The sequence below is a fragment of the Arachis hypogaea genome, chromosome 5, assembly GCF_003086295.3.
Source record: "Arachis hypogaea cultivar Tifrunner chromosome 5, arahy.Tifrunner.gnm2.J5K5, whole genome shotgun sequence".
Lineage (NCBI taxonomy): Eukaryota > Viridiplantae > Streptophyta > Magnoliopsida > Fabales > Fabaceae > Arachis > Arachis hypogaea.
This window is the reverse complement of record NC_092040.1, coordinates 37,780,702-37,852,790: the sequence shown is the minus strand read 5'-3', so window position 1 is coordinate 37,852,790 and position 72,089 is coordinate 37,780,702. Positions and strand designations below refer to the sequence as shown.

General features: G+C 32.2%; 4 protein-coding genes, 2 long non-coding RNA genes and 1 other non-coding gene across 8 annotated transcripts; 6 read left to right on the top strand and 1 right to left on the bottom strand.

Annotated features, from left to right (window-relative positions):
* Positions 1–17,390: 17,390 nt before the first annotated feature.
* On the top strand, positions 17,391–20,445 carry LOC112803466 (protein tesmin/TSO1-like CXC 2). The gene is made up of 7 exons (XM_072238093.1): positions 17,391–17,447; positions 18,256–18,416; positions 18,535–19,093; positions 19,271–19,758; positions 19,843–20,011; positions 20,102–20,197; positions 20,287–20,445. Exons 1-7 carry the CDS (start codon positions 17,391–17,393, stop codon positions 20,431–20,433), a joined length of 1,677 nt encoding a protein of 558 aa, XP_072094194.1. The 3' UTR covers positions 20,434–20,445.
* Positions 20,446–23,098: 2,653 nt separating this feature from the next.
* On the top strand, positions 23,099–29,888 carry LOC114927692 (uncharacterized). The gene is made up of 3 exons (XR_003818592.2): positions 23,099–23,590; positions 25,159–26,306; positions 26,430–29,888. It is a non-coding gene; the product is annotated as an uncharacterized lncRNA (long non-coding RNA).
* A 4,406-nt stretch (positions 29,889–34,294) lies between these two features.
* Positions 34,295–43,280, top strand: LOC112801281 (protein NETWORKED 1A). Of its 2 annotated transcripts, XM_072237143.1 has the most exons (7): positions 34,295–34,847; positions 35,227–35,337; positions 35,433–35,643; positions 36,545–40,539; positions 40,637–42,574; positions 42,749–42,816; positions 42,920–43,280. In XM_072237143.1, exons 3-5 carry the CDS (start codon positions 35,541–35,543, stop codon positions 41,813–41,815), a joined length of 5,277 nt encoding a protein of 1,758 aa, XP_072093244.1. In that variant the 5' UTR covers positions 34,295–34,847; positions 35,227–35,337; positions 35,433–35,540; the 3' UTR covers positions 41,816–42,574; positions 42,749–42,816; positions 42,920–43,280. The 2 variants fall into 2 exon arrangements, with proteins under 2 accessions (XP_072093244.1, XP_025699711.1); XM_025843926.3 differs by having other exon boundaries at positions 40,637–42,816.
* Positions 43,281–43,537: 257 nt separating this feature from the next.
* Positions 43,538–44,330, bottom strand: LOC112801285 (uncharacterized). The gene is made up of 2 exons (XR_011882073.1): positions 44,031–44,330; positions 43,538–43,959 (listed from the first exon to the last, which is right to left on the bottom strand). It is a non-coding gene; the product is annotated as an uncharacterized lncRNA (long non-coding RNA).
* Positions 44,331–63,587: 19,257 nt separating this feature from the next.
* On the top strand, positions 63,588–65,931 carry LOC140172913 (uncharacterized). Its single transcript, XM_072237142.1, has one exon. The coding sequence runs from the start codon at positions 65,206–65,208 to the stop codon at positions 65,782–65,784; it is 579 nt and encodes a 192-aa protein (XP_072093243.1). The 5' UTR covers positions 63,588–65,205; the 3' UTR covers positions 65,785–65,931.
* LOC112801283 (uncharacterized) lies at positions 63,668–65,931 on the top strand. The gene has a single exon (XR_011882072.1). It is a non-coding gene; the product is annotated as an uncharacterized protein (transcript).
* Positions 65,932–66,696: 765 nt separating this feature from the next.
* Positions 66,697–67,458, top strand: LOC112801282 (uncharacterized). Its single transcript, XM_025843927.3, has one exon. It carries the CDS (start codon positions 66,775–66,777, stop codon positions 67,378–67,380), a length of 606 nt encoding a protein of 201 aa, XP_025699712.1. The 5' UTR covers positions 66,697–66,774; the 3' UTR covers positions 67,381–67,458.
* The last annotated feature ends 4,631 nt before the right edge of the window (positions 67,459–72,089 follow it).

The following is a 72,089-nucleotide window of genomic DNA, read 5'->3' as shown; positions in this document are numbered from 1 at the left end:
TTTAATATAAAATTACATTATATAATATAAAAAAAATCACATTTTTATACGTATTATTCATAATATAAAAATATGAACTAATACTTAGTATTAAAAAGCAAATATCCTAAATTAAATGGGTTTAATGTTAAAAAAAATTACCAAATAAAACTATTACAAAATAAATATCAGACTTTACTAAAATAATACCAAAAATTAAAAGCTTAAAAATATCAAGATAAAATGAATTTATCAAGCTCTGTATTTTTTGTTACATAGACAACCCACATATAAAAATATTTTCAGGTAAATAGCAAAAAAGACACATAACTTTCGCTATTAAATTATACACCATGTCGATACTCCAGCTGCCTGAATTAAGCTAAGAAATTAATAGGTCATGATTTGACTTTTTGATTAGAAAAATTAAGAAAGAACACTTACTTTTAGGATGTAATTTGCAATCGTTATGTAATTTTTAGTTGTCAATTGTATAACATTTTTCAAAATGTTAATTCATAATTTAGAATTTATCTACAGCCAGCAAAAAATAATACATGTTGGGATAACAAAAAAAAATTAAAACTAACTTACATTATTAACTAAAAAAATATAAAAAATAAAATGATGCCATGAAAATTAATTAAAGAAGTATCATTTTATTCAATTTTAGCATGATTTCAACAGTAACATCGGTCATAAAACTAAATCAAAAATTAAGCCGTTTAAAAAAAACACAAACTTAAATTTAGTCAATTAAAAAGTCTAAAATAGATGCATATCAAGCAAAACGAGTGCTATTAAAGTATCTAGCACTCAAGTTACAAGATCATGCATAGAAATTCCAACATCAACAAGAGCCAAAGTTATAACACTATACACGCAAATTTAGTTCCTATACAAGAAATATTGGATAAAAGAATTAGTGAATAGTAAAAAAAATAATCTTTTAAATAAAAAAATAATCAACAGTGAAAAATTAACAACTTACATCATTAGTGACAATACCTATCTTTTTACTTTATCTTTGAACTAAATGCTCTCTTAGTTTTGGATAAATAATTCAATAATCAAACTACTAATTTTCTTTATTAAAGAGAGATTCAGCAAAAAGAAAATAAATAAATATAAAAAAGAAGATGATGGCTGCAGCTTCCAATGAAATTTGGGAAATAGGGACCTTTACTCTTCAGAGATAATAATCGAACAAAAATTTAAAAAATGAAAAAAATTGAAAGTTACATTGTAATTTGTTTGGCTGTCCAAATGATATCATATTAGGGTTGCAAAAGATTATCTTTTGATGAGATCGTATTTTAAATAAGCACAGTATGCGGCTTACCTCAAAAGCAACTAAAATATTTGCTTGAGAAGGAAAAAATGATTGATATGCAAAACTATAACACCAAAGTTTAATAAATTAAAAACAAAAGACACGTACAAAATGCACATAAATGTATTACTTTCAACTATTAGACTCACATGAATTTAATTAATAGTGAGTAATTAAATTAGTTACTATTCTAATTAATCATACTTAATAAATTCTACTTTTTAGAATTAGTTAAACCTATTCTATTAAAGATAAATATGTAATCTTTTTGTACTTTTTTAGTATTTTTTTATAATTTAAGTATTAATTTTCAATTAATTAATTTTATTCCATTATCAAAGTCTCTAAATTAATGCATACTGTAAAATTAAACACTGAATTTGGCCAGAAAGAATACGGACAACAAATGCAAATACTAAAAAATATAAATACTGAAATTATATATACTAGTATATGTTTTAGTATATGTTCTCGTACTCTGTATGAAATAATACATAAAATTATATAAAAAAATTTATTAAAAAAATTAAATAAAATATATAATAATTATTATTATAAATATTTTACAAAATTATAATTAAAATCAAACTCTCGTAATTTTTAATATTGAAATATTAAAAATAATTAGTATTTATTTTAATCAATTTGAGTTTCTTGAGTAATCACCCCATTCGTCCGCTTAAACAACTATTAGGAGTTAGAATCTCGTCTTGTGTGTAGCAATTCATTGGCTAGGGATATACCCTTAATAAATAGAGCATCAATACTTAGTTAGACTTGACATGAGTAGCTGCAGATACCCGACCCGTCCATACCCGGTTGGGAGGATAATAACTTGACTCGAGTGGTGGCAGATTTTGCTTAGAACAGGACATAGTCGAATTTCTGGTGTACTCAACCCATACTCTATAGCCATGCAAGAGAAACCGAGTCATCCTCACCTAAAGTCTTCTTCTCAGCTTCTTCACAAAAAGCCTCATAGCTCCTGTCATCGTTGTTGTTGAGCTCATCACCGTCTATCCCTTCATAGCTCCATCTTCCTTCACAATACATGTCACCATCGTTACTTATCCTGTTACCATCGCTATTGAACCCGTCACCACCTTTTTCCTGCCTAACGGGTCTCTCTCTCACTCTCTCTATCTCTCTCTTTTTCTCTCTCATTGTGAGTCTGTTAAGTTCTTTTCTTCTTTTTCGACAGACTCATCACTTCATCGCCGTCGCTATGAGTTCAGACGTTGCCATTGCAGTTTCATCTGAGTCTATCACCGAATAAAGCACAACTCATACTTTTTTATTTTGTGATTAATCAATATTTTTTAATTTTTTTTGTTAAATCTTCTGTATTTTATAATTGATAATTTTTCTCTACAAAATACAAATTGGTGAAGAATTATTACAAACATAATTAATTAAAAAAATCAAGAAAAAAAGTATAAAAAAATCAAATAAAAGATAAAAAATAGAGTAAAAATTTATTTTGAAACTAAAAATTTATCAATTGTACTAAAAATTCTAAAATTTTGTATTTTATTATATAATTAATTTTAATTTATTACTCACTTTAACTTTATTATCCCTTTATATCCAAAAAAGTATATAATATCACATTTATTTCAAAAAAAAATAAAACTCTTCAAATACATGTTATAATGTATAATTTAAGAACAATAAGATAAAAAATATTTAGAATTTTATAATAGTATTTGAAATTTTCAATGATGATAATACAAAGAGTTTAAATCTACCAAATGAATTCAATAGTTACCCTTTACACATCTTATTTAAATTTGAATTTTAAAGTTTAATTTATATTTTTTTAATATAAATTATTTTTGACAAAAAATAGAAAAAATTTTATTAGGCTAAAAAAATATTCTATCAAAAAATTATTATAAAGAGAATTATAATTAGAGAAGAAAATAATAAAAGTATTAATAATAATAAAGAAAAAGAAATGAAGCTTATATTAATAAGTGTTAGAAAAGAAATAATAAAGTTCGTATTAATAATAATAACGTTGAGGAATAATGTTGCTGCTTTAGGCTTTTAGCCTCTGTCTTTGGTCATCATTTTTTTTCTTTCTTTGATTTTTTATTTAAATGATCAAGTCATAATAAAAAGAACAATGCAAGAAACGAGAATAGCAAGATCAATAATAATTATATAAATCAAAATACATAGGAGAAAAATAAACTATTATATGATAGAATTGACATGAGTATATTTCATCATTAAATAAACAAAGTTAACGTAAAACAAAATTACATGTAAAGAGAGAAAAAAAGGAAGAGGGAGCAATAAGAAAAATATTTGTGAGCATTCAAGTTGTGTAAAATGATATAATATAAAAGGGTATTTATAGGTGATAAGAGAATCGAAATAATAAAGACGTAATATTATATAATAAATATTCATATATGTTGAATAATACTAATTGATCTAATTGATCCTAATTATACTCTAACAACTATATTCAATTAATTTATATACATAATATTAAATTGTGTGATACTTAAATATCTAATCAAATTAATTAGCTGATATGATTAAACTATCGTAATGAATTGTATTTAGGGAGTTACTTAAATAAAGACGCTTAAAACGTCTTTTTTTAAAGATGTTCTTAAGTAATTAAAATTCAATACATATAATTGATTAAACTATGTTATTTTTATTAAAATTAGATTAAATAAATTGATTTGGCCAAAAAATCGATAAATTATACCTTGATTCGATCTAAATTAATATTTTTTTTATAAAAAATCATTACAATATTTCTATTATAAAAAAATGACTAAAATATTCTTTTATATATATATATATTAAGAACCTTAAATTCTAACCATTTTCTTTTTTTTTTTGTTATAGGGTTAGAATTTAAGATTTTTAAAATTAAAAATATATATAATAAAAATATTTTGCTCATTTTTTATAATAAGATTATTGTAGTCATTTTTTATAAAAAAGAATATTAATTTAAATCGGGTCAAGGTTTGGTTTACCGATTTTTTGACCAAATCAATTTGTCTGATCTAATTTTGACAAAAATAATATAGTTTAATCAATTATATGTATTAAATTTTAGTTAATAACGAACATATTAAAAAAATGTTTTAAGCATCTTTATCGGAGTGTCTCCCTTGTATCTAATGAGTTAAAAGAAATAAATTAAAAAATACTCTCAGAAGCATGCCACATCAGTTTTATTATTAAGTGCAAAAATCCAATTTTTATATAATAGAATAGATATAATTTTGTCTTTTTGGTTGCATTATAATCTAATTTTTATACAAGTAATAAACAACACAATTACACTAAAAAATAACTGTTAAATCATGAAGAAAAAATTAATAAAATCAGCGCATAACCAGTACTAAGAAAAAAACAAGATTTAGAAATATGGCAGAATTTAAGAATCATACAAAGTGAGAAAATTGTACATTATCAACAACATCTAACATCAAATAATTAATTGTTGAGTTAAGAAATTAACTAATTAAATTAGTGATGACAAACATTATTGGGCAAGATAAATAATTAGTATTGATTAATTAATAATTGTATGTTACTAATTATTTATAAATATGTTGCAAGCCAAAACTTAGTTTAGCAGCCCAATTGGAATGAAAATAATATAGCAAGGCTGGTGGGTCAATAATATAAACAAAGCCCATAAAAAAACAAGGCTGGAAAAATCAAAACGGGCAAAATAAAGTGATCCGACCCAAGCCCTAGTACTTCACTCAGTTCAAACTCTTTCCATGTGCTTCAACCAAAAGCAACGTACACTTTTCTGTCTCAGTCAAATCACAGAAGAAAGAGAAAGAGTTTCTTTCACACGCCATTCACAGAAGAAGAAAGAAAGAGAGATATTAAGTTTGAAAGGCAGAAGTCTAATCATCCATTTCAAACGAAATCAAGCTTAGGTAAAGGTTAAAGGTAACCCATTTCTGTTTACATGCATCAGATCTTCTTCTCCTCTTTCCAACTCTCTACAAGTGCAAAATTGGCATACAAGGAAAAGTTGCTCCTTGCCCTAATCTGCTGTGTATCTACGGTCACAAATAATTCTTGGGGACCAAGTAGCTCCTCAATGGCTCAGATTCGGTTGACCATTGGAATACTCTTGTGGTTGCTGTATTATGGCTTTTGGACAAGATAGAGAAGTCAGAAGCAAAGTTTCACTCTGATGCTTAATGAGAAAAAATGAATGGCTGGGTTGGTGAAACTCAGTACTCAAGAAGTTGACCTAGGGTGAGCTACAAAGGAAGATGCAAGGAGATAAAAAGAAGCTTGTTGCTCATTCAGAAGGCAAGGAGAGAAAACCAGAGTTGGTGAGTTGTGTTCTGAATAGACGTTCCTCTACTTTGATAATGCTTTCTTTTAAAGAAGTATTCGGCCAATACTGAAGAACTGAATCTGAGGTTTGCAAATCTGGTTTATTACATAGCAAAGAGGCTGTTGATGAAGTCAATCTCCTTCATGTTTTACAGATTGTGATGTACTTTTCTATGCTTATCTTTCTGTAATTTCTTGTGAGAAAAGGCATAGTGAGAAAGCTCAAGTAAAAGTTATGAGTGGAAAAAGGCTGAGTGATACACTTGAGAGAAAAACCTAGAGTTATTTTCTGATTTCTTTAGGTTGGTTAAGTGTCTTGTATCTTGTACCTGTAAGGTATCCCTTTCTTAGTTGGGTTAGCACTAAGAGTAAATAGTTAAGTGTTAGCATAGCCAATGTCAAGTTAGGTTAGAACTTGAGTGTGAAATTGGTGTATGTAATACTTTTAACTATAGTGGAAATTCCTCCATTGTTATGGAGGAGACTGGATGTAGATTGCATAGCACAAGGAAACAGAACCAGGATATATGCTGGTGTTAGCTTTTCTCTTCTCTGCTGTGTTCTGTTTTCTGATATTCATGAGACAAAAAAATTCTCATAAATTTCTGCTGCTGAGTATCAACAAAATCAGAATTGAAAGTTTAATTTGAAAAGGCCATAACAGCAACTTAAAAGGAATGCATAGATTCAATCCCCCTTCTCTAAGCCTACCACAACCTTCATTAATATACTTTATTAAATTTTCAATGACAACACTAAGAAAGAGAGAAAAAACTAATGATAGGGGAATTGAAAAAATTTGCACCTTTCTAATAAATTGAATTTACCTTAGGTTAGGTTTAAATTTAAGAAAAGTATAAACTTCATAAAAATATTTAAAAATGGACGAAGGAAAACACCAAATTATTAAGGGCAGAATTTAGAAGTAAAAATCGTTCAGAATTTTTTTTCAAAGAAAATATTTCATTAATAAAATGAAGTGAAAGGTCCACTAGGGACTACACATAGAGGGCAATTTTGGAAAAAAATCCAACAAAGTCTATGAATGTAATTGAATTACATTGATTAAGTCACTTTCCTAATTCCTCATAAGAAGTTTTGTTCTCCTCTTTGTCACAAAGAACACCATACCCAGTTCATCTTCAAATTCTTCATCTCCTCGGCAAGGATCGGTAAGCCGCTTCAACACACATCCAAGGTATTCTTCGCTCTTTATTGAAGACCAATTCATTCCTTACTTTCCAGATTGCCAGCATAGGTTTGCTGCTAGCTCTATATCACTTGAATAGTTGTGACTTCTAGTCTGGTTGCTTGTATGAACTCTGACCATCTCTTTCATGGTTCTGTTTGTTGTGCAGGAACTTCTAGCTCCGCGAGCCTCCAAGCTTCCACTGAGTTCGAACAGTAAAAAATGCAATGACCCACTGACTCTTCTTCCATTTGGCAGCGAATACACGTCGGGTTAGAAGAAGCAATTCTAGAATGCAGCTTTTGGTTAACCGGTAAGCCTTCATAAGCCATATTCTAGATAAAATTTTTTACTCTAGGTTGACTTTTCATCTTCCATATGTTCATCCACATCTCTTGTTGCTTGCATCGACCAGGGAGAAACTCTACTGGAGGGTGGTAGAAGAGGAATACTACTTGGTAACCTGACGCTACAGAATATTTACAATTTTTGGTCCACATCCAGGTTAGTTTATCGTCTCCTTCACAGATACAAGTATTGATAATTGCTTCAGTCATTTCTGGTTGAAAAAATTTTGCTATTTTATCTTGGTCCCAAGATTTGTTAGGCAAAATTAGCTCTGAGACCCACTGAAGGATTCGATAATTGTTTTGATTAGAAATAGGCATAATTGCAGTGTAGTCATTGACCCAAGAATCTGTATGAATGTTCACCATATTTCTCCTGCCAATTTTTCAGATTAGTACTTTTTCCAGGACTTTTCTGCCTTCCATGACACTCTTCCAGCCCCATGATGGGTTATTCCCTGTCTCTGCTCTCAAAAAATTTGTGAACTTGTAGTATTTGTTTCTGTAGACTTTATTAAGCAAGGAATTCGATTTAGTAAGTAGCCTCCAGCCTTGTTTTGCAAGCATTGCAAGGTTGAAAGCCTTTAGGTCTTTGAAATTTAGTCCTCCTTGGTTTTTGGGTCTACATGTAATCTGCCAACTTATCTATTGCATATTTTTCTCTCTATTTTTTTTGTCCTACTAAAACTGTAGGATGGTGCGCTGTAACTCCTCTAATAAAGTATCAGGCAATCGAAAACAACTCAGAGTATAGATGGAAATTGTTGTAGCTACTGCCTTTATCAAAATCTCCCAACCGCTAGAAGAAAGTAGAGCTCGTTTCCATTGTTGGAGTTTGTGGCGGACATTGTCTTTAATATAATTGAAAGTAGCTCTCTTGGACCTCTGAATAACTGATAGTAACCCCAAATACTTATTTTGATTTCCAACATGCGGAACCATAAGAAGATTAGACAATTGGTCTCGGGTTTGAAGCGATGTATTTTTGCTGAAGAAAACATATGACTTGTCTAGGTTAACCACTTGGCCACTTATACCCTCGTAGGTCTGTAAGATACTTAGTAAGCCTCGGCAGTCTCCTTCTGTAGCTTTGCTAAATAAAATTGAATCATCTGCAAAAAATAGATGGGTAATTCTGGAGCATCTGTGATTCAGTCTCAAACCAGAAAGATCCTGTCTCTGTTCTCCTCTGTGGAGCAGATTGGAAAGACCCTCTGCACAAAATAGAAATAGATAGGGAGAAAAATGGTCGCCTTGACGCAACCCTCTACATGGTTTAAAGTAACCATGTGGTTGACCATCCACAGTAACAGAGTAAGAAACCATCGTCACACATTCCTTTATCCAGTCCAGCCATTTATCGCAAAAACCCAACTTTTTCATCATCGCCCAAACAAAAGACCATTCAACTCAATCATAAGCCTTACTCATATCAATCTTTAGAGCTAAGTCACAGTCACCATATCTCTTATTTTTCTAGAAATGCATAAACTCGTGAGCAATAAGAACATTATCACTAATCAGCCTCCCTTTAACAAAAGCACTTTGATTGTCACTAATCACTCTATTCATGACTGTTTGCATTCGGTGTACTAAAATCTTAGAGATAATTTTGTAAAAAATACTACTAAGACTTATAGGCCGAATATGCTTCATAGAGCTTGCATTATCAACTTTGGGAATAAGACAGATATGCGTGTGATTAAAAGCTTTTAAAATTTTACCTCCAAAGAAAAAACTCCGAACCGCTCTGATCACATCATCTTTAATTGTCCCCCAAAAGTATTGAAAGAATTTAGCTGTAAATCTGTCATTCCCAGGAGCTGAAAAGGGATTGATATAGAAAATTGCTGACTTAATTTTCGCATCCAAAACTGGCCGAATCAACCTTTTGTTTGTGGCTGCATCAATTTTCAGAGGCACATGTTGAATCTCTTCCTCCAGATCAGCCGGGTTGTTAGAGGCAAAAAGATTCACAAAGCAATCCTCTGCGATTTGAGCAATTTCATCCGGGTCTGTTGCTAAATTTCCTTCTTCATCCTCCATAACACACACTTTATTTCTCCTTGATCTTGACTTGAATTTCGAGTGAAAGAATTTAGTATTTCTATCTCTCCAATTCAGCCATTGGAACCTGGATTTTTCTCTCCAATACCTTTCCTCATCCTCCACAGCCTCTTCAAGTTCTACTTCCAATATTTGAATCTCTGTGAAATTAACATGGCTTCCTTTTTTCGTATTCAGCAACCAGCCGTTCCTTAATGTATGAAATTCGGACTTGGAAGTTAGTGGGGGAGTTCCTTTGCCAGTCCACCAGCCGATGCCTACAATTTTTTAGCTTTCCAGCCAACTTAAACATTGAAGATCCATATATTTTTATTTTTCAGGCTTCCTTGATTAATGCTACCACCTCCTCCTTTTCACACCATCTTTCTTGAAAGCAGAATCTTCTTTTAAATCTCCTCTCTTGTCGATCGTCACTTAACAAAATAGGTTTGTGGTCTGACCCAATGCAATCTAAATGCGTCACGAAAGCATTCGGCCAAACCACTCTCCACTCATTAGTGACTAGCACCCTATCCAGTCTCTCCCGTATCAGGTTACCTCCAAACTGACGGTTGCTCCAAGTGAACTTTCCTCCTTCGAAGTCCATATCTACTAACTCACCCTCATTGATAAAGTCATTAAATTCTTGAATTGAGGATTCTGCCTTATTTCGACCACCTTCCTTTTTCATGATGGAATCTGATTGCATTAAAGTCCCCTATCACAATCATCTTTTCGTCCCTGATCTGAACTCTTTGCAGTATCCTTTTGAATTGTTCTTTTCTTCTTGTTTCTTCTGTGGCTAAATAAACCACAATTGCCTCCCGTTGTTGATTAGATTCCACATGGTGACACTTGAAGTGAATAAAAAAACTTTCTTGCTTAATAACTTGCAAATTAATGCCTTCCTTCCATGCGACTGCCATGCCTCCTGCCTGACCCACCGGATCCACCGTGAAACAATTTGTAAAAGCTGCCCTCCTAACAACCCTCTCCATTGTCAAAGCAATATTTTTAGTTTCACATAGAAACAATGCTTCGGGAGAATGGGATATTGTGATTCCTTGGATGTTGTGAACTGTCAGGGGGTTTTCCAAACCCCAACAGTTCCACATCAGCATCTTCATCCCTCCTTGGGTGCCATATGTTGGGTGGCACCTTCTCCCATGCTTGCTGATGTATCCACTACTTGACATTGTCTCTTTCTATTTGTCATGTCTTGCAACCCCATATTGCTCCTCTTGGATCCTGAGACCGATTTGAGGGTTGGTTTCCTTCGGGCTAACTGTTTCAACTTCAACTTGCTGCCTCCATTACCCTCCTCACTTTGGCTTGTTGCTTCGAAGGTGAATAAACTATTAGAATTTGCAGCTTCTATCAAATTCTCCTCCCTTCCCTTGTTCTGTTTTCTTCTTTCCAGCCTTGGGTCACTCTCTCCCACTTTCTCCTGTTCTCCTACCCCTTCTGGAATTTGGTTTTCTGGTTTGAAACCTACCTCAGCTCCACTATTTTGTGAATTGCCTTCTTGAACTGATAGGCTAGCAAATGCACGTATTAGATTTACTGGTGTAGGCTTCTTTGACGTTTGTCTCCTCTCCTCCTGCTTTTAGGTTTGTTGGGATTTTGGTTCTCCTTTGGATTTTCTATTTTCCTCCCTACTTGTTCAGCTCTCAGCCATGAACCCATTGTTCCTCTTTTGACTGTCTAACCGTCGTATCCTCCAAATTCTGCTGGCAATTTCTCACTTCATGACCAATAAAACCACAATAATAACAAAAGTTACCGATACACTCGTATTTCAGGTTCACCTCCATTACTTTCTGATTATTGCCTGAAATTTTAATGGATCTTCTTAGTGGTTTTGTGATGTCCAGCATCACTTTCGTCTTCAGCAATCAGTCCTCCTTACCCCTTATTGAAAATAGATCTGTCTCTAACACGCTCCCAAGTGTTTCCCCTACTTTGCTGCCCAGGTTTTTTGTTTTGCATTGTTCTGGTAATCCCCATAGCTAAACCCAAGTTGGAACTGTTGCAAACTCCTCGTCTTTAATCTTCAAGTCCTCATTCCACCTTCGTAGATTCAAGATGTAGTTTTTGAAAAGCCAAGGTGCACCTCTTTCAATCCTGATCAAGTCTGTTTCATTGTCGAAGAAGAATTGGAACAATTTTCCCCCGTGATCCATGACTTTGAAACCTATTGGTTGGCTCCAGATCGCATATAAAGCTGCCTCAATAGTTCATGGACTAATTTTTCGATCTAAAAACAGCCTGCCTACAAGACTCCTCGAGCTTTTTTCTATCCCATCCTTTATATCCTCATCATTGAACAGAATGACTGTTTCTTCATCTGTCACAGTAGCATTGGTAGCATGAATGCGATCAGCAGCATGTGCTGCCATTATTCCCTAGTAGTCTTCTATGAGTCAGCCTCACAATTAAGGATTCTCCTAAAAAAATCCTAGCAGAGCAGAGCACACAAACAAACCCTAGAAAACAGGGTACATAAATTTTGATTAGTAATCGTTCAGAATTTACTACAGTAATCATTGTATATATAATAATTGAGAGAACTCATCTCAAGTTGGCCACGAACAAATAAAATCGTCGAAAAATTCTGTAAAATTTGTCCACAAAGATGCAAAACGTTGCAAGTGACTCTATTTTTTATTTGTGAATATCTTTAATAACTTCTGTATTGTCGGTCATATGAGCTTTCTTACTTCACTCTTTCTCCACATAGCTTGCGCATCATGCATGTAAAGAGACAATGGATGATTGTTTCGTTTTTATTATGGCCAGTAGCAACATTCTGGGGAGGTAATCTGAAAAATTCGATTATTACATAGAAGAACATGTATGCAGTTCGGTATCCAGTTGCTACATCGTAGCTTTTTGATTTATTCAAAGCCCATTCATCACTTATTAGTTGCCACTCTTAATCATATCTTATATAACATATATTTACAGTAAAGCATTTTGGATTGAAGCTAGTCAAATTGAAATTTAAATAAAAGTGATTTTATAGAATTAATTTCGGGTAAAAGTAAATTTGCGTCACCATGATTTATATTTGACAATTCTATACTAAAATTGATATTGATAAAATAAATATTATTTGGATAATATTAGTTAAAATCACTTCTAGATGGATAATTACTAAAAAAGACATAACATTAAATTATAATATTTTTTTATACATGTTTAATTATTTTTATACTTTTTTCTTATATGTTTTTATATAGTATGTTTTAGTATTGTTAGTACTCTTATTTAGTACGTTATAATTTTTTACTATTATTATTATTATTATTTATGGTTAATTTTTTTATTTAATTTAATTTAATTTACTTAATGGGATCAATAGATTATATTATAAAAAGATGATAATAAATATAATGCATAAAAATTACCATTATAAAAATATATAATGTTAAATAAAAAATTAATAATAAATATAAATAATAAAAAAAGAGTTCAGATAAAAAAATAAAAATTTTATAAATAATACAATAATAAAGGATAAAATTAGTAAAAAAAATAAATGCTAAATATCAACGGTCAAAAGCCAAAAAAGCTAGAAAGTGTTACTTTTTGTAAATATGATTTTGTGACTAAAATCACTTATGCATTTATAAAGGAAAAAATAGTCAAACTAAAAATTGAAACTTTAAAAAGTTATAACGTGCTTTTTCTCTTTAGACATGGTTGTCAAATACACTCTCATTCTTAAAAGCAACTAATTAATTAATTACATAATTAAAATAAGATAATTGCAATATAAATAATTATCGATATAATATATTTTTTATTTAAATTATTTAAATATAATATTTACAAAAATATATAATTTATAACGTATTTACGCATAAATCTTGCACATTTTAAGTATTGAGTCGTTAAAACTATAAAAGTACAGCTCAAATACTCTATGTGCATGTTTGGGCGCCATTATTTTATTAAAAAAATCTTTTTTTAGTGAAAAAAGATCTTTTTTTAATTTTTTAACGTGTTTGGCAAATTTCTAGTAGTAAAAGTAAAAGCACTAATAAAATAAAAAAAAAAGATCTTTTTTGAGAAGCTGTAATTTACATCTTTTTTTAAAAGATCTTTTTTCCTTAAAAAAGATGTTTTTCATGTAATAAATAAACAAAAAAGTACTTTTATATTGTTATACCCAAACATAATTGATAGATAAAAAAATTTTTTTACATGAGATATCCAAACATAAAATTACTTTTAATTCTCTATAAGATTTTTTTAAAAAAAGATAACTCGAAAAAGATCTTTTCTTAAAAGCTCACTCAAACAAGCCCGTGACGTCTAAGATATATGGAGTTTAAACATCCGTGAATAAACTGGGTCTTTTTATTAAATAATATTTATTTATTTTTTATTTTTATATTTTTTTATATTTTGAAATTTAATAGAATTATTTCATAAAATATGAATATATTATAAGTGAAATATAAATTTAACTATAAAAATAAAAATATAATTTATTTGAATTAGATTAGATAAATTTTAAAAATTAAACCTAAAATTTGATTTGAATCGAATGTAAATCGCTTCAATTTTGATATATTTTATAATTAAATTTAAATTAGATCATATTGAATTAAATTAGATTTTAAGTTTTTAATATCCTAACTAATCAACTAGCTTATTGATTTATTAGTCTAATTGATTGTTCAACTGAAATAATTATTTTATAATTAAATAATAAATAAATATAAATAAACACATTAAAATATAATTATAGTCTAGTATAAATTTTAAAATATTATCTAAATTTAAACACTACATCAATAAAAATTTTATGATCTTATCAAAATACAAATTCAAAAATTATTAGTTAAATAACAAATGTTTCTTCATTGATACTATCATTTATAAATAAAATTGTAAATCATGAAATATATAAATAATCATTGATCTCATCAATTATTAATAATTTAATATTTTTCATACGAAAAAACCATAATAATTTATGCACAATTTTAATAAGGTTGTTGATATAAAAATTTATTTTATTTTTAGAAATTATTTTATTAAAAATGATTAAATTAAATTTTAAAAAATTAGATTTAAATAAATTAAGACTCTTGTATAATTTTTATAATAATTAGGTATTTTTTATATTTAAAATTTAAAATTTTAATAATTAAAAAATAATAAAAATTAAATAATTTTATTTGTGGATCATATGTGTTATATTTTATTTTATTAATACTTTAAATACGGATGAAATTTATTATTTAAAGGGAATTTTTTTAAAAAAACTGCATGTATACAGCGTCAAGAATTTTATTATGACCGTATCCCGTGTATAATGCACGGGTTTTTAAAATATATATATTCCGGGTACAAAATATTCAAATGGTGTTTTTTATGATTTTAACTGCTTTGTATTCGAGAGGTGTAAGATTTATGTAAATAAATTATATATTTTTATAAATATTATATTTAAATAATTTAAATAAAAAATTTCTTAATATAATAGCATTTTATTTAATGATAGATTAACATAATTAAATGCAGACATAAGTCAGAATGCAAAATGGTGAAAATATAAATATATAATAGTATAACTGTATATTCTCTGACAAATAATACTTAATATTTATTTGGATGTCATTAAAATGATAATTTTTTTATTTTTTAACGTATTTAGTAAATTTTTATTAATAAAAGTAAAAATACCTCTAGACAAAAAATATATATTTATTTTTGAGAAGTTATAATTTATATAATTTTTTTAAAGATTAAAAAAATATTTTTTACGTAATAAATAAATAAAAAATACTTTTTATATTGTTCTACTAATATAAATTTGTATCAAATAATAGAAAATTTGATAGAAATTCAGAAAAAATAAAATAGGAATCCCTAGAATTAGAGTAAAAAAAAAAAGTCGAATTTCTAATTACATTATGCATATCTATATTAGTATATTTTATTCCTATTAATAGTATGATAATTCTCTAATTAGACTATAGACTAATACTATCTTAACATTATCCTCTCTTTTAAAAATAAGTTTGTTCCCAAAATTACAAAAAAAAAATTTAAATATTAATTAAAATTATAAATACAAATTACAATTAAAAATATATTAATCTTAACAAAATATTTTCTATGATACTGTGTTAAAAAAAGAATCTACAACAAAATTCATTGCTCGAAAAAAATTTAACCCTTCAATTCTATAAAATAAAGTTGTATATACATTGGCTTAGATTTTGGCCTACTAAAAAAAGTCCAAATTCTGGCTAAGTTCAGTATTTTTTTTAGGGGTGGCAACGAGTAAGATAGAGTTGGGTAAGGTAGGGTTTGTATCCAATCTTAACTCTATTCGAGAGTTGAGAATATTTCAACTCTAATCCTACCCGTTCTTAATCCATTGATACACGACTCTATTCGCAGATTACCAAAAAGATGCAATATTATTATATAAATTGATGATAATTTAAAATAGAATCGACTTTTATGTAAAAATAAAAGAAAACGTATTAAAATATCAATTAATAATATTTTTTTAGTGACTAAAGACCTTTTGTATTTAGTGAAAGGTCTTTGGTTCAACATCTACTTGAAATATATTTTTATATAAATATATACATATTGTTAGAATATAATTAGGATCAATTAGGATCATTTAACATATCTGAATATTTATTATAGGATATTATGTCTTTATTATTACGATTCTCTTAATACCTATAAATATCATTTTATATTGTATCATTACAACTTGAATAAACAACTTGAATACACTCAATATTACACAAATCCTTTCTCTAGTTTAGTCTCTTGTTTCTAACATGGTACGAGAGCTATGGTATCCTCCTCGAAGAGGATATGTTGTTTTTCTTGCGGTGAAATCACGGTAGTTTTTGCATTTCTTTTCTATGTCATCATTATTTTCCTTTTGTCACTCCATTGATGCTTTTTCACATTATCGACTATCATATTTTCTCTGTCTTATGTTTTTTCGAGTTGAATGATCAAACACAATTGTCATCCGCTGCTTACCTATTCTGATGAAGAAATCATATAGTTTTCGCTATCTTTCGGCTTTAGCAATCCCATTTGTGTTCTCTCCCGACAGTTCCGTCTGCGTTTTGTTTGTGTTTTCTTGTGGTAGTTTCGTTTGCGTTTCTTTCTAGCAGTTCCGCACTTCTTTCAGACAAGCGGCAGTTCTGTCTACGCTTCCTTTAGACAAGCGGCAATTTTGTCTACGCTTCCTTCAGACAAGTGGCAATTTTTGCGCTTCCTTCAGACTAGCGGCAGTTCTATCTATGCTTCCTTCAGATAAACGACAATTACATCTGCGCTTTCTTCCCACAGTTCTGTCTGCATCTATTTTATCAGTTTATGCAATTTTTTTTCTTTTTATTTCGTTGTATCTTGTGTGCGAGTTGGTCAGGTTGAGTCGAGAGTATGAGTGGGGTGGCTTAGCCACTAGCGAAGAGATATTCTCCTTTTGTATAAAGATAAATGAATTCGGACCTTATTTTTTTTAGATAATAAAAATTTAAAATAATTAACTAATCAAACTTATAGTTTTTGTAATTTGTGAATGCATTACTTGGTTTAAAAGTTGTTAAATTTTTATCTTTTTATTATAAAAATTTAATCCAATATAAATATATGATATATAAAAATAACAAAAGAATTAAATAATTCCAAAAAAAATAGAAGTAAACCATACTATTAAATATAAAAAATATTTAGTCACCAAAAAAAATATAAAAAATATTTTTAAAAAATTTAATAAAAATATAAAATAAATTTATAATTTTATTAATTTTCCTATCATAATTTAAGAATAATTAAAATAATAATTTATTATTTTATTATTCTCCGATCCTTTTAACCGAATAACGGTCTAACGGAATAAGATAAGAGACATAGAGGGAAAAAAACGAAGTGAAATAGTGACTAGTGAGTAGCCCCCACCAGATACATTAAATTTAATAGTCTCTTCCCGCCTTCCCGCTTCTTCAAACCCTTCTTTTCGCCTCTCCGTGTTTTTCGCAACAGCAACGGAGGAAAAACAGAGATAAACTCCACACTCTGCACCTCGTATATAAGGAATACTCATACGAAGTTACAAACTGTTGCATTGTGTGGGTGTGAATAGCCACGCACAACAATGGTCATGGACACGCCGGAGAGGAACCAGATCAACCCTTCCCTCTCTCGTGTCCAGGTTTTACGTTTTCTTCTTCCCATTCTGCCTTCTCTGCATGTCTTTCGTTAAGTATTCATGGAAAACGCTATGTGTGTGATTTTTCTTGTTTTTGGAATATCTGTTTTATGAATATCTCACCATGCAGTTCAATTTGCACCAGTGGCGGAACTTGAGGATCATTTTTGGAGGGGCCAACATGTTAAATTTGAAAAAAAAAAAGGATAAACTTTTGGAGGGTCCAACATGTTAAATTTGAAATAAAAGAAAAATATTGGATGAGTGACAGAAGTGAGTATCAAAGAGGGTGTAGCTTGATTAGTAACATAACATTTGACCAATTATGCTATTTATACTTTTTGTAATGGTTCTACTATTTTTTTTATAATGGCTCCCTGTGACTACAAAGCTCCGCCACTGATTTGTAGGGATTGCAAATAGTTTCTTTTGCTTTGCGTTTCGCGTACTGTGGTTTGCGTTTCATAATTATCCTCTTATCGGAGAGCACCTTTAATTTTATATGGGGAATGTACTCTTGGCACTCTGAAGTACTTTTAAAAATGTTAAGAGGTCTCATGCTGGTGTCAATTTTCAAGTTCCTTTTTTTTATTATAATATTTTTATCATCTTCTGTTTTGGAGTTAGTGGTCATTCCTCCCATCGGTTAATGTGGCAAAAGGTACAATTAGTTATGATGCTGAATATGTATATTTACAAGTACATTCTTATTTGCTGTATTTGTTTATAGTCTTGATTATCTGTTTTTACATGAATTAATCCTTTTAATTAATCTACATTTAATTATATTTCTTCTCTTTGCTCTTGGCAGGATTCCCCTGTATTCAATTTCCTCAACGGTTTGTCGCCTATAAAGACCGAGAAGCCTGCTCAGATTGGTCAAACGTTTAGCTCGCTTAGCTTTCCATCCCCTCCGCGTGCTTTTGCTTCACCCAATCTTACCAGTTTCAAGGAATCAAAAGTGCTCAAGAGGTGATGTTCAAATGGTTTTTCTCTCTTCCTTGTTTGATTATTTTTAATTTGCTTATATCTGTATGAATACTGTTCAATGAACTATTTCTGACTTGTTACTTATTATTCACATCTCTAGGCATAACCCTTTTGGGAAATCAAGTGACGTGGCTATTGCAGATTCATTTCATCCATATCATAACTCGAGGGAATCTCAGGGAAATTTTCATGATGGAATATCTGCAGTTGATGATTCGATTGCTCTACCTGGTGAGCACACAAACTTCTCAGCTGAGATACCACAGGCCTTAAAATATAATAATTGGGGTAACCCTGGCTATGATCCTAGTCATGAGGATAACTCTCTTGATTCAATTGAAGTCCTTAATCAGGAGTCGGGTGAATTTGATCCGAAGGGGCAAGAATTAGAGCATTGGGATAATTTAATCTCTGGAGATACTGACTTCTTCGTTTTCAATTCCCCAAATGAAGCAGCGGCTTTTAAGGATATAATGCAGAAGCCAGATTCCCATCTTATGCCTCTGGTACCGGAATCTTCCATATATAATGGTTTGAGCGATGATAGCAAAGCTAAAATAGAAGACTATCGTCCCGAGCCTTTAGCAGTCACAGACCAAATGCAGGACAAACATTACGTTGCCATGACTAGCAATACAAAGGAGAAAGCAGATGCTGAGGTAGATAAGTTTGTTACTGTTGCGACGAATTATGCATATTATACTTAGTTGTGAACATTGCATTGCATTTATAAATTATAATTCTAGCGAGTATCTCTAGATTTTAGCCAATTGCTTCATGGTATGTCATGGCAAAAGTAAATTATTTATTTGAAGTTCTATTTCTTTTGGTTGCAGTTTGCTTCTGTGATGAACCATAATAAGCGGAGGCGATGTCTAGACTTTGAGACGGCCAGTGTGCAAAGGAAGAACTCAGATCATAATTTAAAATCCGATTCTCTTGTACATTCTAATGAAAAGCAACTGGTTGCTGTAAAATGCAATAGCAGTTCACAGCAATGCAATATGCCTGCAGTTGGCTTAGATTTGAATGCACTTGCAGCCTTGAAGGGAGACAAAAAAGTCATAAGTAATGACAATTGGCCTTGTGAAATTCATGTTAATCTTCCTAGTTGCACTTCAGTGCAAATCTATACCAGTCATGAACATCATGATCCATTGGCAGTGGAGGTGGATTCATCAGACATTGGGCCTCAGCCAGTTGAGGATAGTTCCCATGCATCAGATTTCACTGTTGATGAAGATGTCAATCAGAATAGTCCCCAAAAGAAAACACATGGAGACTGCAAGCGTTGTAACTGTAAAAAGTCAAAGTGCTTGAAGCTGTAAGTTGAAATAAGTGATTACAATGTGACAGGCCTTTGAAATCGAATTTATATTTTTGTTGCTTATGACTTTTTGTTGATAAGATATTGTGAGTGCTTTGCTGCTCGTACCTACTGCACTGGCAACTGCTCATGTAAGAATTGCCACAACAAACTTGATCATAAAGACGAAGTCCTTCAAGCTCGCAAGCAGATTGAGTCTCGCAACCCTCTGGCTTTTACTCCTAAAGTCATTCCTGAACCTGAAATTGGGGTCAGAAATTAAATTTTAACTCTTGTTTTATGCTAGCCGAAATTTAACCTCGTTCTAAAACTTTATTGATCTTTTTTTTTTCACTTTCAGAATGACCCAAATAAAACTCCAGCACCATCACGACACAAGAGAGGATGCAACTGCAAGAAATCATCCTGCCAAAAGAAATACTGTGAATGCTTTCAGGTATTCATCCATTCTTGCTATGTATTATGAATGCTTTAGTTTTATTTATAATATCAGTTATTAATAGTAGTGTGTTTTGTTTTTCAAAGGCTGGTGTTGGATGTTCCATAAACTGTAGATGCGACACGTGTAAGAACACGTTTGGTAGAAAGGACGGTGAGTTGTCCCTTCTTTTACAAATTAAATACAAATTAAATACCTGTCAGAATCTAACTGTTTTATTGTTTCGATTTTAATTCTATAGGAGTAGAAATTCAAGCAGAAGTAGAAATAGAGACATGTGGTAAAGAGGTGGTTGAAAATTCATCCCAGAAAATTGAAATTCAGAATTCGAATGGGATGTCTAGGTTGAAAATGTTGTTTTTTGGTTAACTTTGAAATGATAAAATTGATGATTTTGCTTATTAATGCTGACTTGATTTATTTTTTGATTTTTTCTTTTTATGTGATAGTTCATTGAATTTTCTGTCAGAGGAAAGGATGTTTGGGACTCTTTGTTCTCAGCCAACTGTTTCAGACCAGGAAAGGATAGATATTCTTGGAGGCAGAGGTAGAAATGGATAGGTCTCCAATGACTTGGATAAAAACTATTTCTCTAAATGAGAAGAAATTTTTAATTGATAGTCAATAGATATTAGTTAGGTCTTTTTCCTTTTCAGTCAAGTTAATAGTTTGTACCTTTAGGCATATAGATGTAGTAGTTTTTAAGTATATTTTAACTTTAGTACTATCTTTAAATAAGTATGGATAGACTATATTATTTCAGTTGTAACTAATTGGTTTAGTTTTATTTTATTTGAATTTTTTCAATTATTTAGCATTTATTTGAGCAATGGTTATAATCTTTATAATTATTCTAATAAATAATCTTTACAGGTTTTTGTTAGAGAAATTATAGTTCTATTTATTGTTTCTAAATCCGTGTTTATATATATATAATTGTTATAATCTTTATAATCATTCTAGTAAATAATTTCTACCATTTCTATTAGAGAAATTATAGTTTTATTTATTATTTTTGAATTTATATATATATATATATATATATATATATATATTACTAATTTTACAATCAAAATATATTATATTTTATTTTTTTATTATAATTAAAATTAAATATTTTTTTAAATTAAAAAATTGTCTCCTCTTCTCTTTCTTTCTTTCTCAATCTCTCTCATTCCTTCACTCAGTGTCTCTTATATATTATTATTAATAATTAATTACAAATTTGACAATCAAAATATATACGACATTCTCTAATTACATTCAAATTAAATTAAAATATTAAAATTGAAACATAGTTATATTATATATTATATATATTACTAACTAAAATGTGTCATATGACACTCTCTTATTAAAATTTAAAAAAAATATTTTTTCAAAAATTAGTAAACCTCCTTTTTACATTATCTTATCTGCATCTTTTTTTTTCTATTTCTCTCTATTCTTTTCACTCTATATATAATTTATAATTTATATTAGTAATTTGACGAATCAAAATGTGTAGCCATATATTTTTTATTATAATTAAAATAAAAATTTTTCTTAACTTCCAAAATTAACAAACTCCCTCTCTTATTCTTTTTCTTTATCTTTTTCTCTCTTTTCTCTCATTCTCTATTTTTTTCAATCTTTTTGTTCTACAAAAAATAAAATTAACATAATATAATTTAAATAAAAAATATTATTTTATGCGTATTTTTTATTACGTTTTAAATTTTTACTACTTATCTTTTTAGTTTATATTTTTTACTTTTTTTAAATATTTATTACATATAATTTAGAGAAAATACTAATATTGTGATTAAAAGTTAGAATTAAGATTTAATTATTTTAAGAAAAAATGAGTTAATTTTATAACTATCAATATAATTTTTTTATACTAATGTCTAGTTATATTTTTATATATAGATAGAAAAAATATTATTTTTAAATAGCAAGTATAAAAATTAATTATTTCTATTTGTGCAACATATATAAAAGTATACACGTTAAATTATTTCAAATTTTAGATAAATAATGTTAAAATTAATTATTAGTAAAATATTAAACTCTTTTATATGAAAATAATAACTAAAAAATTATTATTCAATTTTTTATTTACAGAGACCCCGATTTTCTTAGTCGATGCGGACTTTTGTCCATTACGACCTTTTTGTAAAAGTAGTTTAATACTATAAATTTTTTGTGCCATAATCTATAATGTAAAGACCGGCGTAGTTTTAAAAAAATTATATTCCCGTAATATTATTACGGATAAAAATACTTGTATACACTATTATTACTATCAATAAAGCTCTACATCCAAGCAAAATAGTTAACCAATTCTAACAAAGTTGTTATAATAACTTTTCAAATTACGGGCCTTCTTCTCCTTCTCCTCCTCCTCCTCCAATGTTGCGTCTTCTTCTTTTTCTTTTTTTTCTTTTTCGTTATTGTCATCACCAATAACACCAACATTTTATTAATTCTGATTTTTTTGATGTTATCATTAAATAATTTCGATTCATTTCTTAGTTTATTTCGGTTTATTTTGTGTGTTAATTAAAATTCACTTGATGCTACTGATAAATATTAATCAAATTCTTTATTCTTTAAGTAATTTCGTTTTCATTTATTAGTTTAATTGATGTTTATTTGGATCCAAAAATAAATTCGATGTATTTTTATTAATGATTGAGTCTTTTTAACTGTTTGTTCAAATCTGAACAATTTATTTGTATGCTAATTGAGGTTCACTTGATGCTAAGAAGAAAAAAGAGGAGGAAGAATGCGCGAAGACGAAGAAGGAAAAAAGTCAAGAAGAAAAAGAAGAACGCAAATGCAAAGACGAAGATAAATAAAAATTTGCGTTATTGAAATATGCTTATATATATACTAGTAACTAGTGTTAGTGGTGGCAGGAGTACCCGAACCCGCGGGTACCCGACCCGCCCCAACCCGACCCGAAACGGGGCGGGTCCTGAACGGGGCGGTGTGTTGATCGGGGCGGGGCGGGGTCGGATTCATGGTAAACCCGCCCCTACCTGCCCCGGAGTGTACATATACTCCCTCATATATATATCTTTCTTAGCAATTAGGGTTGCCTCCCTCATACCCTCATACCCACCTACCCACATACCCAAATCTCAGAAACACAAACAGCACTCACTTACCCAGATCCCAGAAACCTACACAGCAGTAACCTTGCTCACCGCCTCTGTGGCTCACCGCCGCTGTTACTTGCTTTGCTCAGTCGCTCACCGCCGTCGTCGCGCAGTCGCTCACCTCGTCGCTCTCTCTCACCGTACTCACTTCACTCGCACTTCTCTCGTTGCCGTCACTCTCCTCGCCGTTCGTCTCTTTGATTTGCAGTCTCCGATCCTTCCTTCCTCTGTCGTCGTCTCACTGGTAAGCAGCAAGCACTCCTTCTTTACTCACTACTTACAGCTTACTGGCTTGCTCTTTGCTTCTTGCCTTCTCCAGATTTGTTTTTTGTGAGTAGATTTTATAGTTAATTTTTTTTTATGTTAGAACAGTTAAACTTGCCTTTTCATTAATATTATGTAAATTGTTGATGAATGACGGAGGACTCCTTTGAGTACAATAATTATTGATCTTGAAAAATCCCTAAATGACGATATAAAGAATGATGTCCTCAGCCTTCAGGAACTTGTTGGCCCTGCCAAGGTCCTCTCCTTTTTAAAGAAATTAACATTTGCTAATCTGAGTTGATTTATGTACTTCTTTAAAGCATGAGCTTTGCAATTTGTTTGAGTAATAACTGTAACTTTTCTTACTTACTAGCTAATAAGAATCGGCCTAATTTATGTGTGTTGGCCTTATGTATCTTTATTTTTTTAAATCAAAGTATGTTTGGAAACTAAAATTATCTATTACTTCTCATTTTTTATGTTAAATATATATCATATGGCTTTTCTGTTTAAGCATTGTTTATGGCTTTCCTGATTAATATTTTCTAGCAATCAAGATACTTGTGGTAGTTATAAAATTGAAGGCTGATTATCCATAATGCCATGTATTCTTTTGGAGCTGATTCAGAGTCAGTCAATCTTGTGATTTGTACTTGATTAGTTATAATTGATTTCAATCTAACACCATCAAGTCATCATACTTGCTATGTATACACATGAAACTTATTTAGATAATGAGTGATTCACTTGCTGATGTTACAGCTTACATTTAGCATTGTTGTATCAAATTTGCTTATTAAATTATTAACCCGTTGACTGTAAATTTGTTACTCTTATTTTATACAATGAATTTTATTAGAATTAACATTGAATAAACTTAAATTTTTTAAAAGGTTAGTTCTTGTCAAGCTGGTTTAAGTATTTAGAGAAGAGACTACAGTGTGATATATGATGCGTTGATGCTAATTTGTTTTTGGCTTTACTTTTAAAAAGATTGACTAGGAACTTGAAACTTGGAACCAGGCTTGTAGAATTTACACTTGGTCTTTTGATATAATTGAAAAATTTTTGCTGGGATAACACTTGATTAGTTGTGGTTAACAGGTAAAGAGTGGTGAAATTGGTTAATAGGACTCAATTTTTATATATTCTTATTTCTTAGCATGAGGCATTACTAAAATTGGTTTTTTTATTTATTATTTTACAAAGTAAGAGTTAGAGTAACTATTTCTGCATAGTTATATAGTAATTTTTAATTGCATCATTATTAGAGTTATTTTATTTGTTGACCATGGAAACTATACTTATGCAAATTGTTCAATTCTAAAATAAGTGTTAGCTGCTTCTATTTTTGTTTATCTTTGCTTTGGAATTTTAATTTGGTGTTGCTTTCTTCTCAATGGTATTGCTGTTACTTCTGAAAAATTATTTCACCTTTTTTTCAAAAATGGTGCCAAGTTATTTGATAAAATTTTGTGTTTACTGATCATAATGCTTATCATAATGCTTAACTTAACTAGTTTTTATGCTGTGTTTTCAATGTAGGTTTGTTAAATGGTGGAAGAACAAAAATAATGATTGAAGACTCTTTTGATGCATTTTTTTTATTATGCTGTTAAATTTGTAGTGATTAAACATTAATCTTTTTTTAATTTCAAGTTATTTGACATTGTATGAATCTTATGTTTGTATTTTAATTTAGTTATGAATTTTAAATTTTTATAGGGATGAGTAGGGGCGGGGCGGGTATCCGTGGGGGCGGGTTAGGGTAGGGCAGCCTATTACCCGCGGATAGGGGTGGGGCGGGTAGTAGTGGAGTGCAAGGACGGCGGGGCGGAGTTGGGTAGGGCAAAAACCCGCCCCACTGCCACCCCTAACTAGTGTGATAAGAATATATTTTTTTTGAATTTAAATTAATTTAATTAGACTTAATTATAAAAAATATTTAAATATGTAGTTAGAGTGTATTATTATCGAGTGTCAAGAGTCAATAGACTTTCAAAATGTTTAGAATTTTTTAAATATGATATTTCCTCAAGTCATAGTAATGGTTACTTTGTTCATTTGCACTAATTTAAAAAAAAAATGATTACGAAGTTATTCATCAAGATACCTTAATTTGGTTATTAATTTATAAGGCAAGTACTTTATTTTTATTGTTCTTAATATATCATGTAAAAAAATAAGAATGAATGAAAGATGCTTAATACATATCAAACATAATTCATTTTTTTAAAATCTTGATCAAACAAAAATTCACCACTTGAAAGATAATCGTTGTTATCTCGAAGAAATTCACTTTTGAAATTTTCTAAATCTAAAGCTATGCTTCTTTTTTTTTTTTTTAACTTAATATATTTTTTTAAGACTAGATTTGATATATAAAGCTGTTGATTTGTTCCCAAAGTGAATGAATGGGCATTTTTGTTTGTTCTTGGGCTAAGCCTAGAAAACCCTATCCGAACTCGGACCACAACTCACCCGACCCAAAACCCGACATGACTGCCACAAGCTGACCACGGTGGTTTCCTCTTTCGATTGATCATCGGTTCTGGATCAAGGTTTGATGCGGTTGAACAAATCTGATAAGGTCTCTCCGCTGGCATCACTTCCGAAAGAAAGATCCGCCGCAGAGGATGAAGGATAACTCCTCACTACCGTGCTTCGCCGGCTATCTCCTTCTGCTACACCAGGTAAATACTTACTCTAAACTCTGATTCCCACTAGTCGGACACTGAATATTCCAATGCTATTAGTAATTACTCAAATTTGAAGCTTCTTGGTCTTTCTCCTCATCTTTTATTTAACTGCAACAGCTCCGTTCCTGGGATCTTGCTCCCACTGCTCTGTTCGAAGGACCATTCATGTTGTCTAATATTGTCTAATTTGAAGTCCCTTGTTGGTCCAGATAGAATCTTGCTATCACTGTTCCTTATCACTCCATTCTCTCTATTGAAGGATTCATCTATATTGATTTTCATCCAATCATAGGGTGGTGGCCTCCAAGTAATTTGCTTCTTGTTTCTCTTAATTTTTGCTTCTTTTACTTTTTCTTCCTGTTTTATTGATTTCCTGAATTCTGCTTCTTTGATACTTGCCATAATAATGGTTGCTTTTGGGCTGATTTGTTGTAGTTCCTAACTTTTCATATAGACCAATTTATAAATCCTAAACTGTTTATCCTCTCCTGTATTTCACACCCATCTTCAGTCTTCAATCTTTTAATGATTGTTAGTAGCCACTTTGCAAAAGATGTCATATTAGTTGGCGTAATAACGGTGTTTCACTGTCTCTATTGCCTCTTGACAAATGCTGTAAGTAGGATACTAGGATTCTTCACCATTTTCCTTTTAAACAAATTATAATTCATAGCGAAAATATTATGATAACTCCCAAAAAAATATTTTTAATTTTTGAGGTATAAGCATTTTTCATATTGTTCTCCATAACTTCTTCAGAGCTGTACTTGATGTTGCCTGATTTTGTATTTAGATTTTTCTTCCTTTGCTAGATGATACCCAATTTTTACCGTATTTTCCCTGTTTGCTTTATATGGCCAAATCAGATTATCTTTTTTATTTATTGGGCTTATTAGTATCCTCATAATTCTCTCACCAACCCAATTTAAAAAAAATGCTCTAAATTTTTCTCATATCCCATCCCTCTCCTTCTGTTAGGAGTTCTTTTACCTTCATATTCCTATCTCCTATTGGGAGCTCTATTCTCCCCTTTTCTTCAATCCAATTTTCGTCTCGTACATTAATCTCTGATCCATCACCAATGCTCCATCAATCTTTTCTTTTAAAAAAATCTCTCCCTTTTAAAATACTATTCCAATACGAAACCTTTCTGCTCTTTTTGGCTACTGAAAAATTGCCATTAAAAAAATAAAAATGGTTTTAGAATTTTTACTCATGTTATTTCCAGGTTATTGATTAATCTCCATACCTATTTAGCTAGATGGGCTAGATTCTGTACTTCAAAATTCTTAAAACCTAATCCTGCATCCTCTTTCGCTGTGATTATTTTCTCCCAACTCTTCTAGTATATGCCTCTTCTTTTTCCTTGAATTTCCCACCAGAATTTAGCGATTTTTGCGCTAAGTCTATTGCAAAAGTTCTTGCAAAATTTTACTACGCTCATAGCGTATGTTAGAATCGCCTGTATTACTGTCTTGATTTTTTTTTTCAACCATCAATTTTGTTATCAATTTTCTCTTCTATCCATGCTGAGGCTTGATTTTTTGACCTGTCCCATTTGGATGGTAAGCCAAGGTATTTTCCTGGGTTATCCCAAGTCGAAATCTCCAAAATTTTTTCTATATTTACCCTTGTTTGAATTGAGATAGCGTTGCCAAAGAAAATTCCTAACTTTTGAAGATTTATTTTTTGACTCGAAACTTCAGTATAAATGTTTAGAATTTAAATAATCTTATATACTTTCTTTTCTTTGGCCTCTGCAAAAACGATACAATTATTTGCAAAAAGTAAATAAGTTAATGAGAGCTAATTTAATATGGGTGATTAAATTTTTATTTTGAGCCTCATTCATAAAGATAGTAAAGACTTTTACAGCAATAATAATAAATAAATAGGGAGATAAAAGATCTCCTTGTCTTAACCCTCTTTATAAAATTATCTTTTTTGATAAATTTTTATTAATTTTAATCCTATAATTTGCACTTTTCACACAACTTATCAACAGCTTAACCCATTTCTCATTAAAACTAAAGACTTTGAGCACCTCTTCCAAAAAATAAAAAACCCATTCAAATCTATTATAAATCTTATTCATATCAAGTTTTATGGTTAATACATCTGCTACATTTTTTCCTTTCCTATCCAATCTATTAAAAGCCTCTTGTATAATAATTTTGCTATTCTGAATAAGTCTTCTCCCACAAACACTTATTGTGGATGCAATTTTTTCTAAAAATCCTCTCAATCTTAACACCAAAATTCAATATATGATCTTATAAATAAAATTATAACAACTAATCGGTCTAATATAATTAAGGTTTTCAAAATTTTTAATCTTAGAAATTGAGACAAGAGTGGTTTCACTAATTTGATTTGGTATAATTCCTTCAACAAAAAAATTTTTCACCACTTCACAAACCTTTCCCTTAATAGTTTTTCAGTATTTTTGGTGAAATCTACCATTAAGGCCATCTTGATCTGGTGCTTTCATACCACTCGTACTAAGGACGGCTCTCTTAGTCTCATGGTCACTTATATCTTCCATAGCGCATTTAATGAATGACCATTATGTTGCAATTGGTTCAATTTTAACCATGGTTCTGAAAATCGAATTAGACCGGCCGGTTTAACCGAAAAAATTGAGAACCGGTCACTTAGTCGGTCTGGGTAAGATCAGAAACTGCCTAATAAAAAATCGGTGAAAAAACTGGTCGAATCGACGGTTAACCGGTGAATCGAAAGAACCGTCCAGTTTTTTAGTGGTTTTTGGTTTGAAAATTAAACTACAAAACAACGTCGTTTTGAAGGTGAAAAAAAAAATAGAAAAGAAAGGCCAAACGAACGTAAACAAGCTGAATCAAAAGAAAGGCCCCAATCCCCACCCCACCCTTTCTGTTTCTCTCTCTCTCTCACTCATACCCACTAAAAAATCCTCTCATCTCTTCGAATTCCAAGAATAGCCACCACCCACTATCCCATTTCAGAGCTTAAACTCATCGCCAACCCCTTCTCTACTTGTCACTCTCTCTGTCCGAGCTCGCTTTGTCGCCGTGGGTTGCGCTGCTTCGCTGCTCCTCGCCGTGGGTCGTCGTCGCTCTCCCCTCCTCGTCGTTCCTCCTTCGCCCTTCCTCGTTGGCGTTGTTTCTGCTTCTATGCTCCGAACCGTGTCTCACCGTCGTTGCTTTTTTTCTTCGCGTGGAGTCTCGAAGTCAAAGCGACTACCTTTCATTGTGTCTCATGTCTTGGTCTCTGCTTCACAATCCTCTCATGTCTCAGATCTCAGTTCTCAGTTCTCAAGTTTCTTCTCTGATTCAAGCCTGAACCCTCTCAGGTCTCAAGTCTCAGTCTCTAACACTCCCTGATTCTGTTTTTCTGACTCTATCCCTCTGAAATTTGAAATTTATTCTGAACATGCATATGATGCATTATTGATGATTCTGCTGAATTTTGAGATATTAATGTTTTGAATTTTTATTTGAATTCAGTTTGTTCATATTGAATTAATTCTGCTGAGATTGAGTCACAAATTCAATTGTTTAATTTATTAATTCGACTGAGATTGATTTTTAAATCCAACCTATTGTATTTGTTTTGGTGAATTGTTGTTTTGATGTTATTGATTCAAAATAAAAGCATTGCCACAATTCTGTGTTGAATTTGCTATATGGCTTCATATGATTTGGTTGAATTATGTTTATGATTCTTAGATTGGGTACATGTTTTGGATGTTTTGCAAAGAGACTTGATACAGAAATTCACATATTGGAGAGTTGGAGTTTTATTAATAATTTTATTATATATTGGAGAGTTGGAGTTTTATTAATAATTTTATTATATATTTAATGAAACCGGTTCAACTCCAATTGAACCTCGATTGAACTATTAAACCATTAAATTTGTCACCTGACTGGTTTAATAATTGATCCGATTTTCGCAACATTGATTTTAACAGCATTTCCAGGCTCAATAAAAACAACGATAATAAAAAATCATATATTGGGCTAATGGGCCATTGAATTCATGGTTTGTGAACAGCAAAAAATCTTAACTGGACATCACATCTTGACAAAAATAGAAAAACCTTTGACATCAAATGTTTAGTGTGGGATCTTAATTTTTCCTTCCTCTTTATTGATTGGCCTATATGAAAACATATGTCTTTGTAGGCATCCTGATTGGTCCTAATCAGCCATGAACACGGAACCCATTTTCTGGTCATGTGGTCCTTTTGATCATTGTCCATCACGCTTGATTTCGATCTTCTGAATTGAAGTGCTACCCTGTGTTCCTCTTTCTTTTCCCCTATAAATCATATCAATTTTAATAAAAATAGTTTTATTGGCGCTACTTGATTGCAATAATTATAATTTCTTCAATATGTGAGATTTGATTCCTTCCCTTCAGTGTATGTGTGCACGCAAGTTTTCATAATTGATATCAAGGTAGGGAAAATTGAGATTTTACATAAAATCGAAAAAGTAAAATATAAAATCTTAACAAGATTTAAATCATAAAATTGTTAGACTTAGTACAAATTTCGTAAAATCGATAGACTCATTTAAAATCGTAATATCAAAAGATTTTAAGAGTTAAATCCAGATTTTAGCTACTATGATTCATACTTAAATAATAGACACCCCCTTCCCCAAAGATTTTAAGAGTTAAATCGAAATTTTAACTATTATGATTCATACTTAAATAATAGACACTGACAACCCCATTTCCAAAAAAATGCTTTAAATTTTTTTAGGATAAATTAAACTAATGGAACTAACAAGAATTGGTTACAATCATTATATTGTTGAAAGGGTTTTAGTTATGCATTTTTTGAAGTAAAAATAAAATAAGGTGTGAATTATAGTCGAAAGATTGGTCCAACCAACATTATTAGTTATTTAATTAGCGTGTGACAATAATGGAGGGGCTTTGCTATTTGACCACATCAACAAGAAGACGATCTTGTGAGCTGCATAGATTCAAGATCAATGTTCTCATTCTTCCATTACCAACACTAAGTTGTCCCTTAATACAGGGCTTTGCCTAATTCTCATGATTCAAGAATTTATACAAATAAGTTGTAAGACTAAGGATTATTATTAAGAACAACTTTAATGTAATATTTATATCTAATCAATTTTTTTTTATAAAAAAACTTAATATCTTTATCACCCACAAGGTGAATACTCAGTTAACTTCATGTGAAGTATCAATTTCATATAAAGTTACCTGCACCTAAGTTTTTATCTTATCACAATATTATTATTGTTATTATTATTATTATTATTATTATTATTAGGCGTTGAATGTTGGTGCTTGTGGGTGATGGTGAAAAAAATGGACGAATATATAGCAGTTTATGTTAGGTTAACAAATAATTTGGCATTATTCTTTCCAAACACAAAAGTACAAAACCAACCTCTCTCCTAAGTCATTTAGCTTCCTTCAAAAATTGACCAAACAGCTTATGCTTCAGCTTGAAAAGCCACAATCTAAGGAAAAAAAAAAACACAATATCTGATTCATGATCTTTTGTGATATGGGGATGGGACCAATATAGAGTGCCTTGTCCACAATGGGGTTCCTAGTTCCTACTTCTTCATTCCTATATTTCAAAGACACGTTGTAGTTGGGCTTGTGAACTACTGTGAATGAATGTGGTTGGTGAATGGTGAGGGTTGTGCTGTTTGTAGGAGGAAAGTGAGAATTAAGAGAGGTAGATATCACATTACCTAAGCTTCAATTCAATCCTCAAAGAGTAACCAAAATAATAAGTGTGTACGAATATATATTTATATATCTATGTGTCACATGTTCATCAACTAATAGTCTAATAAGGTTGATGGGCCGAAACGAAATAAATGGAGTAAGATGAAAATCATGTGGGGTTTCAAGTACGGTGTCTTAAAAGCATCTAAGCTTGGTTAGGGTGTAACATCAACTAGAATAGTACCTTGTATGCTAAACAAGGAAAGAAGATTATAGCATTGTGCCTAAAGTTATCATTGTGCCTGCCTTAGCTTGTGGATACCATTGTTAATTGTCAATTAAGCCATGTGATTGTGATCCTCATCATCATCTATATTTCCCTTATTAATTGGATTCATTGCCAGCTTTATTACTCAATCATACTTCATTTCAATTAATCAAAAAGTCAACAGCGTCAACCGGCTTAATATATATGCTAGCAAAATATTTATATACCATTGTTTACTTAATATTTATACGAATTTGAACCGAACTACTTAAATTGATTTTGTAATCAATGAATAATCAAGTATAATTAAGCCGATCCGATGATATCTGATCATAGTTGGTTCAAATATTAGTTTTGAAAAAATAGAATCCGGCCGAACTAATTTGTAAATCTAATTATCTTTTTATAAATATATATATATATATATATATATATATATATATATATATATATATATATATATAACTTTTACGCTAATTCATCTAACTCTATTATAATTGTGAATTTATGGATATTTTTTTATTGTTAAAATATTATTAACTTGCTAGTTAATATTACATATTTAACAAATTTACATTATTTTAAAAAGAAATTCTCATTTTTTAATTTTTATTTCAACAGGTATCTAATTATCCAAACTAAACCAATCCGTTCTTAATCGGTTTGGTTTAATTCGGATACAAAAAAAAAAAAAAAATTAAACCAATTCAAATTAAGTATAATTTAATTGGTTCGGTTTTTATTTTACTCCAAATTCGAACCAATCCGACTCGTGAACACTTTATACCAAGATTCTAAGTAAAGTTAAAAATTTAAATATTCAATCGAAATTTATTCGTAATTTAATCGAATATAATAAAATAATATATTTATATGTAAATTATATAACTTTTTCTATAAAAATTTGATTTTTTATTTATTATTTTAAATTAGTTAATTACTAAAACTTACTAAACCGGTTTGACTGATTAACTAGTATTTTTAACTTTTTATTGATTTTTTCGATTCTTAATTAATTTACTATCAAACAATTTTTGCCTTAAACCAAATCAGTCTAGTAGTCAATTATCGATTAACCGAATCGAAACTATTCGATTCAATTCTCAGAATTAGGATATTTGATATGTTGTCAGAAGCTGAAAATCATATATTAATAACTGATAAATAAATTAAATCTATATATATTTTATTTTGTTTTATTTTATGGTTTTCATCTGTCTACCAATTCTAATCAAAATCCGGTAATGGAAAGTTTAGCATCCCAACCGGCCAAGTAAGAAGTAACTATTTGTTTTTGTGATTTGCTACTGATAATGAATGATTAAAAGGTGGGACACACACTACTTGCTAACCAAAACATGTTTGACTATGATGCATGCGTGCCCACAAGTCCAGAATCTAGCGGTAATCATGCGCAACAAGAAATGTACCTCCTCCTATCCTACAACAATGTACAAGTCATGAGTATTTTCTGCAATGCTTATTTTAAGACTTATATTAGCATATATCATTTTGTTTAATTCATTGTACTTTACAAAAGACAAATCATCTACCTCTTCTTTTGGCTTTAGCATCTCACCTGTCCCAATTATTTGTAATTATAAACGTGCCATTCTACTTGCATGCCAACCATTATATTGCCAGAGAAATAAAATAAATAATGATGAGAAGTTCAATACAGGGACAAAATTGATATTTGATAATTATAATGGTATTGTCCTCCTTTCTTCTATACCCATAACCCATATTTCCATTCCATCCCCACTATGATGAAATTGTCGGTTTTGTCAAAAAGTCAAAAAAGGAAGAAGCAGATGAAACCAACCAATACTTATTTGGATGTTGAATAGAGTAACTTTACTATTTGTAACCGAATATGTATTTTAAGTGTAACCATTTATTTGTCAAAAAAAGGAAGACGACCGTTGTCACAATATTGGTGTTAATTATTAAGTGTGACAAAAGTAATCAAGGTAATTAAGACATAATCATAGCTATGGATCCCGTTAATGACGGTTTGAATGGAGACAAAGCATTGCATATGCACGCATTCCCTTCCTTCAATGTTACTATAACAGTACACGTAATTATTATTATGGCAATAAACAAGAGAATTAGCATAAAAAACACAACAACTACTCATCAAATTCTTCTTTTTTTTTTTAATATAAATCTGTCGTGGGTCTTTGTCTGTGTTTCCTTTTACAGCTCGTGCGTCACACGGTGTCACAGCCGACACACGCAAGAATACATTGCCAAATAACCTGTTTCAAGAACAGTAGTGGGAGAGGAAGAAAGAGAACATTTTTATTCTCAATTTTTTGTGTGAGCTCACAGAAAATGAAAATGGGGTAGTAAATTGGAAGGTTTTCGGCTGCTCAAGGGAATCCATTTCCAGATTCCATAATTCTGGGCCGTCTTTGATCCTAACAACTTCAAAGCTTGATGCTTTTCATGGTTTTCTTCATACCCATTTGATCACTTCGATTATAATTATTGTGCACCCAGAAGTTGTTGTTGATAACTGTTAAACACCAAGTACCAAGTTCCTCATTCACTTGGTGAGTACTTGATCTCAGCTTCTTCCCCCTTTTTTTTGTTTGCCTCATGATCACTGCCTTTATTTTTTTTTTCTTTCACCTTTTTGATATGTCATAGCCTTTTTCTCAGTATACTTCTCTATGCTGCTTTTAACATTTCATGATCAATAATCATTCTGCATCACTGCTTCCGTTAAGTTAGTAATTCTTCGCATGCAGAAGCTAAGATTTACTTCTTGTCCATGGATACTATATAATGGAGCCCGGTTGTTGCATTTGAAGTTGTTCATCTGATAAAATGCATCATCATGAAGCATGGAACCTTCTGCTGCATATTTGATATTTCGTACTGTAATCTTGTTCAGTACTTGCCTAACATAACTTTTTTCTTTTTTCCTAGATTGATCTGGTTCATTTCCTTCTGACTGCTGCCCCATTGTATCAAATTGTGGGAACAGCTGAAAAAACCATTTAGCTACGCTGATAAATTGGAGCTGTTTCCAATTGGAAGGTAATACCATATCAATGTTGAAAATTTTAGCTTTATTTCTTATTGATTAGGCCAATTTATACTATGATAACATATTTGCATTTATTTAATGGTAGGTACAATAAATAAAGAAACTGGTCTAAAATGTCTTGGAGTAGAGCAATACTCAATACCAGGCTTTTGCGAAAGTAAAACCAACTGTACTGGTGTTCATCAGCATAGCTATGGCAACCTTGACACATTCCGAGTCCAGGCGCTTATATTCTTGGTTGTGGGATAGCCACATTAGCCCAAAGAATTCAAAATGGCTTCAGGAAAACCTCACAGGTGTGGCCAATTCCTCTATATCTTGAAGGTTCAATACTGTTTTAGACTTTTAGTGGAATTTGAATAGATAGATTACAGACTTTGAGTTGTTATGTTATCTGGTGTGCATTTTTGCATTGAATTTGCTGGCAGACCACGTACTAAACTAATGGAAACACTGCTGCTTTTTTAGATGAAGCTAAACTATCCACAATAAGCCAAATTTCATTGTAACCAATTTCATAAAAACACATTGGTTAGGAGTAACAAGATACTAATAGGAAGGACTAAGAATCAGAACATCATGCTAATGTCCATGGTGTTAGGACTTGTGGGAATATTCTAGACTTAAGCTTCTCCGGAGGAAAGTAGTTCTAACATTGCTATGGCAAACATATATATCACGGATTTTCAGTCCATCTGTTACTCTGTTAGCTTACAAATGGCTTATGTTTTGGGGACTTTTGAAATGAACTAGCGTCCTGAAGTTTTCTGGAGTCTTCTTCACTAAGAATGTTTATGGTGTATGAGTTCCACATCTTTCTTATTTGGTATATTTGAAAAGATTAAATATATGCAAACCCTGTAATGTTGAGGCCTTGTATAAGATTTTTTATAAAATCGTTCCAAAAGATTGCGTATGTCTCACAAACTTAGCATGACAAAATTTCACTCCAAGAATGACTAATCCTTTCCAATTTGATATACTTTTAATGCTGAGATTGACATTTCTTTTTCAGTCTGTCATAATGTCTATTAGAAATACTCAGTTCTCTTAAAAGAAGTGTGAACCATGATTAATTCATTACAATAAGATGATGGAGTGGAGTGGGTATTTAAACTTAGAATTGGTAGGATCCATTAATTGTAATTTGTGAATATGGTCCTTAACATGTTATATTCTGTGTTATTTTTCATGCAGACATGGATGCAAAAGTCAAAGCAATGATCAAGCTACTTGAGGTGGATGCAGATACATTTGCAAGGCGGGCAGAAATGTACTATAAGAAGCGCCCAGAAATCATGAAATTAGTTGAGGAGTTCTACCGAGCATACCGTGCATTAGCAGAGAGATATGATCATGCAACGGTGGAGCTACGCCATGCCCACAAAACCATGGCAGAAGCATTTCCTGATGAAGCAAATTACATGTTAACTGATGATCCTGCAGGCCCTGATGCTGAACTGCAGAAATCAGGGGTGCCTCGTCCAATTTGTGCATCCTTGGAGCCTGATGATTTGCAGAAAGAAGCACATGGACTTTCTTCAATCCCTGAAGCTCAAATCTTAAGGAATGCCCTGGCCAAAATACTGTCTGATAAGAATGCTGTCTCCCTTCAGTACCAGAAGAGTTTGGAGAAGTTATCTCAAATGGAAAGAGATCTTAGCAAGGCACAAAAGGATGCTGGAGACCTTGACGAGCGAGCAAGTAAAGCTGAAATTGAAATAAAAGTATTGAAGGAAGCGCTAGCAGAGGTAGAAGCTGACAAGGATGCTGGACTAGTTCAGTACAACCAGTGTCTACAAAGTATAGCTAACCTGGAGGCTATGTTATCTCTGGCCAAGTTGCAAGCGGAGGGACTTAATGAGAGAGCTGTTAAGGCAGAAAGCAATGCTGAAAATCTCAAGCATGAACTTAGCAGAGTGGAAGCTGAGAAGGTTGCTGGTCTTCTTCAATATAAGCAGTGCCTTGAAAAGATATCAGATTTGGAGGCAAAGATTACCGTTGCTGAGGAGAATTCCAGGATGATAAACGGGCAACTTGAAAAGGCAGAACATGAAGTTAAAGAACTGAGGAAAAGTCTTGCTGAACTGAAAGAAGATAAAGAATCTCTAGCCACCCTGTACCAGCAATGCTTGGAGAAAATAGCTAAACTGGAGAGGGGAATGTTGCATGCCCAAAAAAATTCTGAACGACTAAATATAGAGATATTGGAAGGGGCTGAAAAGCTTAAGAGTGCTGAAAAGCATTGTGATCTGTTGGAGAAATCAAACCAATCGCTTCAGTTAGAGGCTGAAGATCTAGTTCAGAAGATAGCTGCAAAAGATCAAGAGCTATTAGACAAGCATGCTGAGATAGAGAGGCTGCAGACTCTGATGCATGAAGAGCATTCTAACTTTCTTCAAATTGAATCCATTCTACAGATTCTGCAGAAGTTATACTCTCAATCACAACAGGAGCAGAGGAATCTTGCTTTGGAGCTTAAATATGGGCTCCAGCTGTTGAAGGACTTAGAGGTTTCCAAGCAAGATTGTAAGGAAGAAATGGAAGGCATTGCAGAAGTAAACAGAACTCTGCATGGACTTAACTTCTCTTCCTCGATGTCAATAAAAAAACAACAAACGGAAATCTCTAAATTGAAGGCAATCAATGAGAAACTTGAAAAAGAGTTTGCTATCAATCCTGAGGAAACCAATGGCCTACAGCAGGAAGCTCATCAAATAAAGGAAGATGTTCTGGAACTTAATAGTAGATATCAGGCATTGCTGGAACAACTGCAGACTTTAGGTTTGAATCCTGTATGTTTTGCAGAATCAGTGAAGGATTTACAAGGAGAGAACTCAAAGCTCAAGGAGCTCTGCCAAATGGAACGCAATGAAAAGGAAGCTCTTCGTGAAAAGTCAAAGGATATGGATGAACTTTTGATAGAAAATGCCTTTATGGAATTTTCCATGTATACATTGTATAATGAGTTAGATGGATTAAGAGCAACAGCAAAGAAATTTCAAGAGTCCAGCGAAGTTCTACAGGAAGAGAAGTCCATTCTTGTTGCTGAGAAATCAACTTTGCTTTCACAGTTGCAAATTATCCAGGAAAGTATGAAGAAGCAACTGGAGATGAATACCTTGTTGGAGAAGTCTCTTTCAGACGTAAAGATTGAACTTGAAGGTACAAAGGCTAAATCAAGTCACTTGGAAGGATTGTGCAAGTTGCTAACTGATGAAAAGAACAATCTTCTAACTGAAAGAAGGGTTCTAGTATCTCAGTTGGAGAGTGTTGAAGCAGGACTAGGTAACCTGGAAAAGAGGTTCACAGATTTGGAAGAGAAGTATTCTGATGTGGAGAAGGACAAAGAAAATGCTGACAGTCAAATAGAAGAACTCCGTGCTTCAATTTTGGTGCAAAACGAAACACACACTATTCAGAAACAATCAAGTGATGCTCGCCTAGCAAAATTGGAGAATCTTGTTCATGTACTACAAAAAGAGCAGCGATCGGGGAAGATAGAATTTGAAGAAGAACTTGACAAAGCTGTTAATGCTCAGATCGAGATGTTCATCTTGCAAAGTTCTATAGAAGATTTGGAGCAGAACAACTTGGCCTTATTAATTGAATGTGAAAAGCATGTTGAGGCATCTAAATTTTCTGATAAAGTCATCTCAGAGTTGGAGAGTGAAAATCTCATGCAACTGATGGAGGTAGAGTTCTTGTTACATGAAATTAGAAAGTTCAAAATGTGTATTCATCAAGTTTGTGGGGCTCTTCAGATTGATCCAGATTTTGAGCATGATAAAGGTAACAAGCAAGGGGAAATACCAATATTGCATATTTTGGGCAGCATTGAGGGCTTGAAATGTTCTGTTGTGAGAAGCCAAGATGAGAAGCAGCAGCTGCTTGTTGAGAATTCTGTACTCAAATCTTCACTTTGTCAACATCAGTCTGAGGCAGAAAAATTGGAGTCAGACAAAAAGGCACTGAATCAAGAGCTTGAGAACATGAGAGAACAGAATACTATGCTGCAGACAGACAAGGTTGAACTTCAGGAGATGAACAAGCAACTAAGTTCTGAAGTAGCCAATGTAGAAGAAAAAGAGAATACATTGAAGACAAAATTGGCAGTTCTGCATGTGGAGTTGGTAGATTCACAGAGAGCAAATCAAGTGCTTCGGGGAGAAAATAGTAAGTTGCTTGAAGAGAAAAGGTCATTGCTTAAGAGTGTTTTGGACCTTAAAGATACAATTTCTGCTGCTGAAGATGAGAATAATGTAATTCTTCACGAGATACTAGCTCTAAGCAACCTGAATTTGGTCTATGAGAGGTCTGTCTCTGAGAAAGTCACCGAAAAGAAAGAACTTTATGAATGCCTCAGTAATGTTAGCAGTATGAATTGTGATCTTAAGCAGGAGCTTGACAAGTTGAGGAAAAGGTTCGAGTTGACAGAAGCAGAGAATGTTTATCTGAACAAGTCAATTGAGAGAATGGATAAAGAGTTGCATGAAGCCAAAGACACAAATTTCCATTTAAGTCATCAAATTGAAAACTCAGAAAATATGGTTAAGAAGAAAGAAGCAGAACTGTTAGCAATGGAGAAAAGGCTAGAGGCATCAGAGACATTGAACACCGAGTTCTGCAGAGCTATTGAGGAGCTGAAGATGGAACAAGAAGAATCAAGAATGCTCAAAGAAGATATGGACAGAAAGATTGTTGAACTTTCAAAAAATTGCATGAATCACAAAAAAGAAATTGAACGCCTTAATGAAACAAATAAAAGCTTCCAGTCTGAGATGAGATTACTACATCATGAAGTTGAACAGCACAGGGTGAAGGAAGACATACTGAATTCAAAGTTGCTGGATAAAACAAATGAAGTTGAACAATGGGAGGCTGAGGCTACGGCATGCTTTTCTGATCTTCAGATTTCATCCATTTGTGAAGCACTGTTGAAAAGTAAGCTCAATGAGATGGCTGGAGTTTGCAAGAGACTTGGTGATGAAAGTGCCGCAAAAAGCTCGGTCATCGAACAGATGTTAGAAAGAATTGGTTTGCTAGAGAATAAAGTTGGAGGACTCCAGAGACAGTTATCTGCATATATTCCAGCTATAAGCTCTTTAAAAGATGATTTTGCATCTGTGGAACACATTTCCCTTCTCTGGACCAATAAAGCTTATGCTGTAGGCAATAGAGAAGAACAGAAGGTAGTATTCTGTTTTGACCTTTTTGTCATGTCAAAAGAGTTTGTATATAAAATTATGCTTTCCACTAATCCAGTCCTATCATTAACGTTTTGTCCAGGATGTAGATATAGTAGTTGAGACTTGTCTCCAAGAAGATACCAATGAAATTTTAAGAGATCAAAAAAGTGAATTGATACCAGTTGGGGTTTCAGATTTGCTTAGCATGCAGAGGAGGATTAGAGCGGTTGAAAAGGCAATGATGGAAGAAATTGTAAGACGTGTCAAGAAGGAAAATTTAACTGAAAATGTTGAAGCAAGAGCTCCAATACAAGCGGCTGAATATGCAAATATGGAAGTTGCTTCATACCAAGGAAATGGCTACAGAGGAGTGGTGATGGATCATACACATAAGCGCAAGGGCAATCGTGACCTTAGCACATGGAGAACAAAGTTTGAAAATGGATCACTGATGAAAGACATTCCACTTGATCACAACTCAGATGATCTGGACTCCAAGTACTGCAAGATGGAGCTTTGTGGAACCAATGATCAGATGCTTGAGTTACTCGAAACTTCTCAACTGGACTGCTATGGTGATTCAATGGTTAGTGAAGCGAATAGACGGAGTTCTGCTCCAACAGATGAAATTGTGACATGCCATCAGTCAGAAAATTCTGAAAGGTGTGAAAACTCATCAGAATTGGAGGTTGAAAAGGAATTGAATATTGACAATCTCATGCAACTGAAAACTAGAAGAGAGACAACTCAGGATGGTGAGAGAAAGATCTTGGAGAGGCTGGCCTCAGATGCTCAGAAGTTGGCCATTCTCCGAATGAGTGTGCAAGATTTGAAGAAGAAACCAGTGGCAAAGAAGAGGAGCAAGAAGCTAAATGAAGTTGAATATGAAACAGTTAAAAGCCACATAGAAGAAGTTGAGGAAGCTGTCATGCAACAAGTAAACATGAATGACCAACTGACAAAGGCTATTGAAGAGGGCAACTCAATGGTAGAAAGAGATACATCGGCGGAGCGGGAAAACGCCGGACAAGTCCAAAGAAAGCGAGTAACGGAGCAGGCTTGCAGAAGTTCTGAACAAATAGGAAGGTTGCAGTTTGAGGTTCAGAACATACAATATCTTCTGCTGAAAATGGCTGATGAGAACAACCAAAAAGCGAGAACAAGAATCGGTCGGCCAACAGTAGTCTTGCTGAGGGACTTCATTCACACTGGGAAGAAAAACAGCAGAAGGCGCAGAAAAGTGTGTCTTTGTGGTAGGCCTTCAAGTAATGAGGACTAATAAAACTAGCATATTAATTCTTAACTTAGCTACTCAAATGAGAGCTTCATCATAAGAAATGAGAGTGTCATTTGATCATAACAACTTCTTTTATGTCTCTATGTTTTTAGCTTTCAAAAGAATAGTACTGAGCGTCATGTATATAGTTAAAGAATTGCCCTGTAATGTAACACACTGTGGTTTCATTCTTTTCTAAAGGTGTGCTGAGATTTTTCATTTTTTCTTTATCCCCATTTTTTGTAGTATTGCAGTGACTTTTCCTATGCTATATTTTATGATATGAATCTCAAGCAACCGGATTAAAGTCAGAAAAAGTATTGTATTGTAATTATTAGATATGAATGACATGTTTTTAAAAGAGATTGTATTTAAGTAGCCAATAAATATTTAAATATTTAAAGTAATTTCATCAATACAAGTCAAACATTGCTTTCACTTCCTTCATTGCTTGGTGGCTACTCCAAGTATACCCTTCTTCCTTGTAACTTCATTTATGGATAGGATTTTGTTCCATTACCATCACTTAATAAATAGGCCAACACTGCTTCCAAAGTCCATGGTCCAAACAAAAAGAGAAGCTAGTTCTGATGGAGAGAGACAGAGAAGAGAGTGTTGATTTGGCACAAATCTCTCTTCGACCCCTTCAGCTCTCTGATGTTGATGATTTCGTGGTGTGGACCACTGATGAAAAAGTATCCAACACTTGGGAACCTTACAGCAGCAAAGACCAGGGCATTGACTTCATTCAAAATAAAGCATGCGAGTTTCTATGGAGCAGAGCAATCTCTTTATATATAATATGAACATGCTGATGATTTTACAAGTCATAATATTTACTGTATCCAAAATATTTTATGGGGCAGTGGTTTTCTATTTTGAATCTGCTTTGTAAGCTTATACATGTTATGAATTGTGATCTATTTCTTTATGCAGATGCAAAATGATGGATTCTTCAATCAGTGGGATTGGTACTGAACATGTAGATAGTGATAAAGTTGAAAGTAAGGAATTGAAATTAATTTTTTTTGTTGTTTCTTTTTAGTCTATTTGATGTAATCCATGAACATGAATTGGTGAATTAATTTGAATTCTGAATTCTGCAAGAGTATGCATTTCCAAGGAAGAATACTTGAAGTCAAAACAAAAAGGAGAAGAGAAGCCAAAGGTTTTTTGTTTACTGTTGGATTTTATACATTTTATAAGCCAGAAGATATTATTCATCCTAGGGTGTGAAAATTTAGTTTAATTCTTAGTTACTATTATGATTTTCTTAGCTACATTACATAAAGCATAAGATACTATCATCGTAGAATGAGTTTGGTATTTAATTCCAAAGATTTTCTGCATTATCCTATTTATTCTAATCTGAGTCATAAGTACTCTGACATGAAGAGTATATGCCTGTTACAAGTACTGTCTCATGTCTTAATTGAATAATATTGACATAGCTTATTTTTTGGTCTAACTTATCAGTTATTATCACGTTGACATAATTTAGTATAATAATGAAGCTGATAATATTTAGGAAAAATAGACAAAAGTACACCCGAATTTTCACACGGTGGACAGATGTACTTTTCAATTTTTTTAATGAGTCATTTGCACACATGAATATAAAACTCTGTTGTTAATTCTACCCTTCCGTGGCCTGAGTAAATTTTCCGGCAGTGGTGGAGGCCAGGTGGCACGGTATTGTATGATGTGGCCAATTCGAAGTGACACTGTGGAAAATAGAAATATTCATTATAAAATTTGTTGAAATAAATTTAAAAAAAGGGAATAATGAAATTACTGTTCATCCTCTTCCTTCTTTAATTTCTTAGAACCATATGAACCCTAACACAGCCACACAGGAAACGATAACAACAATTTTTTAAACATCAATAAGAAATCTGCAGGTCCAAATGAGAACACCAAAGCCAAAAAACTCCTTTGTCCAAAGCAACTAATTTTAAGTTGCAGCCATGGTTTCAGTAGCTGATTTTCTTCCACTGCTTCGGATCATTCGGCTCAACAACACTCCCACACACTGCCCCTTTGAGTTGTTTGTCCTTCTATCTCTGTGTGAAATTATTCCAAATATGCATAGCACAGAAGCGATGATGAACTCCAAGCATAACTTGTTGCATAACCGGAATCAGACCCTGTTCAATTAATATGTTAGTCGTTAATACAACTGAAGTTCTAACCATGTTAACAACAACTAATTGCATACCTTTTGTTGGTCGCTAATGAAGTTCCAACCATGAACCTTGTAGTTGCCCAAGTCATTGTGTAAATGCTCCATAAACCATTTCCAGTTATCTCTGAATCCACCACGGCATAAGCAATTGGAAAAATCTGGTTGTTCGCATCTTGACTTATTGTAGTGAGTAGTTGTCCTCCATAGAAGCCCTTTTAAGAACGTGTCATCAAGGCCAATGAAAGGTCTACACCCTTTGTTAGGGTTCATATGGTTCGAAGAAATTAGAGAAGGAAGAGGATAAACAATGATTTTATTATTCTCTTTTCTTATATTTATTTCAACAAATTTCATAATGAATATTCCTATTTTCCACAATGTCACCTCAAATTGGCCACATCATACAATATCGTGACACGCCTCCACCATCGCCGGAAAATTTACTCAGGCCACGGAAGGGTAGAATTGACAATGGAGTTTTATATTCATGTGTACAAATGACTCATTAAAAAATTGAAGAGTACTTTTGTCTATTTTTTCTAATATTTATATGCATTTTTTTAAATATCTTAGTCTAATCCCAGTTAGTATCAACATGCAGTAAGCCGGTGGTAATTATAAGGTAACATGCAGTTAATAGCTGTTCTATTGTCTTCTCCTTTAAATACACCATGTTAAAGGGTGAAGTTACAATAATAACATACTAATTATTAAATGTTGTCTTTTTTTTATCTAAATCTGTGTGATTCACTTTAAAATAATAGGTTCTGTTATCTGCTTTTCTACTTTTCTGTTTTTCAGATTTTTTTATTTTTAAATTTTTTGCTTTTTGATTTTTTTTTCAGATTTACATTGTGCTTCTCATAAGTTGACAAGAAAAAGTGAAGTTTACAAAGTGATACTCTCTGTACTCTCAAAATTACCTAAGTTAATGTTTGCTAGGGTTGTGTGGGAGCTTTATAATTATCTATCTAGATAATGTTTACTTGTTACAGGAAGAATAATTGGAGATAAAGTGGATAATATCACAAAATGGTAGTCTAATTCCTTACAATTCTTCACCAATAGAATGCACAACTAACACTAAAAGTAAGTTTCACCTAGGATTCTAATTTCTCATAATTTATGCATTTTGAAAATGTACCTTTTCTAGTTTAAGACAAGAAAGCACTACAGTTATTTTTTCATAATAATATAATGTTATGATTTTTCAACTCCAAATTTATTTGTGGCATGGACAGTATTTTATTTTTCTATTTCAGTTTAAATATAATACTAAAGAAATTCAGCAAGTTATAAGATGAGATACATGAAAGAAACTAAATTATGTAAGGTAATGACATACAAAATTTGACATAAATATTTATATACTAAGATGAGATGCATGATAGTAAGTTGGGTGCTTTAGTTGTTTATTTAAATACAAAAAAGTGTTCATATTGGTATTTGTAATTTGATATTGTCCCTTAAGGATTCATTTATTTAACCTAACTTAAAGATTTAAAGATTTTTAGTTTAATTCTTAGCTACCATCATAATTTTTAGGATAAAAAAATAAAGTGGGGCAAGGGATTGGCTCAGAAGAAGAAATTTAGTTTAGTCAGATATGTGTTACTCTTCGTACGGCTACAAGCTATATGGAGGGTTAGTATATAATTTTATGGATGTTATATATACATTCTTATACTTTATAACTAGGTTACTTGCCTTTTTATGTTAATCTGATTAATTTTGTTTCAACTCATGTTTTTGTATCTTCATTTGTTAAACTCAATTTATGTCCATTATCAACTATGGAGATGTTGGTCCCCATTTAATGCTGTTAGCAAAGTGTTAGGTAGAGGAGGGGCAAAATATATGAACTGTGCGCTTCATGAGTTGGGCTAAAGGACACTACACGGAATGTGCTAAGTTGGCCGATTAGGTGCCCGATTTGGTGAGGAAGGAAACTGAGAACTGTGGCTGCCTTCATTGTGCATGATTCTGAGTTATCTTTGCCATTTCGGTTCACTTTTTACTATTTATTCATGGTTTGGTTTGTTTTCATGATGATATAATTAATAATTTGTTTCTTTTTGCTGTTCATTATTTTTATCTATTTTTTTTTTGTTTTAGAAATGTAATTGAAACTTAAAGATTATCTTACTAAGTATATATCTTTAAAAATATACTTCATCATTGAAAAGCATTGATATGTTATGGTGTAATTAAATTGAATTTTGATGAACATGGAGTAGTTTATTTTTTGCTTGCAGCTTAAATATGTGATGCTTTGATGAGATGGTTTCATTGTGATTTTAGGATTTATATATTGAAAACTTTTAACATCTATGCATGATCACTTTTTTTTAGGCTTTGTAATTTTTTTTCTATTTGCCTCAAGCATCTAATTTGGGTCATAACCAGCTCTCTTTTTACATCTTACATGAATTTGAAGTTGATCAATTACTTATACATACTTATATCTGCTCTTAATGGGGATTCTAAATCTCTAGATGTTTTACTCTATAATTCTTTAAATTATCTTATTTTACAATTGAATTTTAAAGATTATTCTACAACTTTGATATAATCTCCAATCTGCTTTCAATATATCTTTGAAATTTATAGTGTTCTCTTTTGTTGTGACATTATATAGCCACTCATTGTTTTAGGAAAAATCCTACCAGACAAGTTATATTTCAAAAAGCCCAACATATAATTAATTAATAATTATGTTGCAATTCGACCATCACAACCGTAGCTTGATCCAACTTCAGGTTATTTATTATATAAGAACATCTTTCAGCTTCCTTTTTAGCAGTTATAAGAACTTTCGGATATTGTCTTAGAACCACTTCGTTTCTAGGACAACTAATGTGCAGTTGATTATGTTACATTTGAGATGCTGATTTCGGTAACAGTGGTTGGTAGATTGATTGGTAGAAAATATTATCAAGTAAGAGGAAATTGACATGACCTATTAAATGGATTTTTGTGTTGAGATCTTGTGTGACTGTGATACTGTGATCCTTTCCTGTAGTTAATCTTTGGCCAAAGCTTGATTCAGATTCGTTTTTGGATTGGGCTCTTTCTTTTATTTTATTTATTTATTTGTTTTATTTTCATTCTCAAAATCTATGTAGATAAGAAGACAAACTACAATGTGAAGGTTTCAGCAGTTAAAAGATCTCAATAGACTATGGTTAGTGGGAGCCATACTACCTTTGAAAGCAAAGAATTTAAAAAGGAATATCTGTGTTTCTTTTTTCATTTTTATGTCATTGTGAATAGAAAATTACTATTTAGATATGCTAAAAATATGCATTATTTTGATCTGCTAAAAAAAAATTACTATTGTCCTATTTCCATAATTATATTTTAAGGTAAGAGAGTCCTTTTTCCTCTATCATGATTTGGTTTCTGATCTTAAGAGAAAAAATATATGATCTTGCAAGGCTCTATTAATTTATTTTCTATAGGTCCCGCATTACATAGTCGATTATTGCATTAAAGTAATATTTTTGTTCCCAAATATGATAATGCCTTTCATTAGAGAAGCACCTTACTTTTTGGAGTAAGGACTACAACTTACGAAATGTGAGCAACTGATTGAAAATTAGTTTTTTTGCTCTTTGTTTTTTTTTTCTCCTTTGATAATATTTTCTACATGAATGTATAGACACTACTTTTCGTCCAGTCATTTTTTGAGTTTTAACAAGCTCAAGCTGTGGAATGTTCACATAAGAGAAATGTCAAAATATGTGTTTAAAACAAAGTCAACAAAACGTGGCCATTGGTTATACCTTTTTTATCTTGCCTCTTAAGATTTTAGAATGGATAAGCTTTTACTACTTTTGCTTTCCCTAAGAAAGATCCTTTTTAAAAGGGTTTGTAATTGTAAACATTGCCACCAATATGACAGTTTGATACATACATGGTAATCTAAGCATATTTTCATTAGTTTTTACTTTTATTTCTTAATAACTAATTTAAAATAGCAAAACTATACAAATTTCATCATTTTGCATTTCAAACTCATGGAGAAATGAAAATGGGAAAGCAAAGAATAAAAAAGATGTTAACTACTATACAAATGACAGCATTCTCAATTAATTTTTCAGCATTTCTGTTTTCAAACTTTTGTAATAGAAAAATGAAAACATATTGACATCTTTTGAGATTGTAAGGTTCCTAACACGGCATAAGGATGCTTCTTGCTTCTACTTATTGTTGAGTGAAAAACTTTCCATTGAAGGGATCTTGCTCCATCTATTCTCTTAATGCTCTCTCTTAATGTAAAAAAATTTTTAATATAAGAATGTTCTCTGTTGCATGATTAATATATGTTATGTGATTGTTCTTTAAAGTTATTATTTTCTCTCTTTTCAGTTTTTGTGTTTTGCATCTGAATAAGATTCTTAAGATTTCTTCTCTTAATTACTACCTTTCAAGTGCTCTTTAAAATTAATGTTCTAAAATTGTATATATTTTACTCCAAACATCTTTAGTGATGCTAATACAAAAGGTGATACAATAATTGATCAAGATGAGTAAAAAACATTTGTGTCTAAAGATCCATCCTCGATAAAGAACATGACTACCATATCTAATGTTAGTATAAGCTCCTCTCCATAGAAGCATTTAATTCTTCATCCTTTGTTTTTTTGGATATTTTCATTAATGGAAGCATTTAATTCTTCATCCTTCTTTTTTCCAAAAGAAAAAATCGTGATCAAGAACAGGTTTTATTGTTTGATTGTATGATCTTAGAATTTGTGACATGTGAGGTTGAAAGAAAATGATTGAGATTCTAAAAAACGCTATCCTTATTAGTTTTTCTATGGCTATTGCATTTTTCATTTCTTACATAATTGAATAGTATCCAAAACATAAATTGGTACTTGATTGGGTTGCAACATGAAGGACAATTCAATAGCAAAGTGTAAGAGAAGTAATTATTGGTTTGAAAGATGCACTTCTATATTATCGTTCATACAAAGGAGTTGGCATGTGATGTTGTGTGATTATCATCTTAGGATTTAACTTTGCTAGTTTCATTTTTTCTTTATTCTATGAGGATGCCTCCTAAAAATTAATAAATATTTTTTCTATACTTATCTCAAGTGGGCGTTTAATTTTCATAGGAAGGAAGAAACTATTTGTGCAGGAACTAAATGGACCATAAGATGTTCATACACTCAGTGTCATTTGTTTACTATCATATTTACATTTAGTATTGAATACCAATTTCTTTGTGCTTCCATACCATTTGCACATGAATATCTTAGCAACTGATACCAAATATGCTTCGTTGAAGGTGTATTTTATACTTATTTCTTTTAATCCAAATGTCTGGAGCAACAAAAACGATTTTTGAAACCAAATCTTCACAGCAACTTAAGGTCACTTGAGTTCATAAGTTTGTTGTGGATATTTTCAATAGTACTTCCGGAAATCTATCATTAAGCTCATGTATTGTGTCATGGATTACATAAATTTATAAATTTGTAGTCTATTTATTTCTTAGGTACTATCATTAAAACTTGTCATATTCTTTCTTCAGGTACTTATGTGGCTGAGACAATATTTTGGCTTAACTGCGTAAGAAACACCTAAAACTTTTGGAGACTAATTTGATTAATTTTATCTCTTAAGAATTAAAATAGAGATCGAGTAATTTTTCAAAGACGATTTTGACTATTAACTCACTCTAAATTCAAATCGTAAACCTTAGTCCATATTTTATATAAATTTAAATATAATTTTTAAAAGAAAACATAAAAGATAACTATAAAAAATTTCTTTACTTAATTGTGTTAGGGACAAAAATCTTGAGTAGCCAAATGACTAATCTTAGAGTTAAGAAGTTGATTTTCTTATTAATATTTTTAAAATAAAGTCAATATTATAAGAGTAGTTTTCAATATATATTTTTTAGTAAAAAGCAATGGCATAGTTTGAAATTTAAAGAAAAGATTTTTTTTGAGATAATGATTAAGATTTAAGAGTAATATTTAAAAAGACAAATAATTTTTATTTTTTATATTACACTTAGTAGTGTGTGAATAACTGAATATATAATAACAGAAAAATGAATAATTAAGGTTTACACATTCTATTGTTCTATAAAAATAATAAATCTTTTGTTGTGAAAGATGACGAGGGTCTTTGATAATAATTAAATTTATTTAAATATCTCTTTAATTGTTAAAAATATTATCGATTTACGTTAACCAGGGTTGATTCACAGTTGCTGAAGTTGACAATGATAATAATATTGGTTCATAATTGTTAGATCTCAAATAGTTAACATTGCCTAACAAATTAAATATAATTTGTTTATAAAATATTTTGATTGTTGTAAAATAAATAAGAAAGATGTACTAGATATAAAATAAAGATGTGTAAATGAATAACTTTAATAATAATAATCACCACTTTAATATCTCACACTAATAGAAATGTATTAATATTATATATTAATACTTATATACTAACACCCAGAGAGAGAGAAGAAAATAGAATTTATAATATTATAGTGCATGAAAGAAGAGAGAGGTAAGAATATTTTGTTATTGCTTGTGTATTCCCTTTGTCTCAGTACATGTATTTATAGGCACGTAAAGTTTACGTTTCAAACTTCTTCATTCTAAGAATTTATTTCCTTCAACATAGGGAAAATGTGCCACTCATAAATGGACATCCATCATTCTTATCTATCCATGTTACAATACTCCTCCTTGGATGACCATTTAGGATTATTGCCTCGTTAAAATTTTACTAAAGAAAAATTCAGTGGGAAAAAACCTTAGTGAAGGAAAAAGAGTACAATATCCTTTAGTGATGGGGACTGCCTCATTAAAAACCTTGTCAAGAAAAACCAATGGTAAAAAACCCTGACCAAGGAAAAAAGAGTACACTCTCTCCCTCTTACCGACATTATTTTATATTTCAAAATCGACGCATTCCAATCTGATGTACCAATCTTTCAAAAGAAGATTTTAGGAGTGACCTTGTAAATAAATCTGCCAGATTATCACTTGAACGGATCTGTTGGACATCAATTATCCCTTGATTTTGAAGATCATGAGTGAAGAAGAATTTGGGAGAAATATGCTTTGTTCTATCACCTTTGATATATCCGCCTTTAAGTTGAGCAATACATGTTGTATTATCTTCAAATAGGACAGTTGAAACTATCTTCTAATCAATCAGTCCACATGATGACAGAATATATTGGATCACACTCCTTAGCCAAAAACACTCGCGACTAGCTTCATGTATCGCTAGTATTTCAACATGACTAGAGGATGTTGCTGCAATCGTCTGTTTCGTGGACCTCCATGATATAGCTGTACCACCATATGTGAATAGGTATCCTGTTTGAGATCTCCCTTTATGTGGATCAGACAGATATACAGCATCTGCATAGCCAACTAATTGTGACTTGGATCCATAGAGATAAAACAATCCCATATCAACCGTTCCATGAAGATATCGAAAGATCTGTTTGATTCCACTCCAATGTGTTCTGGTTGGAGAGGAACTATATCTTAGCACTAAGATATGGTACTTCAGGACCAATGATATCTTCATTCTCTTTCTTAGGACGGAATGATCATTTTCCACATCCAAAGATCTTACGATCATTGGGGTACTCAAGGGATGTGGCTTATCCATATAAAATCTTTTCAAGATCTTTCTTGTGTATGTTTGATGAATAAAGATCCCATTTTTTTATATGCTCAATTTGCAGGTCGAGACAAAATTTAGTCTTTCCAAGATCTTTCATCTCAAACTCTTCTTTTGGAGTTTTTATAATTGTTGGAATCTTTTCAGGAGTCTCAATGATATTTAAATCATCAACGTACACAGCAATTATAATAAACCCAGATGCAGATTTCTTTATAAAAATGCATGGGCAGATATCATCATTCTTGAATCCGTTTCTAGCTAGATACTCACTAACACGATTATACCATATTCGTCCAGATTACTTCAGACCATATAAAGATCTTTGCAATTTGACTGAGTATAATCCCTGTGAATATTCATTGGATGGTTTAGATATCTTTAATCCTTCAGGGACTTTCATATAGATATCACGATCTAATGAGCCGTACAAATAGGCTGTTACCACATCTATTAAATGCATATGCAGTTTATGATATGCAGATAAACTGACTAAATAATGCAATGTTATCGCATTCACTACAGGGGAATATGTTTCTTCATAATCTATACCGGGCCTTTGTAAAAAATCTTGTGCCACAAGTCGGGCTTTATAGCGCACAACTTCATTTTTCTCATTTCATTTTCTCACAAATACCCACCTATGTCCAACAGGTTTTACATCTTCAAGTGTACGGACTACAGGTCCAAAGACTTCACATTTTGCAAGTGAATCTAACTCAGCCTTCATGGCTTCTTTTCATTTTGGCCAATCATTCCTTTGTCGACATTCTTCGACTGATCTTGGCTCAAGATTCTTACTTTCATGCATGATATTTAATGTCACATTATATGCAAATATTTCATTGACAATTGTCTTATTTCGGTCCCATTTCTTTCCTGTAAAGACATAATTTATCGAGATATCGTCATTTTCACAATTTTCAGGTACCTGAACGTCTTCTGGCATTAAAATTATATCAGAGTTTTGGACAACTATAGGTGTCTCTACTATATCTTTTTCAACAGGAATAATATTTACCTCTTTTCGCTTTCGAAGATTTTTGTCTTTGGAACCGACAGGCCTACCATGCTTCTGGCGTGTATTTGCCTCAGTGGCAATTTGTCCAACTGGGACATCAATTCGAATTGGGGCATTTTCCACTGGTATATAAGATTTGGTTATCCTCTTTGTATCGAAAAATGCATCAAGCAATTCATTTGCTATTCTTTGCAAATGTATAATCATTTAAACTTCTAGTTCACATTGCGCTGATCAAGGATCTCAATGCATCAAGGATGATGCATTCCAATTAAGTTCCTTTTTAGGAAGCTTATTCTCTCCCCCTAATGTTGGAAATTTTGATTCATCAAAATGACAATCTGCAAACCGGGCTTTAAATACATCTTTGGTTTGTATCTCAAGATACATCACTATAGAGGGAGAATCATATCCAACATATATCCCCAATTTTCTTTGGGGTCCCATTTTGGTGCGATTAGGTGGTGCAATGGGAACATATATCGCACACCCAAATATTCTTAAATGGGAACATTTGGCTGCTGGCCAAATGCTAATTGCATAGGAGAGAATTGATGGTAACTCGTTGGCCTCAAACGAATAAGTGTTGCGGCATGTAAAATAGCATGCCCCCAAACCGAGGTTAGGAGATTTGTTCTCATAAAGAAGGGTCTAGCAATTAATTGGAGGCGTTTAATAAGTGATTCTACTAACCCATTTTGTGTGTGAACATAAGCTACTGGATGTTCAACACTTATTCCATTAGCCATACAATAAGTATCAAAAGCTTGGGAAGTAAATTCACTAGCATTATCAAGACGAATCGCTTTGAATGGATTTTCTGGAAATTGTGCTTTTAATCGAATAATTTGAGCCAGTAATCTCGCAAACGCCAGGTTGCGAGAAGATAATAAGCACACATGTGACTATCTCGAAGATGCGTCTATCAGGACCATAAAATATCTAAAAGATCCACATGGTGGATGAATAGGTCCACATATATCACCTTGAATCCTTTCTAGGAATTCAGGGACTCAAATCCAATCTTTACTGGTGATGTCTTTAAAATTAACTTCCCTTGAGAACATGCAGCACAACAAAATTCACTAGATTTAAGAATCTTCTGGTTTTTTAGTGAATGTCCATGAAAATTTTTAATAATTCTCTTCATCATGGTTGTTCCTGGATGACCCAATCTATCGTGCCAAGTTATGAATTTATTTGGGCTAGTAAATTTCTGGTTTACAATGGCATGTGATTCAATTGCACTAATCTTTGTATAATACAATCCAGATGAAAGTGAGGGTAACTTTTCTAATAAAACCTTTTTATTTAAATCATGAGTTGTGATACATAAATACTCATGATTTTCCTCATTCATTGTTTCAATATGATATCCATTTCGGCGAATATCTTTAAAACTCAACAAGTTTCTTCGAGATTTAGTAGACAATAGTGCATTATTTATTATGAATTTTGTTCCTTCGAGAAACAAAATTATAGCTCTTCCGGAGCCTTCTATCACATTGTCTGAGCTAATAATAGTATTAACATATTCTTCTTTTGGCAGAAGATGGGTAAAATATATAATACTTTTAAGAATAGTGTGCGAACTTGCACTATCCACAAGGCAAATATCTTCAGAATATATCCTTGCCATTTTTCTTCAAAAATAAATTATAATAATAATAAAATGAGTAAAAGTACATACACAATAAAATTATTCACGTGAATACTTAACAAACACATACACATATCAACATATTTCATTATTGATCAAATAGCCAATATTTTCTTCAGAATCCTTAAAGAAATTAGATACATCACAATGAGTGGTGGAATTTTCATCATTTGAAACAAAATTTGTTTCCTTTCCTTTGTCATCCTTTTTCAAGGATGCTGGATAAAGATTAACTAGGTGTCTTGGGGTACGACACGTACATGACCAATGGCCCTTTCCACCACAATGGAAGCATTTATCCTCAATTGATTTACTTTGCCTATTGTTTCTTTCTTTATCCCACTTCTGGTGAGATCTTTTCTTATGAACATAATTTCTTTTCCTTCCATAAATTTTTTTCCTACTAAAACTTTGTCATTTACCTCTTCTGGGGTAATGATTTGCCGCATTTACTTCAGGAAATGAGGCGGTGCCAGCTGGGCACGTTTCATAATTTTTCAAAAGTAATTCATTGTTGCGTTCAGCAACAAGAAGGCAAGAAATTAACTCAAAATATTTTTTAAATTCTTTTTCTTGATACTGCTGCTGCAGGAGCACATTCGAGGCATGGAAGGTCGAGAATATTTTCTCTAACATATCGGGCTTAAGGAAGTATTTGATGATTGTACCTTTCTTCAAGTTCTTTCCACAGATCTGCATGATCTTTTAATGTGGGATATTCATTTTTCAATCATATGTCAAGATGACGACGAAGAAAAATCATGGATTTAGCTTTATCTTTCTGGGATGTATTATTTTCAGCCTTAATGGTATCTCCAAGATCCATTGAATCAAGATGGATTTTAGCATCTAGTATCCATGATAAATAATTATTTCCAGATATATTAAGAGCATTAAATTCAAGATGAAAGAGTTTCGACACAATGAAAATTTGTTACCTGAAGTCTTCCTAAAATTTTGTTAGAGTTTCGTGCTGATAACGTGTTGTAAAATAAATAAGAAAGATGTACTATAGATATAAAATAAAGATGTGTAAATGAATAACTTTAATAATAATAATCACCACTTCAATATTTCACACTAATAGAAATGTATTAATATTATATATTAATACTTATACACTAATACCCTGAGAGAGAAGAAAATAGAATTTATAATATAGTGCATGAAAGAAGAGAGAGGTAAGAATACTTTGTTATTACTTGTGTATTCCCTTTGCCTCAGTACATGTATTTATAGGCACATAAAGTTTACGTTTCAAATTTTTTCATTCTAAGAATTTATTTTCTTTAACATAGAAAAAATGTGTCACTCATAAATGTACATCCGATCTATCATCCTTATTTATTCATGTCACAACAAACCTAACTAAATTTACTTTTTTTTTCTTATACCAGCACTTCTTTACCAACAAATAGTTGTAAGTAGTATATTATTTAAATTATATTAATGAATGGCATGATATATTTGAGAACTTTTTTTATATATTGTATTAGTAATAGTGAAATTTTTTATGATGAACCAAATTATGTGTTAAACACTACTATGATCATTTATAAAATGTCACTAATATTTTGTGTTTTTATAATTAAAATAATATTTTTTATTACAAAACGTCATGTACTACCATCATAATAGTATAAAACATTAAAATGATCAAATATTTTTTTATTTTATATTAAAATTATTTATATATAAAAATTTTAGCCTATATTTAATACTTTTACCAACAAATTTTTATAATGGATTAATATTTAATCCGTAAGTAGCGTAGGTCTTACACTAGTATGCCTTAATGACCGTGCTATTGGCTTTATCCTCATGAGCTCGTTTTCTGCTACCGATAAATCAAGGGAGAAATAGTGGAACTTGTATATTTTCTAAGTTCCAAATACTGGTCCAAAGGAATTATGACTTATGTTGTAAAACAAGTGAAGAAAGTTGTATTCAGAGAGTTTTCACACTTAGAGAAGCTTAAAGCTCTAGTTGATGCAAAAAATGTGGGGTCCCAGAGAGTGTTGGAAAAGCCTGTTTTTCATAGCTAGGGAAGGAGTCCTAAGGAAATATTGGTTCTTTAATTTTCAGTGTTCTATCAACCGATCTTGATCACCTAGTTTTATCTCTGTTTTTGACTTTTTGATATTCAGCTAAAATCATGTTGCTCAGTTCTCCCCATCTTATGGTGGATCTCGTATTTGGGAATAAATAAGTAGTTAATCACATTCAAAATAATTTGTCATTGATATTATATGTGTTTATTTAATAGACAAAAAAATGTATTTATTCAATCAAAAGGTTAATATAATAAAAATTTTATTGAATTTAAAAATTTATTATTATGATAAAAATTATAATAATATTAAGAGATAATTTATTTTATCATTTAATCTAACGTGTTTTAGTCGTATGATTATTCAAAAGAATATTAATAATAAAGAATGGTAAATATATAAATTATGCTATGCATATACAAAAATCAACCATCAAATTAGTTATCGGTATAAAATATATGTTAAGATATAAAATATATATTAAAAATAAATTAAATAACATATGTATTTATATATAAATATATAGTAATTAATTTTTTATGTGCACATAGCATATATATGACCATTAAACGAATTAACTCTGAGAAATTATAATGATTATAATTAGCGTATATTTGTCAATATAATTTTTTCATAATGAACGTAGTATTATATATTAGATGTATTTTTGACCTACAATTTATTATAGTAATTAATAAAATATTTATTATACTTCCTTTTAGACATCTAATATTTTAAGATGTTAGTTAAATAGATATTGTATTATCGCGTTTGATTTAAATAGTTGTAAAATTATGATTAATAAAAAAAATACGTTAACTTTTGGTGAGAGTTTGAATTTTATGATTATAATGAGTGAATTAAATAAAGTCTTTGATAAAAAAATTGAATGAATAAAAAAATAATTTTTTTAGTTCATTTATAGTTTATTTTAATAATAATATATTAGAGCTTGACTATTAATTAACTAATTGTCAGAATCATAGAAAAAATTAGACTTTATTTTTTTTAGTTTTGATTAATAACAATATATTATTTTATATTATCGAATTATTAAAGAATATTATCATACACTAATTTTAATTAATAAATTTAATATGACTAATTTATTACTCATTTAATATTAAACGTACAATGTCACATGTTAATAAGTGAAATAATTGTCTTAATTGAAATGAAATATTATTATATTATTTACTAACACTATTATTATTATTATTATTATTATTATTGTTGTTGTTGTTGTTAAAACATGTTGTATGCGATTTTTATTATTGTAATTTTTTTTAATCTTTCATTCCAATTAGTCAATTACTTAAAGCTCCTCTAAATAAATTTAAATTTGGCACAAAATTTTTTTATTAATTACATTCAAATATATCATAATTATAAAATTAATTCATAATTTTATATTATATTTTTGATATTTTTATTCCAATTTATTTTTTTCTAAATTTTTTTTAATTATTTACAAACAATTAAAAACAACAAAAAGAATATGAATTTGTACCACTCTAATATAAAAATCTATATTTTTTAAATAAATAAATTCAAATTTTTGAAACAATAAATATAATTCAATTTGTATTACATTTTAGTATAATAATTATATGAAATAATATATAAATTATCAAATAAATATTTTATTAAATTTTTTAATATAAAATACTTTAAATTTAACATTAATTTATTTATTATTTAATTAATCTTTAAATAATATTAAAAATATATTGTTAGAAACAAGAAAGTTGTGTATTATTCAGTCTGTCAAAAAGGTACAATATACAGGGATATATATAGGAGCTAGAAGAATGAAAGTAATAAAAGCATACAATCCTACAATTAATATACAGATATTTTATATAAATATAAACGATACTAATTGATTCTAATTATTCTCTAATATTCCTCCTTCAAACGAGTAGGATGATAAGCCTTCGTAAAGATATCATTAGTCTGATCCAGAGTTCTAACAACGACGAGGCTAACATCATCAATAAGGAGACGTTGCCGAACAAAATGATAATCAATCTCAATGTGTTTGGTGCTTTCATGAAACACATCATTGTGCGCAATCTGAATAGTAATGTAATTATTGTCACAAAAAACGTCGGTTGGGGATGACTAAGGAGCACCCAAATCTGCAAGAAGCCAACAAATCGAGACAACCTCAGCAGTGGTGTTAGCGAGAGCATGGTATTTAGCTTCTGTGCTTGATCGAGCAGTGAATGTTTGCTTCTTAGCTCGCTAAGAAATGAGAGCGTCGCCAAGAAAGAAACAAACAATAACCAATAGTAGAACGACGATCAGTGGGATCACCAACCCAATCAGCATATGAGTATGCCTGAAGGGATAAAGATGAATGGACAGAAAAATAAAGGCCATGAAATAGGGTGCCTTTGATGTAGCGAAGAATGCGAAGAACTGCCGCATAGTGAGTAGTACAAGGAAATGACAAGAACTGGCTAAGAACATGAACTGGATAGGCGATGTCTGGTCCGGTGACAGTTAAGTAGACGAGACCCCCAACTAACTGTCGATAAAGAGTAGGATTATCCAAAACAGTGCTATCCATAGGGGTAAATCGAACATTAGACTCAAGGAGAGTAGACTCAGTGCGACTATGAAGGTTGTAGAAGGCTTAGAGAAGGGGGGTTGAATCTATGACCCTCTTTCACCTTAATTAAATAACCCTTTAAAACAAACTTTCAATCTGAATCTGTTTGAACTCAACAGCAGAAAATTTATGAGACAATTTCATTTTGTCTCATGAATATCAGAAAACAAAATAGAGCAGGGAAGAGAGAAGCTGACACCATCATGTATCCTGATTCGGTTGCCTTGTGCTATGCAACCTACATCCAGTTGTGGTGGAATTTTCACTATAGTTAAAGTATTACATACACCAATTCCACGGGATTGACACAATCCTTTCACTCTCAAGTTCTAACCTAACTTGACTTGGCTATGCTAATACCTAACTCTTCACTCTTAGTGCTCACCCAACTAAGAAAGGGGTACCTCACTGGTACAAGATATAAGACACAGAATCAACCTAAAGAAATCTGAAATCACTCTAAGCTTTTCACTCAAGAGTATCACTCTGCCTCTTTCCATTCTTAGGCTTTTACTTGAGCTCTCTCATTCTGTCTTTTACCTCAAGAAATTACAGAAAAATAAATCTTGAAAAGAAAATTACAATCTATAAAATATGAAGGAGATTAATGCTTCAACAGCCTTTTTGCTATGTGATAAACCAGATTTGCTTGCCTCTGATTTCGTTCCTCATTCTGGCAGAATGCTCCTTTGACTAAGAAGCACTGTCTAAGTTGATGAACTTCTTCAGAGAACTCTTCTCAGAACATAAACCTCAAAATACTGGTTATCTCTCCTTAGCTTCAGAATGATGAAAAATCTTCTTTTGTATCTCCTTGCATGTTGCTGAGTTGCTCTCTCCTATGTCAACCCTCGAGCTGTGTGCTTCACCAATCTTGTCATTACACTTTCTTCAATTAACCCCCAAATTAGGAATTTCAAAGCTGGTTCTTTTTGCTTGACCAAAGACATCAAATCAGCAAAAAAATTTGTTTCAATAGTAAACTAAAATCTGCACCATTAAGAATGTGCTTTGCCTCCAAGAAACTTTGTGAACCATTGATTTACAACATTAGAGATCAAAGACTTTTTTCTTCATTTAACCAAAAATGGCATCGCAGAAAGTTGGAGAAGGAGTGAAGAAATTAACATGCATGCAAATGGAAATAAATAACCTTTATCTTCTGAATTAGCTTAACACGGCTTGATTTTGGTGATTAGACATTTGCTTTTTGCTTAACCTTTCTCTTTCTTTCTTCTTTGATGAAATGAGCAATAGGAAGAACAAAACTTTCTCTTTCTTTTTCTCTGAGGTTCTGACCGAAGCAAACTTGTGAGGTGTATTGGGAAAGCTTCAGCTTGATGAATGCTACTTGGGCTTGGATTGGATATGTTTCCATTCAGTCCAGCTATTTTTTGCAATATTCCTTTGGGCTTTGAGTGTTTGAGAGCCCACTGAGAGACTTAGTTATTTTTCTATCTGTTTGGACTGCTGCAACTATTTTATTTCTTTGGTCTGCATCACTTTATCAAATACAATTAAAAGTAATTGAATGATTAACCCAATAAAATAATGTTTGTCATTAACAAATTAATTTAGTTAATTTCTTAACTTAACAGACTATTTGTAATCCTGGTGCGAGCAAGAAGATCTGAAGTATACTTAACTTGAGAGAGATAAATACCATCATCTGTGGATATGACCTCGAGACCAAAAAAATAACTGAAAGAACAGAGATCTTTCATTTAAAAAATATGGTGAACGGAGGCTTTAAGATCAGAGATAGCATCAACATCATCTCCATAATGATCATGTCATCAACATACAAAAGTAGAAGAGACATTCACTTTTATGAATAAAGAGAGCATTCTCATGAGGGCTGCAAGTAAAATCGAGATTGCATATAGTGGTGTTGAACTTGTCAAACCATTCACGATGAGCTTGCTTAAGACCATAAAGTGCCTTGTGAATGAGACAGACTTTGCTATAAGGACAAGGATAACCCAGAGGTGGTTTCATATAGACCTTATTTTTCAAATTTTCATTAAGAAATGCATTCTTCACGTCTATCTGACTGAGAGACCATTTTTTGACCGCAGTAATGGCAAAAAGAGCTCGAACAGATGTGAGACGAGCAACAGGAGCAAAAGTCTCTTGCGTACAACCTTAAGCAACCAATCATGTCTTATAACGATCAATATAACCATCAGAGCGAGTGTTGATCTTGTATACCCATCTACTACCCACAACTTCCTGATCAGAAAGAGGATCAACAAAATTCCAAGTATATGCTTTTTCAAGTGTCTGGATTTCTTCCTGCATTGCTTGCTACCAATTTGGATTTGTGGAGGCTTCTCTAAAGGACTTAGGTACATGTTAATGAAGAATAGTAAAAGAAATAATGATAATCAAGAAGATGAGGAGGTGGATTTCTTACCCTAGTAGAACGAGTGGAAGGAGGAGGCATGATGACAAGAGTAGGATCATCGTCCAGTTTGGAATCATCAGGAGATGGAGAAGGAGGAAGAGTAGGAGGTTGTATAGGTTGACTTGAGATAGAACCTATAGAATCATCACTAGGAAAAGATCAACATTGGGGTTAGTGAAAAAGGGTGACTAGGTAGGAGAAATGGACTCAAAGGAGGAGAATCGAAAAAACAGGTGATGCTCCCAGAAGACAACATGACGAGATATACGAATATGTCTAGATAGAGGATCCCAACAACGATAACCTTTGTGTTCAGTGCCATAACTAAGGAAACAACACATGCAAGCCCGAGGTTCAAGTTTACTATGTTCATGAGGCTGAATAAGAATAAAACAGACAGAATCGAAAACTCGAAGAGAATTGTAATCTGGAGAGGTATGATAAAGATGCTCAGAGAGAGTAACATTACCAAGGACAGAAGAAGGAAGTCTATTGATAACATAAACAGTAGTAAAAATAGCTTCACCCCAAGTACGTTCAGGACACGAAGAAAAACAGAAGCATTGCATGAACAAATTCAAGAATGTGACGTTGTTTGCATTCAACTCGTCCATTTTGTTGAGATGTACCAGGGCAAGAAAACTCAGACAAACTACCCTGTTCTGCAAGAATGGTTAAAAGTTTGGAATATGAAGGGTAGATGGAGAAGAAGCAGTACAGAGATTTGGCACATAAGGAGTATGAAGTTTCTCGAGTTCAAACAACCTTCCAACCTTACGTCTAGTCCTGATGATTTGTCCCATCCGACGATTCTGTACACGACAACCAGAAAAAGAAAAAGTAATATCAAAACCTAGATCAACAAGTTGACCAACAAAAATAAGAATAAAATTCAATTTGAGAATATAATAAGTATCAAGGAGATTAAGAGTTGACTGAAAAATAGAACCCTTGTGTGTTGAGTGCAAGAGGAAACCATTAGCAGTATTGTCAGAAGGTGCATGTGTAGTGGTAAACAAAGATGAGAAAAGATGAGGCAAAGGAGACATGTGATTAAAGCAATTGTTGTCAAAATACCTTTTAAAATCACCTGGAGGAGTCGAAAAACCAGCAGGAGTATTACCATAAAGGGAGAGCAGATGCTTAAGAAGAGATGCAATATTAGATAGAGAGATATAAGACGCGTTGAGAGGAGAAGAGGTGGTAGATTCAGTAGTAGTAGTAACAGCAAAAGCAGACACACCTGAGTTTCCATAATAGTAGATACAAAGATCGAAGAGAGGAGAGAAAACTGCAAATTCGGGCTGAAAACAAAAAAATAGACGGCATAATCGGAAAGAGCTCACCAAAATACCTTAGGGAAGGTCCTATTGTCTACCACGTCAGCAAGGTAGGACATGTGGTAACGGGTGACAAGTGGAAGGAGACGCGTCAGCACTAACGCAGAAAAGGAGCTTGCACTCGGGTCGGGTTGAGCGCAGGTTGGAACAGATCCGCGTGGCTTGCTGGCTTCGACACGTGGCTTGATGTGGAATTATTGATCTGGGGCACTGATCCGACGGCGCGTGAGGGCACGTTCGGCGGCAGCAGGCGGCGAGTCTGGCAGCATTGGAATATTGATGAAGAGATAAACACGATAGTGGCGGCACCAAAGCGTCGGAAAAAGATCGAAAAACGAGGACAAAGAACACTATTGGAAGAGAAAAATAAGGGGTATGAACGAATTCTAATGAAAAAAAAAGAACATATGCTCTTGATACCATGTTAAAAACAAGAGAGTTATCTGAAGAGTGTATTATTCAGTCTGTCAAAAAAGTACAATATATAAGGGTATATATAAGAGTTAGAAGAATCAAAATAATAAAAGTATACAATCCTACAATTAATATACCGATACTCTGTATAAATATAAACGATATTAATTGATCTAAATTGATTCTAATTATTCTCTAACATATATTATGACAATAAACATGGATATAGGCACAATATGCATAAGCATAACGCTAGCTTTTGTAAAATAATTTCATCAATCACAAGTCAAACATGGCGAAAAGCAGTATTGTTATAATTTTATTGTTCCTTTCACTTCCTTCGTTGCTTGGTGGCTACTCCAAGTATACCCTTCTTTCTTGGAACTTTCTTTATGGATAGCATTCTCTTTTGTTCCATTATCATCACTTAATAAATAGGTCAACACTGCTTCCAAAATCTGTAGTCCAAACCAAGAGTAGCTAGTTATGATGGAGAGAGACAGAGAAGAGAGTGTTGATTTAGCACAAATTAGTCTTCGACCCCTTCAGCTCTCTGATGTTGATGATCTCATGGTGTGGACCGCTGATGAAAAAGTAACCAAGTTTTGCACTTGGAAAACTTACAGCAGCAAAGACCAGGGCATTGACTTTATTCAAAATGGAGCATGCGAGTTTCTATGGGGCAGAGCAATATGCCTTAATGACCATGCTATTGGCTTTATCTCTATGACCTCGTCTTCTGCTTCCGATAAATTAAGGGAGAAATCAGTGGAACTTGGATATGTTCTAGGTTCTAAATACTAGTCCAGAGGGATTATGACTTTTGTTGTAAAACAAGTGAAGAAGGTTGCATTGAGAGAGTTTTCACACTTAGAGAGGCTTGAAGCTCTAGTTGATGCAGAAAATGTTGGGTCTCAAAGAGTGCTGGAGAAGGCAGGTTTCCAAAAAGAGGGAGTACTAAGAAAATATTTGTTCCGCAAGGGAAAAAGCAGAGACACGATCATTTTCTGTGTTCTATCAACTGATCTTGATCACCAAGTTTGAGTAAACAAAAAAAAAACGTATAAAACGTCTTTTTTTTTAAGATATTTTTTAGTAATTAAAATTTAATACATATAATTAATTAAATCGTATTATTTTTATTAAAATTAGGTTAAATAATTTAATTTGACTAAAAAAATAGTGAATTAAATCTTAAACTAATTTAAATTAATTTAAATTAATGTCATTTTTTTATAAAATAACTACAATACTTTTATTATAAAAAATGACTAAAATACTCCTATTATATATATTAATTTTGAGAATTTTAAATTCTAACCCTTTACTTTTTTGCCGTCATAGAGTTAGAATTTTGAGTTTTTTAAATATATATATATATATATATAATAAGGATATTTTAGTTATTTTTTATAATAGAGATATTTCAGTTATTTTTATAAAAAAAATTTAGATCGGTTCAAAATTTAATTTATTAGTTTTTCGACAAAACTAATTTGACCGGTCTAATTTTAATAAAAATAACACAATTTAATCGATTATATATATTAAATTTTAATTATTAAAATATATTTTAAAAAAAATATTTTTAACATCTTTATCAGACTTTATCTAAATGGCTCCCATATAAAAAATATCAAGCATTCTGTCGTGGAATTGCTTCCTTGTACATATTCAATTAAGGCGGCTATTGGTATCTTTGTCCATAATTAGCCAACTATAGTGACATCAACTACTAGATTTCTTTCCGAACCAAAATTATTTATTTAACATCTATAATTTTATATATATATATATAAGATCATCATTATATTTTACACTTATTATATCTGATATTACTCAATTATTCCATCAATAATTAAAAAATATAAAATAAAATAAATAATAATTAAAGAATGTAAAATAAGATAATTTTTGTATGGTAGTGGGTCTCGCAAATATTTTTGTTTCTTTCTAAGTTACATAATTATCTCTTTTATCCATATACATGAGCAGCAGTTGAAAGATCAATTCAAATCATAAAGATGAGTGAAGGGGTTTCTTGCAAAGAAGAGAGTAAGAGTATTGATCTAACTAGGATCACTCTTCGAGAAACGGATCTTTCTGATGTGGAAGATCACATGGTGTGGTCAAGCGATGAAAAGGTGACAGAGTTCTGTACTTGGGGGCCATACACCAGCAAAGAAGAAGCCATAGACTTCATCAATGGGATACCAAACATATTTTCATGGTATAGGGCCATCTGCCTTGACAATCAAGCAATAGGGTCGGTTTCTGTGTGCTTGCAAAGAGATAGATACAGAGAAAAAGTAGCTGAAGTCGGATATATTCTGGCTTCAGAGTACTGGGGAAAAGGGATTGTTACACATGTTCTAAAGCAAGTTGTTAAGATTGTATTCAGCATGTATCCTCAGGTAGAAAGGCTTGAAGCTCTCACTGACAATGAGAATTTGGCGTCTCAAAGGGTTTTGGAGAAAGCTGGTTTCCAAAGAGAGGGTGTTCTTAGGAATTATGTGTATGTGAAGGGCAAAAGCAGAGATGTGGCCATTTATAGTTTTCTTCCAACTGATCTTCACTCAGAATTTGCTTCTCTCAAGCTTTAACTACCTCTGCATGTTAATCTACAAAACAAAGAGTTTGAGTCTTGAAGACTTGAAGCTCTATAGTGTTCGATGATATGTTCAATATTTATTTTTGTCTTTTTGTATTCGGTTAAATTAATGCCATTGGCTAGGCAATCTTTATGTTTCCATCTATCTAAAGTTATTTATTAATTATTCTAATTATGATAATGTTTAAAATGTCATTCTAGGAAAAATTTTGCCTCAAGCTCCAAAAATACGTAAATAAAATTAAAATAATGTATTTTTATTTCTCAAGTAAAACTAATTTAAATGACCATTGCATATTATAGTATTCTAACCGTGCATTTTCAGTTAATACTTTTATTCAAAGTACTCTGACATTACTATCATATAATTTTCCAATTTTATTTAAAACGAAAAATCATAATGCTAAACGATGAAGTGAGAAAACCGAAGGAACATAGAAGCACCACATGCTGACATGCACTAACATTGACTTTGACATGGTCACTTAAAGCCTTAACGCGAAAATGAAAATATAATGTTATAGATGTCAATACTTGATATTTAAGCATATATCATGATTGAAAAATTTTAATGAAAAGAAAAGTAACTGTTTGAAAAAAGAAAATAATGCAAAAAATGTATTCAAAAAGGTTAAAAAAAAAACTACTTTTATTTGCTCAATCAACAAGCTAAATATAATCTTTAGGGAAAAAAAACTAAGTATAAATATTTGAAAATTTTTTACGTATATCAGTATATTAATGTTTCAATTATTTTTAACTATTGATGTTAGTTATATATATATATATATATATATATATATATATATATATATATATATATATATTTTATCTTGAAAATGTTTGTAAACACTTTGATATTCTTGACTTGGTCAAGTATGGTTGCCAGCAGCAGCCCTTATTCAAATTTCCATCACTATATAAATAATTAAATATGCAACACTGCTGACCAATTTCAACACAACACTTAAACCTATCCACGATGGAGGCTGCTTCTGCGTCTTCCAAACCAGATGCCATTGATCTCTCCCAACTCTGTCTTTCCGAACCAGAAGTCATTGATTTGACCCAACTCTCTCTTAGACCCCTTGGGCTTTCTGATCTCGATGATCTCATGGTGTGGACCAGTGACGAAAAAGTGGCCAACTTCTGCTCTTGGGAACCCTACACCAGCAAAGACCAAGGCATTGACTTCATTGAAAACGCTGCAGCCAGCTTTCTATGGCGCAGAGCAATATGCCTCAACGATCGTGCCATCGGCTGTATTACTCTGAGCTCGTATGCTGCCTTCGACAAAGCAAGGGAAAAATCGGTGGAACTTGGCTATGTTCTGGGTTCCAACTACTGGGGCAAAGGGATTGTCACTGAGGCTGTAAAGCAAGCTATCAAGGCTGCATTCATCGAGTTCCCATACTTGGACAGGGTTGAAGCTTTGGTTGATGTTGAAAATTTAGGGTCTCAGAGAGTCTTGGAGAAGGCCGGTTTTCAAAGGGAGGGACTCCTCAGGAAATATCTCGTTCGTAAGGGGAAGAGCAGAGACACCTTCATGTTCAGTGTCCTCTTATCTGATCTTCATCCCCAGCTTTGATTTCTCTTACAAAAATATCATTGCTATTAATCCATTTTTTAATTAATAAAACAATTTGCATTTCCTGATTCTCCGCAATTTTGAAACTGCATCTTCCAATAACCCTTCTCTCATGTTCATCGAATTTAGGATTTTAATTTTACTTTAGCCAACAACAACTACAAGAATTAACAGAGTATGGCAACGATATCCGTAACACACTAACACTTCATATCTTGGTTTAAAAGAAATTAATCAACCACTTGCTACTGTCTTTCTTTTCTTAGTATTATCGCTGTCAAACTTTCTAAATGTTTCTTTATAACTACATTACTCCAAGAAAACTAACAAACAAGTGGTGTATATTTTCAATACAGTCGAGCTACATATTCAAATGTTTTTAACAATCAAGTCTAATCAAGTTATTCTAAACTCAACAAAAATTACTTTCATCACACCAGTATATACATGTTTGTTTCAATAACGTAAAAGTAGGGATGGCAAAACTCCTCCAGACACGGGGATCCTTGCGGGGACTGCCCCGAATAGGGATCCGACTATGGAGAATTTTTTCCGTGGGGATGGGGACGGGAGACAAAATTCTCCCGAGGCAGGCACGGGGACCCGAGCGGGGATCCAACCCCATCCCTGCTAATCTCCGAAATTCATAAATTTACTGAATTGTCCTTAACAGTTTATTTCTCATATATGTTTTTTAGTCATTTCACACACACATATATAGAAATCCAAAACTCCTAATCCTCATTTGCATAACTCTTCTTCAATTCAGAAATCCCTAATGTTGTCCATACTCAATCCAACCTCTCTGCAGCCACTCTCTCGCCGCTCTCCCTTCTCACCGCATCGTCACACCTCACCGTGCCATGATCCTCACTGCGTCGTGCTTTCTATTTGCGGCGTTCCTTTCCGTAACTTTGTCGTCGTGTCCATTCTCCTCTCTGTTGCCGCGTCTCCCACCTTGTCCACTTCTCTATCCTTTGGCTCGCCATTGCGTTTCCCCACTGCGTCATTTCGAAAGAAGTCACCATCTTGTCGTTTAGATTTTTTTGTATAAAATCTTGTTATTTTTGTATAGAATAGATACTTACATCTCTATTCATATGGAAATTAATAATTAGTTAGAACTATCAGATATATAGGAAATGGAGTCCTCGCGGGAAATGGGGCCCTGTGGAAAATGGGGATGGGGAGCAATATTCCCCCACGGCCTGTGAAGCTAAGGCTGGCCGGAGAATATATACATACATATATACGTATCCCAAAATACCCAAAATACAGAGATAAAACCTTAACTCTCCTTAAACATCTAAGAGGGATAAAATAAACAAATTTCTTGGAGAGAAAGCTAAGTACATATATACATAAACTAAATAACAAAAGAACCCAGGAGCCACTCCGCTTCAGAAGTCCAGACGCCTAACGAGGTGCCTCTCGACCTGCATATGAATACAACAACACAGTATAGGGTGAGAACCGAAAGTTCTCAGCATGGTAAAGGTGCCACGCATATAAGATATAAGGTCCTAGGAATGCCAGAGGCAATCCTAGAATGCCGACACCCAGATAGACAGCTTAATATACTAAACAGAAACCATAAAAGGGGTAGGTGTCTAGAGAATTCTAAATATACGCCAAAACCCTTGGATTGTCCCTCGTCGCGCATCTCCATGAGTATATGCATAGCTTTTTCTCATTTTATTCATAATTAATACATTCATTCATATATAACTTACTCAATGGGAATATCCATTCCCGAAAATTTATACGTTTCCGGTCACCCTTACGACATAGGATCAACAGAATATCGAGTCTCAGTCTGGAACACGTGGTGGCAAGCCCCGGTCACGCGCATGCGTAAACCACGCGTACGCGTGGGCATGAAAAGTCATCACTCGCATATGCAAGCACCCTGCTCGCATACGCGAGAACCCCTAACCCGAAAGGGTTGGTCGCGTCGCGAGCAGCTAAAAGCGTACGCAAATTGCAGGTCACGCGTACGCGTGGGCCACGCGTACGTGTGAGCGTACGTTTTTCCAAAAATTTGCATAAGTCTAAAAGGTTGCAGAATTTCAACCTTTTTAATCCCAACTTTCGACGTGCATAATTTTTCCGTTTTAAATTATTTTTCTTCTGTTCTTCGAATGGCGTAAACTTCACAGACCCAATTTTTATACAAAATAAGTTTGAAATGATTTGGAGATCCGAAAGCCAAGTTATGGGACGCCAAAATCGGCCAAAAACTAAATTTCACAAAAACTTCAAAACCTCATTTTCATTAAAAGCCATTCTCAATTCAATACCAAATCTGCAAATCATTAACAAGCACATCTTCCTTAACACCACAACCATCTCCATAATATACCATACTCCAAATCAACAATATCATGCATATACTTCCCAAATACACCAACAAAATCATAATAAAAACTCAACGATATAGAATAACTAGCTCCTAACTCAGCCTGTGAAGCTAAGGCTGGTTGGATAATATGTACATACATATATACGTCTCCCAAACGTTGTCCACAACTCTTAATCCTCATTTGCATAACTCTTCTTCAATTTAGAAATCCCTAACGCTGTCCATACTCAATCCAACCTCTCTGCAGCCACTCTCTCGCTGCTCTCCCTTCTCACCGCATCGACACACCTCACCGTGCCATGATCCTCACTGCGTCGTGCTCTCTATTTGCGGCGTTCCTTTCTGTAACTTTGTCGTCGTGTCCATTCTCCTCTCTGTTGTCGCGTCTCCCACCTTGTCCACTTCTCTATCCTCTGGCTCGCCGTTACGTTTTTCCACTGCGTCATTTTGAAAGAAGTCACCATCTTGTCATTTAGATTTTTTGTATAAAATCTTGTTATTTTTGTAAGAATAGATACTTACATCTCTATTCATATGGAAATTAATAATTAGTTAGAACTATCAGATAGATGGAGAATGGAGTCCCCGCGGAGAATGGAGTCCTGTGGAGAATGGGGATGGGGAGCAATATTCCCCCACGGTGGAGAACAGGGATGGGACGGGGAGTAAATCTGGGGGCAGGGATGGGGAGCAGGGAGGCATCCCCCGCCCCCACCCTACCCCATTGACATCCCTACGTAAAACATATCATTATTTGTCTTTGTCTTCTTCTCGGTTTCTTCCTCCTCCTTCTTTCTTTTAAATTTGCACATATAAGATTCTTCTTCTCGCACGCTGGTTCTTCTTCTTCTCGCACGTTATCGTTATCACCAACAACACTAATATTTTGCAAACATATTTATTGGTTCTGATTTTCTCTAGTGCTATCATTAAATAATTTTGATTTATTTTTTAGTTTATTTCGGTTCATTTGTGAATTAATTTCTATTCATTTGTATGTTAATTGAGATTCACTTGATGCTACTAATAAGTATTGACTAAATTTTTTATTCCATTCTTTAAGTAATTTCGATTTATTTCTTACTTTATTTGAGGTTTATTTGAATCTAGAAATGAATTTCATGTGTTTGTATTAATTGAGGTTGACTTGATGCTACGGATAAATATTGACCAAATTTTTTAGCAAAGAAGAGTGAAATTATTCATTATCACTTTATTCAATTGTATTAGATTCCACTTAATTCTATTCAATTGGTTCATATTTAAACAAGCAGTCAAAAAAACTCAATTATCAACAAAAACACATAAAATTCATTTTCAGATCCAAATAAATTTTAATTAAACTAAAATAAACCGAAATTACTTAAGAAATAAAAAATTTGATCAATACTTATCAACAGTATCAAGTGAACCTCAATTAGCACACAAATGAATCAAAATTAGTTCAGATTTGAACAAACAGTAAAAAAAGGCTCAATCATAAACAAAAACACATCGAATTTATTTCTGGAACTAAATAAACCTCAATTAAACTAAGAAATAAACCAAAATTACTTAAGAAATAAAAGTTTTGGTAAATACTTATCAATAGCATCAAGTGAATCTCAATTAACACACAAATAAACCAAAATTATTTAACGATGGCAGTAGAGAAAATTAGAACTAATAAAGAAGTTTGTGAAATGTTGGTGTTATTGGTGATAACGATAACGAAAAAAAAAGAAGACGCAACATTGGAGAAGAAAAAGAAGAAAGAGGAGGATGAGGAGAACCTACATGCGTGAATTTTGGAAGAAGAAGAAGAAGAATGAGGAGAAGAAGGAGAAGGAAGCAAAGAAGGAGAAGGAGAAGGAGAAGGAGAAAGAAACGAAAAAGGAAAAGGAGAAGGAGGCGTGCGATTTAAAAAGTTGTTATAACAACTTGGTTAGATTTGGTTAAGTATTTTGCTTGGATGTAAAGCTTTATTGTTTTCCATATTCTAGTATATCAATCTATTTTATGGGACGGTTTCTGTATGCAAAACCTAGTCTTTTTTTTTTTTTAATCAAACTTTTACGTAACATTGTCTTCTCTTGTCAACTTAGCAAAATGTAAATAATAATGCTCCACATCCATATAAAAAACCTAACCAAGTCATCCAAGCACTTTTTTGTTAACGCGCTTCTCCCCTCCCCCAAGTTACGTGAAATACACGCGCGCCCTCCTCTCCCTCCTATTAACGTAACAGAATTACATAAACGATTTGGATCAGCAATCTCTGCTGCTCATCGTTCTTCTTCTTTTTTCTTCTCTTCTGCTCGTTGTTCTTTTTTGCTGCTCGTCCTTCTTCTTCCTATTCTCCTTCGTT

What these genes read in the sequence shown, in the direction of transcription:
- LOC112803466 (XM_072238093.1), top strand. Translation starts at nt 17,391, where the DNA reads ATGGTCATGGACACGCCGGAGAGGAACCAGATCAACCCTTCCCTCTCT. An exon ending in AAGTCAAAGTGCTTGAAGCT is followed by an intron (nt 19,759 to 19,842) that starts GTAAGTTGAAAT and finishes TTTGTTGATAAG; the next exon opens with ATATTGTGAGTGCTTTGCTG. An exon ending in TTCCTGAACCTGAAATTGGG is followed by an intron (nt 20,012 to 20,101) that starts GTCAGAAATTAA and finishes TTTCACTTTCAG; the next exon opens with AATGACCCAAATAAAACTCC.
- LOC112801281 (XM_072237143.1), top strand. Translation starts at nt 35,541, where the DNA reads ATGGCAACCTTGACACATTCCGAGTCCAGGCGCTTATATTCTTGGTTG. An exon ending in GCTTCAGGAAAACCTCACAG is followed by an intron (nt 35,644 to 36,544) that starts GTGTGGCCAATT and finishes TTTTTCATGCAG; the next exon opens with ACATGGATGCAAAAGTCAAA. An exon ending in GCAATAGAGAAGAACAGAAG is followed by an intron (nt 40,540 to 40,636) that starts GTAGTATTCTGT and finishes CGTTTTGTCCAG; the next exon opens with GATGTAGATATAGTAGTTGA.
- LOC140172913 (XM_072237142.1), top strand. Translation starts at nt 65,206, where the DNA reads ATGAGTGAAGGGGTTTCTTGCAAAGAAGAGAGTAAGAGTATTGATCTA.
- LOC112801282 (XM_025843927.3), top strand. Translation starts at nt 66,775, where the DNA reads ATGGAGGCTGCTTCTGCGTCTTCCAAACCAGATGCCATTGATCTCTCC.